This window comes from Dasypus novemcinctus, chromosome 21 (genome assembly GCF_030445035.2).
Source record: "Dasypus novemcinctus isolate mDasNov1 chromosome 21, mDasNov1.1.hap2, whole genome shotgun sequence".
Taxonomy (NCBI): Eukaryota; Metazoa; Chordata; class Mammalia; order Cingulata; family Dasypodidae; genus Dasypus; species Dasypus novemcinctus.
In genome coordinates this window covers 39,832,098-39,904,186 of record NC_080693.1, presented here as the reverse complement: position 1 = coordinate 39,904,186, position 72,089 = coordinate 39,832,098, and the positions used below count along the sequence as shown (strand labels likewise).

The following is a 72,089-nucleotide window of genomic DNA, read 5'->3' as shown; positions in this document are numbered from 1 at the left end:
TGGCCTGGAACAGTGGCAAGTGCCAAGGGTTGTGTCTCCCGCTAGGCCAAGCCCACCTTCTGGCTGTGGGACCTTGAGCAAGTCGCTTGACCGCTCCAGCCCCTTCTGTAAACGGTGATGCATAGCAGAGCTGTTTCCAGTTTTGTCATGAGACTTGCATGATGTAATAAACCAGAGCGCTTTGTAAGCAGCATGAAAGGAGCTGTGTCACCCCAAGGGTGGGTGGTCCACCGTCTCGGCACACACTTGGCCCCAGACAGCATATTTGTATTCCCCTGACCTCTGGCCCAAGTCTCTGCAATTAGTTCTTGCTATGTGAATGTAATGGGCATCTTTATAACAAGTTGCTCGTCGGAGTTTAGATTTCTCAAACTGTTTCATCCCTCTTTTCCTGTCTGTCACAGGCATTTGGGGACTGACAAAAAAACTGAGGCTCAGAAGGGTAGCACCAGGTCTTAGCTCCTCACAAAGCAGTCAGGTCTCACCAGAAGTTCACATCCTGACAGGCCCGTCTCTGCCTCCTCCCCTCAGGTCACCCTCAGCCTGCTCTCTGCTTCTAGAACTTTCCCTGCTCCATCCCACCTCAAGGCCTTTGCCCACGCTGGATCTTGGTGCCTGATGCAGAGCCTTCCATGTAGTAGATTCTCAATAAATATGGCTTAAGTCAAATATTAACAGTTTAAGAATCTCAAATTGTTTTTCCCAGATAGCTGAGTTGTGGGATGACTTGATATCAGATAGGCAAATTAGTACAGAAGCAAAACTTTTGGTTTCCTGCATTCCCCACTTCTATTTCAGGAAGAGATAGGGGCAGGGCTGGAGGGGAAACCATTAGCAGAGAGAATAATTTTCAGGGGCCACACAGATCTTTCTTTGGGGATGATCTATTTCTCTCTTCTGATTGCAACATATTGCATGCTGAAAAAGGGAAACGTCAGTTGCCCAAAAAAGCTCATTTGTTAATAGTTATGTCTGGCTAGCTGGTGGAGCTCCAGGCTACAGTGCCCTGACCCCACTCAAAACCTCCTCCTGCCCTTATTGTAAATTGAAGTCTGGAGGGACTCTGAGGGAGAAGGCAGATGGCATTTGTTTAGGCAAAGGGGTAATGGTTTTGACTTAAGTGCAAGGGCTTAAAAATAAAACACTACCCAACAGTTGAACTCTGCAACTTATTTCTTGCCTAAAAAATACTGCCAGGGTAACAAGAGGAAACCTGACAGAAGTTGTTCTCCTTTGAGCTCTTCATAATGGGGTAGCAACAGTGGGCCTGGGTGGGAGACATTTGTGGGGCAGGGGCTTTGCCGGTTTTGCTCACTCCCACACGCCTGGCATTAGCACCTGGCATTAGATCCTTAGCCAATATTTGATGAATGAATGAATTAGGCAAAATAAATCAGAGCTGGATGGTGCCATAGAGATCCCTGCCCTGCTTAATTTAAAATATGGAAAAGAAAGATGCTCAGGATTAAAGAGGAAGCTGGTGTCAGTGTCAGTGCATGGATGCAGGTCTTTGTACTCCTGAATCAGTGCAGATAAATGCTGTGTGTGTATGTTGGGGGTAACTGGTGACATTTTTCTGACAAGAATCTACCAGCTACATTTTTGTCTAGGGGGATCACCTCTTTGTTTCTAGCAATCTTCCTGAGGCAGTACTGGCAGGCACTCTTCCTGGAGAAGGATGGACCAGAAGCTTTGGGGGCCAAAAAGAAAAGCCACACCTCTCAACACCCTTGTATGTTGAACCGATGGCAAGGCAGGAGATGGGTGCTTTGGTTAAGGACCAAGAAGCTTCCTAAGAGAAGAATCAGGGTGCTTTTCTTTGGAGTCCAAAATTGTTAGACCCTCTCCGAGAGTCGGAGGAGGCTCTGAAGTGGATCAGTGGCCTGACATCAATGCCAGGGCTGATGCAGAGACTGGCAGAACTTCTGGACTCTCCATGCTGGTGCAGTAGTCCTGCTCTGAGAGCAATGGCCAAACCTGTGAGTGCAAACTGAAGACACTGCACCCTTGGGAACTGATGTACTATAAGAAAATTATTAAGAATTGTGAATTCATAAGCTTTCTAATCAACAGTGTCTGCTGTTTTAGCCTAGAACTGTGAAAGATTACCTTGTGCACTGTCCTTTGGAATGTTGTAATGCTGCTATGCAGGCAAACCCCTCACCTAGTAACCAAAAAAGCAAATGTTTCAAAGGAACGATTTACGAGAGGTGGCATTTGCATGTCTTGTTTGTATCCCCTGTAAAACTAAAAGCTGAAAACCTTCATGTTTCTGTTTAGTGCACCATGAATAGAATAGAACAAAGACCCCCCAAGATACCATGTCTCTCCTGTGGAGGCCTGACCATTCCCCCCCCCCCCCATGGATTCAGTTACTTTCGATGAGGTCATTCCTCATGAGTTGCAAGACTCATTGGAATTCTGAATTTTGGAATCCCTTAAAAGAATGGACCCCAAGCTGACAGTCGTAGCCTCACCCAGGAGGGGACACTCTACCTGGGACCATTTTTCCAATCAGGACTCTGATCGGCTGCAAAAGGGGTTTCCCAGCCATGCGAGAGATCAGATGCTGAATTTTCCCCTAATTTGATGAGTGGTTGTATATACTTTCATTCTTTCCTATAACTGATTACTTTCTTTTGTGATTGCTCAATTGTTATAATCATTTGATGTCACCTGAAACTCATTTGATTGAATAAAGTTGCCTTTGCAAAGCATTTAGAGTTTCTGCCTCTTATTTAGCAGAACGATTTGGTGTAGTTGGCAGGATTCATTAGATACTAAGCTTCCATTATTGTTAACCTTTCTTTAGCAGAAGAGGAACCCAGAGAGGGAGGCCAGCGCTGTGGCCAAGGTTGCTGGAGGCACTGTTAGCACAAGGGAAAGAGACACTGCATAGTATGGGCCATAATGCCCTGCCTAGGGCAGTGACAGAGCACATGCAGCCAAGAGCCCAGCCACTGATCAGTGGGTTAGATGACCCCGTACTCACCTGGCTTGACTGCACAGGTCCCCGCCATTCTTGGGCCCTCTGATGAAGGTGGGCAGGGCACTTAATTATGAACCGTTAGATTGCCTCCTGATCTGAAAAAGTTGGCCTTCCAGTGATTAGCTGAACAGAGTGAACCATTTGTGTCCTAAGATGGCAGAAAGCTCTGTTGCACACTCCCCTCTATTTGTTGCAGCTAGTTCACTGCTCCAGCTTGTCCACTTTCTTCTCCCTGCCCCCAGGACAGTTGGGATGTACTTATATTACAAAGTTATGACAGAAGCCTAGTCACTCAACATTCCTGATTCCATGATGATGATAAACATTGATTTTATGTATTTACTAAATACTTTCTAGAACTTCCATGCAATCAGCGAGAGAAGATTTGGAAACTGCGGGTCACAAGGTGCCCACAATTATAATTCCTTATGTGTGCTTCACAATTCATTTAATGATGCGATTCTCAGAAGAGTGTTGTAATATGGATGAGACTGGTACTGTTACCTCCATTTTAGAGATGAAGAAATTGAGTCTTAGAGGTTGACTTACCCAAAGACAAGGGAGCTGGGACATAAAGGACGTGGGTTTTAAATCCAGTTGTTCTCACTCCAAGGTCAGCCCTCTTTTCTCTCCACCAAGCTAATATTGGAGTGTTTCCTTCTTGAAATCAAATCCTGTCCTACTACTGGTTATTTTGCTCTCCCTTCATATTAGGTTTGCCTTTTGCAATTACCTTCATCCATTCTGTAAATGGAATGCTTGATTAGCAGGTGGAGGGTCAAGGGAATAAAGAGGTTAAGGAATGTAAATGAACTGATAGGGAAGTTCTCCAACTTCCTCTGGTCCCTTTTCAAGTGAATTCATCACCACTTCTTTTAAGCCCCCACTCCACAGCCACTCTTTGGACTCTGTCATCTTCCTGAACTTCTCCATTTCAGAGTATTCAACTTAGTAATCCTTTCTTTGACCACAGCTTTTCACTTCCTTCCCCATTAGCTCCTCTGTATCTACTGTTGCAGCAGCTCCAGGTCCCTTGGCTCTCACCTGACTTCAGTTCCTCTCTGATCAGCCTGTTGCTGGTCACACTAATTCTCTTGTCCCTATGTTTCTGTCTCCCCCACTGCCAGTGCCCAAACCCAGAATATATGGTTCTGTTTTATTTCTGACCACTCCCAGGCTGCTAGACTCTGCCGGAGGACCTTGCTGTCTTTGATGAGCAGATGTTCTACACATGCAGGGGGACTGGAGCCAGCAGACTTCACAGTGCTGTCTGCAAGCCTTTCTCATATCCCTAGGTATTTCTTCCTGCCATACTCTAAAGTTGCACTCCAACCCTTCACCTTTCCCCTTAGGTGTTTTACTCTAGTCTTGGGTGTCAGCACTCTCAGGAGACAACACACATCCCCATGAAAGCAGAGACTATGAGCTAGGAATTTCCTCCATGCCCACCCAATATAAAAACAATTTCATCTTCACATGTTATTTCATCCCTTCTCCCCTGCCTCAGAAGAGCTAGTCCCTCTTGCTGAGAGTCACTTTGCAATTTGTACTATTGGTCCCATCCTCTGAAAATGGTCACTTTGCCTTGACTGGGTCTGAGCCACACTCTGCATCCATCCAGAACACTTCCCTCTCCCACCAGATCACTGGATGGTAGTTGAGTGACTCAGTCATCTCTAGTTCTCATATATTTCAGAAGGGAAATCATAAATCTCTTAGTGTCTTTATGATTCTGAGTTTCTTTTGTTCCATGATTTCTTTGCTTCCAAGGCAGCTGCAAAGGAAAGAAATATCTTAGTCTGGAAATTCCCCATTGGATCAAACGCCAAACTCTGTGGCCATGAGCACAGCTGTTAGCAACATCCCACTGCATCCCTGTAACAGCCCTGTGAGGCGACCTGTCCAAGGTGGCAGTGCAAGAAGGTAGCAGAGCGAGGACCGGATGGCAGGGCTTCTGAACCTCTGGCCAGCGCAGTTTGGCCTCTACAATACCGCTGTGCCAGGCATCTTGGTGGGGAAGTATGTGTGATACCCAGTGTGTTTCACAGTAAGGTCTGCTCACAACTTGGCCAAAACCGCATCCTCCTCTTTCCCTTTTCTCGGATGTGTTTCGCAATATAATTCTTATCTTCATTGCTCCGAGCCAAACATCAAAATCTCTTGTTCCCTTTCTGGTCATCAGCTTCCGCTGCTTATTTTTTCTTACAGCTAGTTTTCTAGTTCTCCTTTTTTTCCCGTCTCTCAAATCATTTTCCATCTCCCTGGGACTTGCCATCAGCCAAACCGGCAGTTTCGGTTACATCAGACATCCCATTTTGAGGGATGACACCAAATTTTACAGGAGTGATGTTAGTTTCTAGGCCTTCTAGGAAAAATAAAGTCGGAAAACCTTCCCCCATTCCCCATTATGTATACCTTTGGAAACAAATAGGTCTCTGATCCTCTTGGATTGTTAGCTAGGTTCTTGGAGACATCAAAAGGCAACTACTTTGGACCCTCACTTTTGCACATGAACTTTTCACTAAGAAAATCAGAGGTCAGGATTAGTAGCGTGTTGTAAGCTGAGCCACTCTTCTGCCAGGTGGTGCACCCACCTGGCAAGAGGGCTGGCCGACATGAGCATGGCATGTCTTGGTTGAGAATGGGAAGAGAGCAGAGTGTCTGAGCCTCTTTTTGCAGATTTAGGATCCTGAAGTGTGGAGAGAGCAGTGACTTAACCAAGGTGACACACTAAGTAGTGACCAGGGTTTGGGCTGGAACTCAGGTCTCTGATTCCTTGTCCAGGGGTGCACTTTATCTTTACACAAGGTACTTGGAGCATCAGGGACCTCTGGTAAATGATTTGCAGACTCTCTGGACATGAATTCTGGATAGATATTACAGTTGCTCTCACTTCATACTCTTAACTCTTGAAGAAGTTTCCTGGCAGGGGTCACATGCTAGTCACAGGAAGCACCAAGGCTTTGTAGACATGACTTCAGCTATCTGAAGCATTATGAAGGAAACTGAGGCATGGGCATGTTATCTGTTGGTCATTCACATGCCTGCTGGGACACCTGCCTGTGCTCACAAGCTACAGAATTCTCTGAGGCCACCAAATGATCTGTCCCCAAAGAAGAGCAATCAAGTTGACTTTTCCGTTATGATGATTTGATGATTATAACAATTATAATTTCTTAGAGGTATAATACATTATAGACATATCATATGCCAATAGCTCATTTGTATGTATTCTCCCATTATTTCTGATCTCTACAACAGCCTACCGTTAGAGTTATTCTATTTTCCCATTTCACAGTTGAGGAATTAAGTCTCCAAGAAGCTAAGCACCTTGACTGGGGCTACACAGATAGAGCATAACAGAACTAAAGCTCCAAATCTGCAGCTTTTGTTACTGTTTTGGTCTCATGCACAAACTCATAATAATTAAATTAATCTGTAAAGAACTTGACAACTTTGCCTTTTAAAATCTTTAACTTTTAACTCTTTAAAGTTTCAAAAGCCTTATCTCTTTAAATCATTACAAAAACCTTAGGAAGTTGCCCTCACTTTTCAGAAGAGGAAATTGAGGTTCAGGCCATGCAGCTACTGAGTGACTGCCCTGGACCACCAAGTCAGGGTGCCTTCCACTGCTCCGCCTTGTCTCCCATGCACAGGTCTCCTGGCCCCATCTGGCCCCGTAGGAAAAACCCCCTACTCTGCCCCAGCAAGCTCTGCAGGCAGATGGCCAAGCCAGGGCAGCGGCCGGGCCCCTGCTTCCTGCCCAGCGCTCTCTCTCCACTGATTTCAGCTGGGGCCTCCGTGAGAGAACAGGGGGCTTTCTCTTACGAGCAGACGGAAGCTTTCTGTCACCCTTGTTTCTTTCAGGGCCTCCCCTTTCCCTGGAGGGATGATGAAATGAGGAGTAACAACCAGTGTTGACTAGACAGCACTGACACCTTGAGAAGGATCTTAGAGCACGATTTCATGCATTCATCCACGCACTCATTCCCTCATCCACCCATCCTTTAACAAAGCTCTGTTCAAGGTGTTATGCTAGGTGCTTGGGATCCCGGGATTGAAAAGACAGGGTCTGTGCCTTCAAAGAGCTGAATTATGTTCAGCAGAGTGTATGGAAAACTGTAAGTCCTCCTGGGCTCTTCCATTTAGCTTACACTCCAAGTCCTAGTCTTCCTTGCCATCCTAGTTGGTGTTACTTTATTGCATTCTCAAAATCCTTTCCCGGGGTACTGCAAGTCTCCCTGCCTATGATGTCACTCCTCCAAGCCATCCTCCAGCTGGCTGCCAGGTGCGCTGAACTACCAATCTGATTGTATCTCTTCCCTACTTGGAACCCTTTGATGGCTCCTTTCTGTCCTCAGGATAAAGTCCAGGTTTCTCAGGATGCGCCCAACTCGGCTTGGCCGCTGCAGTCCCTGCCTCCCTCTGCAGCCCCCACTCTTTTCCTTCCCCACAGGTACCTTAGCTCCAGAAAGGCCAGGCTGGTTTGCAGTCCCCTCTCACACACACACCCAAAGGCACAAGCTGTTTCCTTCTTTGGTGCTGTTACCCCTCTTTCAGGCCAGCTTCTACTCATCCTGCAGAACTGAGAATTCCTGCCCTCCTGGACACCTGACCAGGACAAAATGCCTTTACTGCACATTTCTACACCACGGGTTTTCACCCCAAGCCAGCATTTATCTACTCCATTTCAATAGTTAGCCTTGCTTATCTCTCCCCATTATCTGTGAACTCCTGAATCAACACTGCATAGATAAGCTTGGTCTAAGAAGATGCTTAGTAATATTCTATTGAATGAACACAGAAGAAATTCCAAAGGGAGAAGCTGGTTGGCCTCTCAACTCCAAAGCAGCTTGCAAAACACATCCCATGCAATACTTTCTTGTGGGTGGCCAGTGGGCTCAAATGGAAGGAATGTGTCTGGCTTTTCTGGAGCACAAAGGGGCCTCTCAAGCTCATAGATGCTGCAAAAGGCAGGGCCAGCTGTTACTCATTGTGACTGGGAAAGTCCACACGCTTTCCTGTGGCTTTTCCCTGTAACATCAGGCCTTGGCTGGGTGTCAAGAGGAAGATAATATGCCATTTGGCCCTTCCCCCTTGTTAGCCGGTGTTGCTTTCTATCTGCTCTAAGGTCAGGGGTCTGGCCCAGACATTTTCTGGTCTCCCCACTAAGGGGCAAACTGACAAATTGACACTTGACCTCAGAGACCTGGAGGGCTGGCCTCACCCACAGGTGCTTTGTGGGGTTCAGGATCTGGGATTCATGCACCTGCCAACTTCTAGTCTCTCTCAAAATCCACAGAGAACTAGCCAAACCCTAGCTAGCTTCCTCTGCTCTTGCTCTGCCATGTGTTCATCTTTACCGCAGAAAAGTGCTGGTGCTAGGACTAGAGGGAAGGGCATTTATCACCAGACCTATCATTTCCAAGAACCTGTAGTATGTAGGACATTCCTCCTGGATATTTCATATGTTAATTCATTAAAATAGTTGAGAACCTACCATGGGACAGATACTGGGCATACATTGACTCATTAAACCGGCATGGGTCCTGCCTCTGCCAAGACCTGGGAGGTGAAGTGACTTGTCCCACAACATACAATCAGTTGAAATAAAAGCTGAAATTAGAATTTAGTGTTTTGGACTTCTAGTTACGTGGTGTTTCTATGACATGGTTTTAGTAAGTGACAACCACTGGCCTGCCCGTTCAGCCTTCTGAAGTGGGCTCAGACCAGGCTGGGTGCTGTCACCCTGACCAGGTATGTCACAAGGGCAGAGGCAGCAGCTGGTCACCGTAACACTGCAGCTGGCACCCCACCTCCAACCAGCCCAGGTCTCACCTGGCTGACAAGCCCAGCCTCACCAGCCAATCAGTTACTGCCCGAGATTTTGCCTGGCAACCCCACCTCCCTCAACCTCATCTTGCAAAGCCCCTACTTAGTGCTAGATGGAGGTACCTGTTCTGTATTTTAGTCTTTTATTTATTTTTAACATGACTACTTGCTGAATGAATGAATGGAAAGAGTAATTTTAAAAAGATGGTGTTTAGCTTAAGGACACATGAGATCCTTGGAACTGAGATTTGAGGGGACATCAAAAAACTCTGGGACCCAGACACTTCCTCCACCAGCTGGTCCTGGGGGCATAGCGTTCTCACTACTGTGGCATAGCATTCAGCTAAAGTACATCCTGAGTTTGGCATTCCACCTTTGTAATTTTTGATAAGTCTTTATAATACCATTCTCTTATATACTTAATTGCTATCTTTAAAATGATTCATTTCCCCCCACCCCCCTGAGATGGCTCCCTAGTCTCTTTGCTCATTGTTTTTTGCTTGTTGTTTTTGCTTGTTGTCTGTTCATTGCCTCTTTGTTTTTTCTTTAGGAGGCACCAGGAACTGAACCTGGGAACTCCCATGTGGGAGGCGGGAGCTCAACTGTTTGAGCCACATCTACTCCCCTAAAATGATTCATTTTTTACGTAAATTCATCTTAAAAGGAAACATTTTATAACTGCTGTCAATTAAAACCAGTATCTCTAACCTTAAATACAATAAAAACAAACATTGGGTTTTGAATCTAAATTGATGCAGCTGCCTGTCTAATGTCCTAAGCCCTGGTTTACACTCTCATTTAAAAGAAAAAAAAGCGTTGGCAAGAACTGAAGCTTCTTGATGGAATCGAGAGATTTAAAGATAATTGGAATGGGAAAGACTTTCTCTACTAGTGATTCATTGCTGTTTACTGTCCTGCTCGTGGATAAGAAGGAACTCAGCTCTTCACACACCATGGGGATTGGTGGCGCTGATGCCCTGGCAGTAAGACCTGGTGAAGACAGATACGTGCTGCTGAGGGCAGCAGGAGTAGAGTCAGAAGACTTGAACCTTGCCCGGTGAGTGGCCCAGGTGGAGTTCTGGGGAAAGTGGGCTGAAGGCAAGTGTTCTCAGAATGCCAAGGTCATGATAACCAGTGACAGGAAAGCTCCAAGAGAGATGTGGTTCTCTCCCTGTTCTGCCAAGCTGTGGCTCTGGGCAGAGCTGGGGACTGGTGGAGGGCAGCGATTGCTCTCCTGTAGGAAAGCTGGGGAAAAGCCTTGTCAGAGGTCTTACGGTGGCTGGACAGAGGACCTCACAGGAACCCAGGATAGGCCCTGGGGCTGGAACGTTTCCTCTTACAAAAGCAAGGCAGTCCCTGGTGTTGTCCAGTTCAAAAAACAGAAGGGCAACTTCTCAGAAAGCCACATGCTGGTCTGAGATGTGCTAATGATGGGGCAGGGGAGGGGAGGAAAGGGCGCTGAAAGTGGGGAGAGAGCCAGGTGCCTGGGTGGAGGATGGGGGGAGCCAGCCCATGCTGAGAGGACCCCACCTGCCAGTGCAGGGCAGGGGCTCATCGCTTGAGAATCAAAGCCAGTCTAAAGGTGAGGAGATGGAGGCTGGGAGAGGCGAGCCCTTGATGGAGACTGCCCAGCTGGGAGGGGGAGAACTGGACCCAGAGCCTAGCCTCTGGCCCTGCTGCCCAAGGGACCTCTCCCTCCCTCTGGTGACTAGAGAAAGTGTGAGTAAGGGGAGGCTGCTGCCTTTCAGAAGGAGCGGATCACAGTCAACCAGCGCTCCTCCAGCTCCCTGCTCTGCCCCCACCATCTCATTCATCCCCGTCGTAATCTCTACATTTAAGGTCGTGGAAACTAAGCCTCCAAGGATGATGGTCAACACCAAAGGCATTTTGGCCCCCCTCTTACTCTGACAAGGGTCCAGATGCACTGGATCACCTGGAATGGATTCCTTTACTCCCTCGGGGAAGGGGGAATTCCTGGGGTTTTCCTAATGACTCAGGGCCTGGAGCGAGAGGAGGGCGGGCTTGGCTGGTCGGCCCTGCCTCCGGCCGCTGGACAGCACCAGATACTGACCTAGAGAGGCCTGGGAATGCACTGCTCTGACCACAGGACTCACCATGCCTGTGGGGGACAGTCAACATAGCGGGGATTTTCCCATTTTAAGGGCCGTGGAGGGAATTCTAGGCGTTCTCTTGGAGGCTCAGAGCAGGAAGGGAATCTGGCCCTTTGGAAATGGGGACTGCAGGGGACAGGAGGAAAGACATGCAGGGAGGCACCAGGGTTTGCTCTAAGCTGCTTCGGTGATGGGTGAGGCCAGGAGCAGTCAGGGACATCGGCCTTTGCCCTGGACTCGTTTCCCTCCTCCGCCTCCTCCCAGGCTTGCGGCCAGAACGTCTTCCGGTGTTCAGCCCCTGTCGGCTGTGGCACATGCCTGTCTGGGCACCTCCGTGCAGCAGGGCGCCCGCCACCACCACCATACCACCTCACCACTGGCCCCTGCATGTAGGCCAGTCCCTGGGCTAACTGCTTTAAGGGACCCATCTCACCTAAGTCTAGAACAGCCCTGAGCACAGCATGTAGCTTATGTACATTATGGCCTGATGTTTCAAGGTCAAAGAGCTGGCTCCATTGCAGAATACCGAAGCTTGCTGGGATGAGGCCCGGCGCTGCAGCCAGCTGCCTCCGCGGATCTGATAAGTCTTTTGTTTGGGGTCCTCTGTAAGGGAAGTTCCCTGGGTTTCCCTTTCCCATGGGCAGGAGTTTGGGAAGGGAAGGAGCCCCAGGACATGGACCTCTGCATCTCTGCCCCCTGGAGCAGTGAGGTGGGCTGGTGGGCACCGAGGGGAAGAAGGTGGCCAGCTCTAGGGGGGGGAGAGCTGGCGGGACCCTTCTTTTCATCCTGAAGCACATAAGATGCCAGTACCCTCCCCTCCCTGCCTCTCCCCCCACACCCCCTCGCCATGAGAGCATGTGCCTGGAGCTCTGGGAGGCAGCAGAGCGAGGCTGTTCATCCCATTCCCAGAGCCTGAACCCCAGCTCTGTCACTGATTATGTTGTGCGACCTTGGTCAAGTTACTTAATCTTTTAGGATCTCTGTGTAACATCTGTAAAATGAGAGTAACCGTCCCTACCTAGTAAGGATGTTGAGAGGATGGAGAAAGTTAATGTAGGTGCAGCCCTGGGAACAGTGCCTGGGCCATCTGCACATGCTCGCTGTTGCTGCCGTCCCCTCCGGCCCTCTGCGTGGGGCACCTGCCCACGCCCGGCCCGCTGTGCTGCTGTGGGGGCGTCTGTGGGGGCAGCACAGGAGAGAGGCGCGTGGGGAGGGCAGGGCCCCCGGCTTCCTCCTTTTATCTCCTTGGCTTTGCCTTATCTCCTGCAGGGAGCCCAGCGGGGACAGTTAGTGAGAAGTGACCAGCTGCCAGTGTTTAGGAACTGGAGCCCAGGGTTCCAGTCATAGAAACAGGGGACGACAGAGCCATAAGGGTTTAGAGCTGCAAGAACCCCTAGGGACCTACCACCCCCCTGCTTCTATGGAGGAGGAAGCAGAGGTCCAGGGCAGTGTGTGTGTGTAAGTGTGTGTGTGTGTGAGAGAGAAACAGAGAGAACCAAAGTCCCATGATCAGTAAATTGCAGCGACGGGCCCCACACCTGCACTTGCCAGAACTTGCCCCCACGGTGGCCACGGTGGCTGGCGCACTGCTGAAAGCCCAGGGGGCGGTGAGGACTGAATCTGGTGGAAAGCAGGGGGTAGGAGTAGGGTGCTATGGGCCTAAGAAGCAGGAGCAGGATCACAGTTCCTGGGGGCTAGGCCAGTGGTCCCCCAGCCAGCCAATGGGGTGGGCACTGCTGCAGCCCCCGGCAGACCCTGTGCTGGGTAAGTGGGAGGACCGTGGTCCAGGAGAGCAGGGGAAGGCACCATTTGGGCACAGTGTGCAGAGAAATACCCACAGGAGTTCTTCCCAAGTCCAATTTTCCATGCAACAGGGTAAGGGAGGACGAGTTAGGGCTCCGTCCCTGGGTGCCTGGGAATGGGTGGGAATTACCCATGGTGCCATATGTGTTGCCTGGGCCATCAGGCAGATTTGCTCACTGTGTTCAGTGTCCCTAGATGAAGCCAGAGAGTCCAAAAGGTCCATTAAGTGGAGGCAGAAGTGTGGGAGGGGGGCGCGGACTGAATGCAAGAGGGGTGCATGCTCTCCAACTGTGTGTCATTGTCAATCTGTACTCACTCAACCACTCTTTACATTCTGTGGGATGGACTAATGCATAAATAAGGCTGACAGTGACAGATTTGAGATTTGAGCCCAAGAATGCTTGAATCCAAAGTCCATATTCTCTCCCCTTGCCCACATACTTTCTCCCAAGACATTCTACAAACTGTGCCCTCTGGCCAGCCCACTGTCAACTCCATCTTTGTATCCCCAAACCATGGAGGCACTGATAAACCTTCCTGTAACTTATTCAGAGTTGGAGGTTGAGACATGAACAGTGAAAGGCATTAGACTGTCATTGGAGATAGAGGCTGGTAAATAGGCTAGTGGTCATGCCCTGGCTTTGGTTGTCATTGCCTAGCCTCAGAAATGTGGCTTCAATGGAAAATCTAGATATTTGTTTCTTGTCTGGTTTTGTAATGCAACCCTCAAGAGGCCATAGCAGCCTCTAGATTACTGCACTCATCTGTTTATTCACTTCTCCATTTCTTCTGAGTTTCTGGCTCAGTTTACTTAGTTGCAGATGCTGTAGGCTACTTAAAATAATCAGGTCACAGGAGTAAATTTAACCTCAAACCACATCTGTAGGATAAAATTTCATTTTACACTGATGACTCATGCCTTAGCTAAAATTTGGGGGTTTGGACTTTCTATATGCATGAAGTTTACTTTGCATCCTGGAGATAGTTCTTTTTGATTGACTTGGGTCTCATGAACGGTACGTAAAAATCGAGCCCTGGTGCTCACTCATTCACTCACTCATGCACTTGGTGAGTATTTCAGAGGGCCCATTATGTTCTTGGTATCATGGCGATGAATAAGGTGAAGTCCTTCATTCAGAAATGGTAAGAGCAACAGACCCCGAACAACTGCTGTATTCCAACACTACTCGTCCTCCGGTAAGGGTATGTACAGCACACAGAATCCAGGTTTTCCCAAGGATGAAACTCTGGCTTAGAAACTAGATTCTGCCTTTGCTGTGTAAGAAGGATTAGGGTCTTTTTTCTTCTGAACCACAAAGACTTCAGGGTATCCTCAGCCTCCTGCAGAGCCAGAAACAGCAGTGGGGAGGAGGGATGCGTGTGTGTGTGTTGGGGAGGGGGATTGTCCCCCTTGAGCTGAAATGGGATTTTGGAAGTGGGTCTCCTTTGGCTTCAGGATAGGTAGGTACCAGGTACTGGTACTCCAGGCACTGCCTAAACGTTGAAAGTAACCTTGGGCTGTCTGCCCTGTCTCTGGTTATTCGACTGCTCGTTGCTTCTCCACCCCCATCCTCTCCCTGCAAGTGACTCACCGCAGTGACCGCTCGTGTAGCTAAGAGGAACAGTAGATGATTAACAGAGGTGGAGGCCCTTGCAGGCCCCGTGAAGGTGGTGAGTGGACTCACTTCTTTCAACAGTAACCCCCTCTCCACCCCCGGTCCCCAACTCAGCTTGTAACCTTGCCGGCAGAGAGCCGAAGGAAGGCAACTCTTTCCCCGGGCGGCTTTAAGTGTGAGTCTGAGTGTGAGTGTGTGTGTGTGCTGGGGATGAAGAGAGCTGCTGTGCTGTTGTCCCACTAGAGTCCCACAGAAAGTGGAGGCACAAGAGCTACTGTTGTCCCCACTCCCAGACCTCCCACTCTGCTGGGAGATTTCCAGCCACAGCTTCTCAGGCTTTAGCATGTGCCCTGATCACCTGGGGAGCTTGTTAAAATGCAGATTCTTCTTGACTAGGTCTGGGTTTAGGGCTGAGATCCTGCAGTTCTCACAAGCACCCCAGGAACACGGTGGCTGCTTCTCTACCAGCATTGCATGCCTTGAGCCCCTTTGCATAACCAATTTCATCCAATTCTCTTAAGGCCCAGAAGGCAGTTCTATTATTATCCCTATTTCTCTGATAAAAAAGCTGAATCTCAGAGAGGTTAGGTAACTTGCGGCAAAGTCAAGTAAGACATTTGATCCCTGTCTCTGAATTCTTTTTTGCCTCCCAGAAGGAAAAACGCAGTCAGAGAATCCCTGAACTTGTCATTAAATTTCAGATCCTTTTTGAAGAAACCCTGTTGCCGCATATTAACCACGGAAAGATTCAGTCATTACTCACATCCCAAAGGGAAGGAAAAAGCAGTTTTCTCTTTTTATCTCGTGACCGAGAGGCGTGCCTTTAAGGAACAAGCTTGCAAGGTAGCGGGTGAAGTGGGGAAGCCTACGCTTGACTTCCTGGGTAAAGTCTTGAGATGCCAACGTCTGTGGCTGTGTCCTGTGCAGTCTGGGTGGGGAGAAGGCAGCAGCTGTGGGCCCTGGTGGCCCTGGGGCCATTCTGTGCTTGTCTTTTGTGGTGTGGGACAAAGCAGTGACCCGCAGCCCAGGAATGTCTCATTTCCACTCTGGGGGACTTTGCGAGGCAGGTTGCCCTCCAGCTGCGTGCCATCATCTGCTGTTGCAACACCCACCTTCGCCTGGGGTTTCCCGTCTCCTCTGGCTGGATTTGGAAAAAAATTCAAAGGTCACTGAAGGCAGCGATGTTTTGGTTCCAGGATGAATAGTCCCATGGAAACAGCAGGAGGCAATGGCTGAGGCCGACCCGGACTGCCTCCGCATCCTCACTAGTGCCAGCCTGGGTCGGGGAGGGGTGGGGAGGGGAGCTTGGTCCACACCTTGGGAGCCCAGCAGCTGGGGCGGCAGGGCGGGCTGCTGGTGCTGTGCACCGCTAGCCTCAGCAGCAGCTAGCGCTCCTTAAAGCTGCCCAAGCCACAGTCCTGGCCTATTGAGTCAGAACTTGGGGGTGGGGATGAGTCTTCATTTTCAACAAATTCTCCAGGGGATTTTAGGCCCTCTTCAGAGTGCTTTAGGAACTCCTGACAGAATCCTTCAACAACAGGGAATGTGGACAGCTCCCACAGGAGAAAGAATTCAGGCTCTTGAGTCGGACAATCCCAGGTTTGTGCCCCATCCCTATGGCCTAGTGCCTGCACAAATTACTCTTGACTCCTGTCTGTAAAGTAGATTTGTGGTACCTCCACCGCGGTTTGTTGTGATGGTCACATAAGACACTATGGTAGGTGCTCAAAGAATACTCGGACTCAAATTCAGCATCTCCCAGGCCTCAGTCCTGCTTCTTGTTGAGATAGTCTCAAATGCTCATCTACCTAGGACATTTCCAGTTGGTGAGAAGAAGGGTGTAGGGTGGTAAGGAGAACTTAGATGACAATAAAATTCCTTAGACTCCACACGTTCAGATGAAAACATAAGGTCCAGGGAAGCCCCAAGATGTGGCATAACTAATAGAAAAGCAAATGTGAACCTGGGCTGCATTACAAGAAGTATAACCTCTACCATGAGGGAGTGAGCTGCTCACTTTGCTCTCTGCTGGTCAGACCAGCTGCAAGACCTCAGAAAGGCAAGAGGAATCTTATCTTTACAGGAAAGGAAATAGGGTGGTCAAGGAGGTAAGCCAAATATTTGAGAAGTTGGTTAAGGAGTTGGAGCCGCTTAGCCTCAAGAAAGAAGCCCAGAAGCAATGCAATTGCTGTATCTAAAGATCTGAAAGTGGGATCTGGGGAAGTAAAAACTGCTGAGATGCAGGCTACTCATATGGAAGAACTTCAGTAATGACTTGCATTTACCATGTGCCTACTGAGTATATTGGCTTGTTTTATGCCTCAATCCTCGAACAACCCTGCCAAGCAGACATTCTTGTCCTCACCGCCCCCCAACCCCACCATCCTATGTCTCCCTTGTCTGTTTGTTCATTGTTTTTGTTTGTTGTCTGTTTGTTTTCTCTTTAGGAGATATGGGAACTGAACCCAAGACCTCCCATGTGGGAGGCGGGTACTCAACTCTTTGAGCCACATCTGCTCTCTGGCGTTCTTTTGTCTGTTGTTTTTCAGATAAGAAAACAGGTTCAGAGAGGGGAAGTGACCTGGGAAAAGTAATACAGCTCAGAAGGGGTGGGGCAAGGAACTAAGTCCATATCCACTGGCTTCTGTAGACACAGGTCACTCCACTCTGCTGGGTTCTCTGTCTGACAAGCAGAAGAGCCTAAAGAAGAAATTAGTTGCCTGGAAGGTAGTGAGTCCCTTATCATTGAAGGTGACCCATCTGGCAAGGCATCCACAGAAGGGATTCAAGAGAAGCAGTTAGTTAATCCCAGGAGTTAAGATCCCAGGCTCTGGGATTAAATGGCTTCTCAGCAAATCATTTGCTTAGTGAACTTGGCCAGAAGTCTTAACTCTCTGAGCACCCACTTTCTCATCTGTGATGAGAAGAGCTCTTCATAGATTACAGGATTTGGGGATGTCATAGGATGTTTCCACTATGTGCACAGGAATGAAATTCCACTGCTCTGAAGAGATTTTGGTTTATGATACATCTACACATTCTTTCCCCTCTGGAATCTGTGACAGGATTTCCGGATGTCATCACAAATGGCAGGGCTAATGGCAATGCTGGTTCTGTAGACATACTGTAGTTCAAGTGGTCTGCAAATGGCCAGATATTTAAGTGAGGGCCCCAAAATAACAGTTTTTTTTGGGTTGGATTCACGTGGGGTGGACTTAAAATCCGCCCTCAGTTTTGAGAATCATAGGTGTCCCCTGCTTATCTCCCATGGGGCAATCTCTCCTTCCCTCCTGGAGAAATTCCCTGGAATTGGCCTTGACTTTGAGGCTACATCCATGACACTTGCGAACCCCCTGGAAGCTCACCCTTCAATCCCAACCTTGGTGCAGAGGGCTTCCATGCTGGGTGAAAGCCCGGATTATCAATGAGAAGGGTTGGTGAGACCCAGGATCCCTGCAGGGGGGGCTTTCTTCTTGGAGCAGAAAAATCCCAACTTGGGATTTGAATCTATTAGTCTTCACTGTTTAATGAAAATTCTTGGGCAAGTCACTTAAGTTTGAGCCTCAGTTTTCCGATCACTGAGTGGGATGCTCCATACCCTACAAGGTGTGTGGACTCTAGAAGGCACGTGCATGCATAGGGCTGGGCACATGCCCACAGCTGTGAACACGCTCAGAAAAGCCTGAGAAGGCCCTGAGCTCTCACCTCTGGCTGACCTTGGGGCTCTGCACAGCATCATCTAAGAAAGAACAACTAAATTGGAGGACTCACACTTCCTGATTTCAGTACTTACTACATATCTACAATAATCAAGACATTGTGGTACTGGAATAAGAATCAATGAAATATAATTGAGAGTCTAGCAGCAAACCCATGTACTTATGGTCAAATGATTTTAAACAAGGGTGCTCAAACCATTCTATGGGGGAAAGAAAAGCCTTTTCAACAAGTAGTGCTGGGACAACAGGATGGCCATATGCAAAAGTATGACATTGGACCCCACCTTACACCATATGCAAGAATCAAGACAAAATGGTTCATAAAGTTAAACTTAAGAGCTCACACTATTAAACTCTTAGAAGAAGAAAACATAGACGTAAGTCATCATGACCTTGTATTAAGCAATCGTTTCTTAGATATGACACCAAAAGTACAAATGACAAAGGAAAAAAAAAACCCAGATAAACTGGACTTCCTCAAAATTAAAAGCTTATGCTTCAAAGGACACTATCAAAAAGGTAAAAAGACAACCCATAGATTGGGAAAAATATTTGCACGTCATGTATCTGATAAGGGTCTAGTATTCAGACTCTTATAACGCAACAATAAAAAGACAAACAGCCCGATTAAAAATGGGCAAATGATTTGATAGACATTTCTTCAAAGAGGAATATACAGATTGACAGTGAGCACATCAAAAGATGCACATCATTAGTCATTAGGGAGATGCAAATCAAAACCACAATAAGGTACTACTTTACATTCTAGAGGATGGCTGTAATCACGAAGACAGATAACAAGTGTGGGTGAGGAAAGGAGAAATTGGAACCCTCAAACACCATTGGTGGGAATGTAAAATGATACATCTGCTTTGGAAAATAGTATGGCAATTCCTCAAAAAGTTAACAGAATGTTACTATATGATCCAGCAATTCCACCCCTAAGTGTCTATTGAAAACATAAGTTCATACAGAACCATGTACACAAATATGCAAAGCGGTCTATTCATAATAGCCAAAATGTGGAAATGGTGTAAATATCCGTCAACTGATGAGTTGTTAAACGAATTTGGTGTATCTTCACAAGGGAGTATTATCCGGCCACAAATAGGAATAAAGTGCTGATACATGCAACAACATGGAGAACTTTGAAAATCTTATGTTAAGTGAAAGATCCAAGATGCAAAATACCAGATCCCAGATGCAAAATGTGTAAGGTCCAGAATAGACAAATCCATAGAGACGGAAAGTAGAGAGGAGGGAAAACGGGGAGTGAGAGCCCAACCTGGTTTCTGTTAGGAACAATGAAAATGTTCTGGAATTAAATGCTAGTTTGTAAATATTCTAAAAACCATTCAGTCTTATACTTTATTATCTTAAAAAATTTTTTCACATTACTCTATCTCAATCTTTAAAGTGGTGCATATTATAGTATATGAATTCTATTTCAATTTTTTCAAAAAATCTATGTGGGGAAGTGGGTGTGGCTCAAGCAATTGGGCTCCCATGTACATATAGGAGGTCCAGGGTTTGATTCCCGGGGCCTCCTGATGAAGGCAAACTGGCCCATGCAGTGAGCTGGCCTGAACAGAGAGCTTGTTCATGCAGAGTGCTGACCCGTGTGGCAAGATGGCCCACATGGAGTGCTGGCTTCATGGAGAGCTGGCACAGCGAGATGATACAACAAAAAGAGACAGAGGAAAGACAATAAGAGACACAGGAGATTGGAGATCTGAGGTGGCACTTCTCTTCCACTCCAGAAGGTCCTAGGATCAGTTCCTGGTGCTGCCTAAAGAGAAGACAAGCAGACACAGAAGAACACGCAATGAATGGACCCAGAGAGCAGACAACAACTGGGGGGTGGGGATGGGGATAAATAAATTAATTAATTAAAAGATCTATGTGGAAGATCAAATGATATAGTGTATATAGATCCTTGACACATAAGTGGCATTCAGTGGATGCTTATATTTTCCTTCTTTCCTTTCTTCTTCCACTGTGTTTCTTAAAAAAGACAACTAGATTACTTGCCTTTGGGAGTCTTTGCGAGGTAACATCAGCTTTTGGACTGTGAAGTCAAGTTTATAATTTCATCTCATTTCTCTATTTCCTGAAGGCCTGATGTCTCTATGGCTTCAGACTCACTTTCATGATTTAGTGGCAATTCCCAGTTCAACAGAGCTGGCAATCACACACAGGTCCTGTGACTCTTCCCCACCTCTCAGCTCACGTGTATGAGGACACTGCACCAAGCACGGGGCTGAAACCCAGGGCCTAGCTCCCTTTGGCCTTCACCTCTGCTGCCAGCTCTCTTTGCTCTGTCTCTCCGTCTTCTTCCGCCCTGCCTCCTCACCAGGCTCTCTCCCTGCTGTGTCCAGAGGTGACCCAGTGATACGTGTAGCTGTGGCAGGGGGCTGAGAGATGTTGGGAGGGTCAGTGGGGCCTGCGTCTTTGAAAATGTGTGTGCAGTGTTCAAAAGAGAAAACAAGTGGTACTAAAAATAAGCTGCAGCCATTCCTCACACAGGCTGGGGAAGAACGCCTGCACCCCATTTGTGAAAACACTTTCAGGGTCCTTGTGCGTCAGCAGTTCTGGGTCCCTTGACTTTATCAGGAAGGAGGGGGTTAGAAACAAAGAACTCATAACTTGCTTTAAGAAAGTGGTAAGATTTCCTTGCACTGAGATGACTTACTAGAAAGGCATTTTCAGTTTCCTTTCCTGAGTTTATATACTGGCAGAGGGACCCAGAGGAAAAAGAAAAGATGGGATGAAAAAAGGAGATCAGTTGGTAGAAGGGATCTTAAAATTTGGGGACAGATTGGGGTTTAAGATGAGAGTTGACCCAAGAATGGAACCTGATATTTAATACTCTGTTTTTTGGGTCCTTTATGGTGATTCTTGAATGTGAGAAGCCTAGCAGAATTCTGCTGAGTGCACTGGTGCCAGGGTTACTGGAGCATGAATTCCACGATACAGAGTTGTTGGGGAGAAGTCATGCTTCTCCCCTCTTTGTATGAATGGTTGGCAGAGCAGGGTCTGGAAGTACCTCCATGTCTCCAGAGTTTTTAGTAAAACAACACTTTTAGTTTTTTTTTTTGGAGTACTCTAAGGGACTCTGCCAAAAGGTTATTAGAAGGTATGGTAAATTAGATTACGTATTCCTTAATCTGCATTCTGTGGTCAGGAACTCATGTAAATAGCACCTTTGGAAGATGTTATTTTTAGTTAAGGTGTGGCCAACTGAATCAGGGTAGATCTTAATTCATGTTACTGGAGGCCTTATATAGAGAAGATACCAGAGGCCAGCAGTCAGAGAAGGCCATAGAGGATGAAGCTAGAAATGACCAGAAACCGGAAGAGCTGGTGAAGGGAGCAGGGGTTTGGGCTGAGGGAAGGAGAAGGCAGGTATTGTCAGAGATACAAGCCAAGAAATTCCAAGAATTGCTGGCAGCCAGAACCAGAACCCTATAGGCTCTGAGAGAAAGCCCCCTTGATTTTGGACTTCTTCTAGTCTCAAAATTGTGAGCCAATAAATGCTTGTTGTTAAAGTCAAACCATTGTGTGGTATATGTCATAGTAGCCCAGCAAATCAAGACAGGAGCTGGGTCAAGAGATTTCTCTGAGTGACAGATGCCAGGTTTAGCTAAGTATTGCAGAGAAGGTCATGTTTATCAAACATTCCATCTGCTCCTTGGCTTTTTCCAGCTTCCCCTTGGAGTGGGTGGGGTCATAAAACTAGTTCCTTGAATGGAAGTGATGTTATTCTGGATTGAAGCACAGAAGACATAGTTCTTTCTTGCTCTGATTCGGGGACGTGTGGCATTCTGAACACTGGTCCTTGAGAGAATATGAGAAACAGAGTCTTCCCTTTGCAAGACTTTGCTTAAGTTCGAAATAAGCTTTTATGTGTAAAGCCACTGAAATTTTGGGATTATTTGTTACAGTAGCACCATCCAGACTATCCTGACTAATGCATTAAAATAAACTTTACCTCCTAACCAAGGTGTCCTTGCCTGGTCAATCTCATTGGACCAAATTTCTTCTTCCCTTCCTCAGAAGATGGCTCAATGCCACAGCAAACAGGCTTCCTGTAAGCATCCTCTACAAGTTCATCACAGGTGCCCAAGTCTGTCAGAGGCTCACTTAAACTAGGGCTAACATCTCCATTACTCCCTTGAGGTCATTCCCCTCCTTTGCTGCTTCCATTTCAAAGGTCTCTTCTCTCAATCACAGATTCCATCCTGGAGTCTGACCTTCTGGGACTCTGAAAGCTAAAGAGTACAGAACTATCGAATAGATGTGTAGCAATATCCCCTAAATTCTCATGAGTTACTTCACGCATGCGGACTTACACCCTCATGTCTCCCACCTCCACCCCCAGTGGTTCCGACGTGCATAATGCACTGGCATACTTGATGGAGTGCTGCTTGCTCTGTGCCAGGTGTTATGCGGGCTCTTGTTGTTGTAGATAAGACTCTACTTGCTCCTAGGGAGATACCTTTGGGGTCTGGCATGGCCTAAGGAGAGGAAGTTATCCTATGCCTGACCAGATGAGCTAGCTGAAATCTGCAATCCACATCTCTAGCCACACCCAAAGAGCTGGAGGGAGAAGTTCCTATTCCTTTTAGAAGTGCTTCCATCCTGTGCACCCTCTGGGTCTTCTCCAGGACCTCAGCAGGGCTTTCATCCCTCCTTTTCAAGGAGCAGGTGACAGAGGGGCTTAGCATTGGCAGGGTTGGTGCATTTCCCTCATGGCTCTTGTCTTCCTGGGATCCCCTGGCTCCCATCACTCACCAAGAAGAATAGACACCACCAAGTTACTGTTATTAAAGCCTCTGCATTCAAAAGTCAGGCATGGTCCTTGGCTTGACAGGTTTCTAAAATTCTGGGTATGTACTTCCAAGTATTTGTTTAGACATTGCATAACTTGAACATAGGGGCATCTTTCAGGAAGAACCCTGTATATTTTCATCAACACTACCCTTTCAGCTTTGCTGGATACCCCAGACAAGGCTTAGACTTAGCCCCTGGATTTTGCTCTCTTGGTGATAGTGGCAATAAAACATAGTGGTTAAGAAAGTGAACTTTGGTGTCAGACTGCTTGGGTTCAAAGCCATCTGTGTTGGCTGTAGACCAGGTAACTTTGGAAAGTTGGTTTAACCTCATCATGTCTTATTTTAGTACTCGATGAATAGAGATGATAATCACACATACTTCCTAGGGCTCTTGGAAGGATTAGATATAATAAATGGTAAGTACTTCATGCCTGCCACATGGAAAATATTCCTCCTGCCCCCATGGGCTTTCTGGTTCCACTCCTTTCTGCTCAGGCTTGCCCGCTTAATTTTCCTGGGAAATGCCTTCACTTTGCCACTCCTTTCCTCTGCAACTTGAGTGGCTCTGAGCCATCAGCAGACATCAGCTATAAGATACACCTAAAGGTCATCATCTGGCCCTCAAGATCCTGCACAAAGCGAGTCCCACCCATTGGGCATCCCCTCCAGACCCTTCCATCTGAAACAGCCAACCCCTCTATTCTCCCCAGAGCCTCCCACTCAGACCTGCCCAAAGTGAGTCCCACCCACCGGGCTTCCCCTCCAGGCCTTTCCATCTGGAACAACCAACCCCTTTATTCCCCCCCAAAGCCTCCCACTTAGACCAAGACCTTGTCCTGACCTCTTCCTTCATGTCTTCCAGGTTTACATACCCTTTATGGCTCAGGGGAAGAGCCCTTTCCTCCAGGAATTTCTTCCTGACTGGGCAGAAATTCTGTGCCAATCATGTGGTGATGAGTCACCAGCAGAATTGTCTTCTTGTAGTTTTGTTTTTGCCTGTATTTACATATGACCTTTCCTCTAAAGAGAGAACTCTTTGAAGGCAGGCACTGTATTTCCATAATTTATTTGTCATTTACATTCAGTAGGTACTCAGTGAAGGCTGGCTGGCTAGAAGGATGGATAGTAATCGGTCTTAGAAGAGGAAAAAGTGAATCTCCTGGAGGACTCCTAAGGGCTAGGGATACCAGACATTTGTAATAGCAAATCGCCTGGGACCTGTAGGGAACACAGAGGAGAGAGGAGCCATCCTCCTCCAGCCCTGGAAGCTTCGACTGGCACCCTTTCTCCAGCCAGTAGCCTTTCCACCTTCCCACAATGCTTGCTAAAGTGGTCACTTAATAAATAGTACAGCAATTGAGGGTCCAAGGTCCAGAGCCAGACCCTGGGATCTAAAGCCAGCTCCAGCATTTACCAATGGTGTGACCTTGGGCAAGTTCATGACCAGTGTCTCAGTTCCAGCATCTACCAGTAAAATGGTGATAATGGTCCCTACCTCATCTAGTTACAAAGATTGAGTGAGTCATTGCATCTAAAGAATTTGAAACTCTGCTCCATTGAGTATTCAACACATACTAGCTACTCTTGTCAGGTGCTACACTGATCATTTTGGACAACACGTTTGGACAGTGTTATGTGGGAAGAAAGATGAGACTCAAATCTCATCTCTACCACTTCTAGCTCTGTGATTAGAAACATCCTTTCCCTCTTTGAGCTGTTTTCTTATCTTTAAAATAAAGTAAGCCATATACGGGATTGAGGCGTAAACGAGATATTGTTTATAAGCATGGAGTGCAGTGCTTGGCAGATGGCGAAGCATGGGTAGATTCCCTTCTTTCTATTTAAGTTTTCCTTTTCTGCCTGGTAGAGCTGCTGGGCAGGGATAGTGGCAATTTTAAGAAAGTAATGAGAAAACAAAGGATCTTGAAAACTGAAGTTGCTGAGGGTAGTCTGCCACCTGCTGGTCTGAAGAGGTATCACTTTGTTCGGGGCTCTCTGATACCAGCTTCTGGTTGAAGAGCTTTATGACAGCAAAGCAGGTCTGGCCTGCTTCTACTCCTTCCTCGCTCTCCCCCAACAATTTGTACTCTCTCATCCTACCTTTTCTGGGCACTTACCAAGTTCCAGGTATTGTTTGAAGTGCAATGAAAAGATAAGCAAGACAGAGGTAGCCTGGCATAGATAAGCAGTGCTCACCCTAAGAAATAGCTGGGGGCTTTTAAAAAAAAATTAAATTGACATACAATACATTTGCATGCAATAAAGTGCACACATTTTAAATGTATGGTTTGATGAGTTTGGCAAATGTATCTAGCCATGGAATCACTCACCCAATCAAAATATAGACCATTTCCATTATGTTAGAAAGTTTCCTTCCACCCTGTGAGGTCAGTTGTTGCCACTTCTACCCTTGGCAATCACTTATCTGATATCTGATGCTATAGCTCAGTTTTTCCTCTTCTGGAATGGGAATACATATTCTTTTGTGTCTGACTTCTCTGACACAAAAAATGTTTTTGAATTCATCTGTGTTTTGTTGTATCAGTAATTTGTTTCTTTTTATTGTTGAGTGTTATTCAACTGTATGGCTATATCACAGGTAGATGCATATTTAATTTTATAAGAAATTGATAGTTTTCCAAAGTAGTTACACCAGTTAACACTCTGAGTACAAAATTTCTGGTTGTTCACACCCTCACCAATGTGTGGTGATACTTATTGATTTTTCCTTTTAGCCATTTCAGGGTGTGTAATGTTATATTACATTGCGATTTCACTTTGCATTTTCTTGGTGATTAGTGATACTGAGCATCTTTTCAGGTGCTTATTGGACATTTGAATATCTTTTTGAGAAGCGATCGTTCATGTCTTTAGTCCATTTTTACTACTGGCTTGTAAGGGTTCTTTTTATATTTTAAATACAAAGTCCTTCGTCAGATAGATGCAGATATTTTCCCCATTATATGGCAGGGTTTTTCATTTTCCTAATGCTATCTTTTATTTTATTTTTTTGAGGTACTAGGGGTCACCTCATATTTGGGAAGCTGGCACTCAGTCACTGAGCCACATCAGCTTCCCTGAGTTAGTTTTTTTTGTTTGTTTTGCTTGTTGTTGGTTTTTGTTTTTGTTTTATCAGGAGGTACTGGGACTTCCCAGGTGGGAGGCAGGTGGTCAACTGCTTGAGCCACATCCGCTCCCAATGCTGTCTTTTAAAGAACAGGAGTTTCCAATTTTGATGAGGTCAAACTTAGCAAATTCTTTTTTTTAAATTTCTTTTTTCTTTTGATTGGTTCATTTTTGTGTTCTTTTCAAGAAACTTTTCCTACAGCAAGGATATAAAGATATTCTTCTATGCTTTCTTCTAAAAACTCTGCAATTTAAATTTAATTTTTAGGCTTTGGCTCATCTTGACCTAATTTTTTTTTTTTTTTGAGATACTGGGGGGATTGAACCCAGGATCTCACATGTGAAAAACCAGTCCTCAACCATTGAGTCATATTGGCTCCCTGATTTTTTGGTTTGCTTTGCTCGTTTACTTGCTTGTTTGTTTGTTAGTTCTAGGAGGCACCAGGGACTGAAACTGGGACCTCCCATGTGGGAAGCAGGTGCTCAATTGCTTGAGTCGCATTTGCTCACCTTGACTTAATTTTTGTATCTGGTGTAAGGTGGGAGTTGAGGTTTAGTTTTTTTCCACATGGACATCCTGATCCATCACGATTTATTGAAAATAGTCCTTTTTTTTCCTATTAAATTACTCTACTGCCTTTGTTGAAAATCAACTGATCATATATGTATGATTCTATTTCTACACTATTTTATTTAATTGATCTGTTTGAATATGCCAAAGTTACACTGACTTGATTTCTGTAGTTTATAGTAAAACTTCATATTAGGTATTGAAACCATCTAACTTTGTTATTTTTTCTTAATAGTTTTGGCTATTATAGGTCCTTTGCATTTTCAAATAAATAATACAATCAATGTGTTAATTTCTATTTTAAAAAGCCAGTTAGAATTTGGACTGGATTTTATTAAACTTCCATGTCAGTTTGGGCAGAACTGGCATTTAAGCTTCCATCCCATCAGTATTGTATAATGCTCTATTTAGGTTTTCTTTAATTTCTCTTTGCAATCTCTTATAGTTTTCAGTATTTTTTCTTAAATTTATAGAGATGACTTAGTTCACTAGGGCTGCTGAACTTTTATTCAAACACTATACAGTCCGTTCAAAGTGCACAATCAATGGCTTTGGTATAATCACAGAGTTGTACATTCATTGCCATACAATTGATTTTTGTACATTGACCATGTATTCTGAGACCTTGCTAAAGTCATTGATTAGTTTTGTATTTTTATAGATTTTTTAGGATTTTATATATTAAAAATCATCCTGTCTGTGAATAAAGACAGATTCATTTCATCATTTCTGATGCTTTTTGTTTTCTTACCTTTCCTTACCACACTAGCTAAGATAGCCAATGCAGTGTTTAATGGCAGTAGTTCGAACAGATATCCTTGTGTTGGTCCCAGACTTTGGTGGAAGGTGTTTCATTATATCACCATTAAGTATGTTGGTACCTGTAGCTTATTAAAACTATTATTGCTCTTGATCAGACTGAGGATGTTCCCTATTATTTTTACTTTATTGAGAAAATATATTTAAAATCATGAATTAGTTTTAAACTCATCAAAAGATTTCTTCTGCATATTTTGAGATGGTGATGATATGCTCTTTCTTCCTTTTAATTTTTGTTTCCAAGATTTATTTATTTATTTATTTATCGCCATTCCTGGGCAGGCTGCACTTTCTTTTGCGCTGGGCAGCTCTCGTCGCCATGGGGCACACTCCTTGAGCGTGGGGCTCCCCTATGCAGGGGACACCCCTGTGTGGCACAGCACTCCTTGCGTGCATCAGCACTGTGCATGGGCCAGCTCCACATGGGTCAAGGAGGCCCGGGGTTTGAACCGTGGACCTCCCATGTGGTAGACGGACGCCCTAACCGCTGGGCCAAGTCCGCTTCCCTCTTCCATTTTGTTAATGTGGTAAATACATTAATTCATTTTTAAATTTTGGAACATCCTTGCATTCTTAGGTTTAACCAACCCACTTGGTTGTGATGTAGTATCTTTTTTATATATTGCTCATTTTTTAAAGGAGTTTTGCATCTAAACTCTTGGGTAATATTGGTCTACAATTTTTATTTCTTGGAGTATTATTTATTTATTTGTTTGTTTTTACTATACTTTAAAATTTATTTTTAAAAGATACTTAGATTACATAAAATGTTACATAAAAAAATATAAGAGATTCCCATATGCCCCACTCCCCACAACTCCCACCCTTCCCCACATCAATAACTTCTTTCATTAGTGTGGTACATTCACTGCAATTGATAAAGACATTTTGGAACATTGCCAATAAGCGTGGATTACAGTTTACATTGTAGTTATGCTCTCTCCCACTCAATTCTGTAGGTTATGGCTGTTTATATAATGACCCATATCTGTCATTGCAATGTCACTCAGGACAATTCCAAGTACTGAAATTGCCCCCTTATTACACCTCTTTTTCCCCTCTCCCTGACTTCAGTACCTCCAGTGGCCACTGTCTGCACATCAATGATAAAATTTCTTCCATTGCTAGAATCACAGTAAGTCTAGAGTAGAATACCAGTAAGTCCACTCTAGTCCATATTTTATTCTCCAATCCTGAGGATTCTGGGATGGTGGTGCACACTCCACCTCTAACTGAGAGGGGGATTCAGTCCATATGGCTGATAGATGGGACTGTCTTGCTTGCAGCTGTAGACTCTCTCAGTTCCTCGGTGTGCTGGTTGTCCATCTTCACCTCCTTGTTAGTTGTCCTGGGTCTTGAAGTATTCTTGACAGGTTTTGTTATCAAGGTCTCACTGGCTTTAGGAAATAAACTAGTAAGTGTTTCCTTTTCTTTTATTCTCCGAAAGAATTTGAGAAATGCTTTTAGAGATGAGCAAGTGTGGGACTAAGATTTTCAACCACATGACATTGGACAGTTAAACTAAACTCTCTGGGCTTTAGTTTTCTCCTTTGTAAAGTGGAGTTGATGCTATCTCCCTAGCCTGGCAGTGGTGGAGAATACAAAAAATGATATCTGAAAAACAGCCTTGTGGGGCCACTAGAGGGCCCCCCACGTGTGTGAGAATTATTTTATTAATTATTTCACTAGGGGGACTAGAAACCTGGTATAAGATGATTTTCAAGATCCTTTCTGCTATGAGATTCCGACACACTTTTCTCTCAAAGAGCTTAAAATTGAGCAATTGCATCTGATTTACAGGGCTTTAACTGTCAGCTCATGTGAGACCACACTACCATCTGGGTGTTGCCATAACTCATTCCATTTCTCTCTTTAACAGATGAAACAACTGAGGTTTACAAGTTGAGTAACTTCCTTGAAGTGCCATGGCTGATTGGTTGCCATCAGTCCTTGCGAAGCCAGTGTTTTAGGCAAGGGAGGAAGAAGGCTGGAGAGGCACTCATTCTCCCAGCTTCACAGGCCAACATATTTTTTTCATAGTGTTTGGGAATCCCCTCTGGAGGAGGTACCTTTGAAAGTTTTCCAAGATGAAGAATTGGGATACCTGCATTCTCAGCCCAGCAGTGTGACTTCAGGCAAGTTTCAAACCTCAATGAGTTTCAGGCTCACCCCTTAACAACAGCTGTTATGTGGTGTCTAGAGAATACTGGGGTTGCACTGAATAGTTACACACAAGGTTTATTGAGTTCTCCTAACAACTCTGAAAGGTTTAGTGTATTTACCATAGGTGAGAGAACTGAGGTTCCAAGAGATGAATTAATTTACCTAAGCTGATTCAGGATTGAAATTCAGGATTAAATGACCCTCCTTTCCATGTCAAAATTCATCATATTCTACACATTAGAGTTTTTTCTTTTTAAAGAAGATTTAGATTACATAAATGTTACATTGAAAATATAGGGGATTCCCATATACCTCATCTCTCTTTCTTCCACAATTTCCCCCATTAACAACATGTTTCATTAGTGTGGTACATTTGATATAATTGATGAACACATATTGAGGCACTCTACTAATCATGGTCTATAGTTTACATTATGGTTTGCATTTTGCACTGCTCAATTTTATAAGTTGTGACAAAATGTATGATGACTTGTATTTGTCACTGCAATGTCATGCAGTGCAATTAGAACCTCTGGTGACCACTGCTTTTATATTAATGTTACAAGTTCTTCCATTACTAGAATAATAATGTCTACGTTAGTCCATAGTTGCATTCCTTCCTTATGTTTGTTCATTGCTCAATCTTGAGGATTTTGGGATGGTGATACCCACTCTGCTTCTGATTGAGAGGAACTTAGATCTCATGGGGCAATGGATGGAACTGCCTTGCTTGCAGTTGTAGAAACTATTTTATGGGATGGATGTTGTCCATCATTGCCATTTTGTTAGTTGTCCTTGGTGAGTCTGATGAACTGGAGAATAGGTATTGGCTGCAACTTTGCTGAGATTCAGGGTTCAACTGGCATATGAACAGCTGGAAGATTTATATCTCTGGGGCACATATTTGATAGGTATAGTGCTAATTATAGGTTCATATAAAAGGGGCATAAGATCCATGTATAGGAAAATTATAAATGAGTTTAACTCCAATGTATTGGGGGGTAGGGTATCATATATTCCAAAGTAAGGTCTGCTGATAGGGTGCCAAATTTCTGGGATTGTCTTCCTTGCCTATAGTGTCTAGATGTCTCTGAGCCCTTCTGCTTGAGGCATTGTTTGCCAAGGCAGTCAGTGAGCACCTCCTGAGATGTGCGTAAGTGTAACCTCTGGAGTGACCTCCCAACTCACTTTGAAATCTCTTAGTCATAAACACTCATTTGAGTTTAATATTTCCCCCTTTTGGTCAAGGTCTTTTTCCAAATGCATTGCTAGTTGGTGCTTGGTAATAATCCCTTGGTGCCAGGGAGGCTCACGCCTAGGAGTCATGTCCCATGCTGGGGGGGAAGGTAGTGAGTTTATATGCTGAGTTTGGCTTAGAAAGAGGCCACTTTTGATCAATAGGGAGTCCTTCAGCAGGCAACTTTTATTCAGTATATAAAACTAGGTTAAGTTTCACTTTCATAAGAATGAGGTTCATAAGTACAAGCATCAATACCTAGGGCCTGGCAAATTGGTCTGTCCTCCTTTACTAGGGACTCCTCCTGTACTCTAGGGATTCTGCTACTCTGTTAGAGAATGTAGCAGGGCTCCCCAGGATGGGAATTCAATATTCTTTTGGGTATTGTGCAGGTCTCCACCCACCAAGACAACACCCCATGACCACTTGAACTCATATTCCATAGAGACATGTCCCAGGTGCACCCCTCTCCACACATCCCCCCACCATGACACCTTATACTAGTGGTCCTCCCCTGCCATGGTTGCCACTATTCTGCCATCCAAAACCTCCCCTAAAACAAAGCCAAAAAATAAGTAAAAATAATAAAAAATAAAAAAGCAATACTCTGCATGTTAAATTTGTATAGGATATTCTATGTTATTCAAAATCAGAAATAGAAGATGAAGAGAGCAACAAAAACAAGGAAGTATATTCATGGGAATATATGTCGAAATTCATCCAACTATCCACATACGATTTGAGAATTTTACTGTATGTTAAGTACTGTCAGCATGTTTTTTGGTTTCTTTTTATTTTTTTCCTGTATAAAATAGAATCCCAATATCAAAGTAAGGGAGAGAGGAAGAAGGGACACACTTCTTGGTGTAGGGAAATAGGGGACAGGAGAAGGATATGTCTCAAAAGGAGGAGTGGGAGAGGAATGTCATTAAGGCAGCAAATATTCTCTGTAAAAAGTTGGGGGAGGGTCTGCCTCGCTTCAGAGCTGCAGGCAGAGATCACTAGCTTAGTGGGTGTCTCTCCACTCCAGTGCCCAAAGAAGGGAAATGACAGCTTCTCTTCCTTCCCTTGGTCCTTTTGCAGCTCCTCCATGGCTTACTCGGATTCCCTTCTCCCTTTGCAGGTAAGAGTGCTGCGGGCTTGGAAGACTGAGACTCGCCGGTGTGGGTTACAAGTCAGCATTTCCAGCCGCAGCTGTGCTCCAGCCTCCTCCACCTCAGGCACCCCGACTGCGCTGGGCGGGGCCCGCTAGGGGAAAAGGCTCACCCGCGAGAGTCACATCTGGGAGTCAGTCTTCCTCTGGGGGGAGCCTGATCAGATCACAGATTTTGCCTAACTGGTCAGCTTCAGAGTTTCCACGTTGAAGAGGCATCTCTGCGAAGACTCAGCCGACACTCGGCAGGGCGTGCAGACTGCGGAAGTACTTCGGGGCGGGGTACAGAGGCTCACAGCCTTAGGCCTCAGTGCCGTCTGGTAGCTGCAGATCATGGCCAGGCCAAAGGCAGCCGGCTTAACTGTCCCACCACCTGTCACCGGAATGTTCTCCGGCTTCACGTTTCGATGAGCGATACAACTGGCAAGGGGCAAATCTAGGCCCCTTGGAAACTGGCGTCTGATCCTTGATGCTCTCCACCCGCAAGCCTGGGGGGTGGGCGTGGGGTGTCTTGTCCAGAAAAGTCCTTAGGCTTGGTCCACATGCTCAAACCCCACCTCACCTTGGTCTCCGAGTAGTTAGGGCTGTGGCACAGACATCTACCCCGGGACGACGGGGGATGTTCTAAAGCCTCCAGACGCCGCAGGAAGGCCACCTCACCAACTGCTGTGAGCACGTTTTAAAAGTAATTAGAGCTAAAACTATCATTCACAAATATCATCTGCATCGCTTACTGGCAGAAAAATAACATGACCGTATAGAGAATAAATCATTCTCTCAACTCCTGCTCACCCTTAGACATGCATTTCTTTCCTATTATATAAGCCTTGCGTGCTCATTGTAGGTTCACTAGAAAATGTAGATGAACAAAAATATGAAAATAAAAGGCAGCCTTGGTTCTGTCATTCATATAGGACAAGATTTTATACTTGGTGTATTTCTTTCCACCATTTCTCAGTGCCTAGATATTTTTTTAGATTTATATATAATTGAAAACCATGAGGAGTTTCAAAAAATGGGATCTTATCCTACAAATTCTGTTATAATCTACTTTAACACTTAGGATTATACTGTTATAGGCTTTCTGTGTAGTGAATGGTTACCTAAACCAGAAGTTTTTAAGCCAAGTTCCATGATACCTTGGGAGTCTTTGGAAGCATTTTGGAGCTGCTGGGGTGGGTGAGGGGAGAAGGTAAGGCTGTGTGTGGGGGTGCTGGGGTGGGCAGGAAGGAAATCCAGCAAGTGAGGTCTACATCTGCCACTCTTCCTCAGGCAGAGCTGCTTTTTGTTTGTTAAAATATTCATTTTGCGCGTAAGAGTTCATTTGAAGAGGGGTTCCATTACCAAAATACAGTGAGAGAAAAATAAGGAAATCATGATCTACCACATCATTCCTAATTTTGCTTAATTTCTTTTCAAATTGAAAATAGCATAATGTTTTATGATTATAAGTGACATTGCCCATTTTTCAAGATTCAAACGATACAAAATAAGTAGAAAATTGAAGTTCGCCACTAATATCATTAATTCAGAGATACCCATTTTAGACACTTTAGAGCATGCATGCATATCAAAATATACTATACGTATATTTGTAGGTCCTGTCTTTTTTTTTTAACATCACCGATTTTCTCATGTCTTTTATTGTTCTTTACAACACAATTCTTGGTGGATTACTGTTTGGCAGTATGTTATTAGGCTTATTAATAGAAAAACAGGTTTATAAATTAAACTTGAGTTTTCTATTTTCAAAATGTGTAGCTTTAATACATTGAGTATCTATGTTAACATTGCAAATGGAATGTTCTGCACATAAGCCATTTCTCCAGGCTTTAAATTCGTGTTGACAGATCACTGTGACTAAAGGATTTCTCAACTTTTGCAATGACAAAGGAGCAAAGGAGCACGTGATCAAGAATCTCCAAAGGTTGGTGGGGACCGGGTATGCAGTTCTGGTGACCTGTTCCAGGCAGTAAAGGGCCTTGGCAATTTTTGTCTTTGAATAACCATCCCATGGTTACTTATCTAGACTTCTCTTCTTGCACATTTAGTTTGTTTCAACTGTTTTATAATCATAAGCAATACTGCAATGATTCTTTTTTGTAACTCTTTGACTCCATCTCTGATTATTCTTTCAGGAATAAATCCTAGAAATATAATTACCAGGTCAACTGGTACAGGTATTTTATGACCTTTATATATATAGATTGCCAAATTATTCTTCAGAAAGGAAGTACTAATTTAAAATCCCATCAGTTCATCTCAGCGTCACCAATATAGGATATTATCTTTAAAAAACACCAATTGATATATGAAAAGTGGTATCTCATTACTGTTATAATTAGTATTTCTTTAGTTACTACTGAGATGGAAGCAATTTTATAAATTTATTAGATATTTTTCTCTTTGTAGGATTATGACTTTATACTTTGTACATATTTCTTTTGGAGTGTATTTACTTTATATTATTATTTTTTGGTTTAAAAAGAGCTCTTTCTATTTAAAAAGCATCAATCCTTGTGACTACAGGAAATATTTCTTCCTGATCTTTAATTTACATTTTATATTTTTACTTATAATGCTTTGTCTTTGCAGTTTTTTCATTGCTTTATTTTGAGAAAGATCTACCTCATCCCTCACTTCCAAAATCACCAAATAATCTCCCCTGCGTTTTCTTCTTACAGTATTATGGTTTCATGTCTACATAATATTTTATATAAATACATACAAATTTGGGAAGCAGACTTGGCACAGTGGTTAGGGTGTCTGTCTACCACATGGGAGGTCCGTGGTTCAAACCCTGGGCCTCCTTGACCCGTGTGGAGCTGGCCCATGTGCAGTGCTGATGCGTGCAAGGAGTGCCGTGCCACGCAGGGATGTCCCCCCCACGTAGGGGAACCTCACGCGCAAGGAGTGCACCCGTAAGGAGAGCCGCCCAACGCGAAAGAAAGTGCAGCCTGCCCAAGAATGGAGCCGCCCACACGGAGAGCTGACACAGCAAGATGACGCAAGAAAAAGAAACACAGATTCCTGTGCAGCTGACAACAACAGAAGCGGACAAAGAAGATGCAGCAAATAGACACAGAGAACAGACAACCAGGATGGGGAGCGGAGGGGAAGGGGAGAGAAATAAATAAATAAATAAATCTTAAAAAAAAAACATACAAATTTAAAGACACATAACATATATATTTATTCACTTATGTATACATATACATTATGTTTTTCCTTTTAACTAGTTAATCCAGTCATCCTAGACTTGACTAATTCTCCTTTCCTCAATGACCTAAAATACCATATTTATCATATACTTATTTTTCTATCTACCAGGGTCCATTTCTTGATTTCTCTTCTATTCCATTGATCTCTTTTCCTAGTCTTGTGCCAATGCCACACTTTTTACATTATTGTTGCCTTGTAATGTGTTCTAACATACTTCTTTCTAGTTCCTTTAAACATTCTAATTCATATAAAATTTCGGTTATGTTTTAAGTTTTTTGTTGAAGTACAATGTACATACAAAGAACATACATGTCGTAAGTGAACGGCTCGATGTATTTTCACAAACTGAAGACATCTTTGTAATCAGCAGTCAGAACAAGAAGCAGAATATTGCCCACACTGAAGTCTCTGAAGCCGAGGATGAATGCTGTGTTGACTTTAATTGCTTGATTTTGCCTGTTTTCGAACTTAATACAAAAAGAATAATACTGCTTGTCCCTTTTTTGTCTTCTTCCATTCAACTTTATGTTTGCAAGATTCATCCCTATTGTTTAATGTAATTTTAAATTGCTCATTCTCATTGCTGAACGGCATTCCTTTGTGCGAATATGCTATTCTTTATTTATTCACTCTATTGTTGGATATTTGGGTAGTTTCCAAATTTGGAACTATTACAAATAATGCTGCTATGAATGTTCTAAAGCATATCTTTTGGTGAACATAGGCATGAAGTTCTGGTAGGTCTGTTCTTGAGACTGGAATTTCTGGGTCATAGAGCATGCATGATTGGCTTTTGTAGATACTGCCAAATAGTTTTCCAAAGTGGCTATCCCAATTTACAGTCGTAACAGCAGAGGATAAGACTTCTAATTACTCTACACCAATATTTTGTGGGGTTTTTTTTTGTTTGTTTGTTGTTGTTGTAGTTTTTGTGTGTGTGTGGTTTGTTTTTTGTTTTTTTTACCATTCTGGTGGGAGTGATATTGCTTTGAGGTTTTAATTTGCATTTCCATGGTGACTTATATGGCTGAACACCTTTTTGTAGGATTATTGGCCATTTTTGTACCCCTTTAGTAAGCTGTATTTTCAAGTCTTTTGCCTTCCTTTTATTACTTTCCTCCCTCCTTCCCTCCCTTCCTTGCCTCCTGTGATTGTAGAAGATCTTCATATACTTTGGATTTAAGTTCATTGTAAGACATACATGTTGCAAATATCTCTTACTCTTTGGGTTGCTGTTTTATTATTTTAAAGGTGCCTTTTGATAATACTTTTAAAATTTTAATATAGTTGTGTATATTATTGTTTTTTTTAATGGTTAGCACTTTTTGTGACATATTTAAGAAACCTTTACTTTCTCCAAGATCAGAAAGATGTTTTCTTCTAAAAACTTCATGTTTAGATATGGAATCTGTCTGTAATTGATTTTTCTATGGGGTGAGGTAGATGTGAAAATACTTTTTTCTATATGGATGCCCAGTTGACTCAGCATCATTTATTGAAAAGACTGTCCTTTCTCCATTACTTTGCAGTGTCCCCTTTGTCATAAATCAGACTGGTTTGTGAGTTCATTTGTGGTCTTTTTATTTTGTTCCATTTGTCAGTTTATCTATCCCTGTGCTAGAATCTTGATGCCTTACTTATTCAAACTGTAAAATGTCTTATTATCTGGTAATGTAAACTCTCTCTCTAGCTTTGTTCTTCTCCAAAGTTGCCTTGGTTATTTTGACTCTGTCTATCTTCATATATGTTTTAGTATCAGGTTACCAATTCCCATACAAAATCTGTTGGGATTTTAGCTGGTATGCTGTTGTTTGTTTTTGTTTCTTTGTTCTTCCAAATGAACTTCACTCAGTCAAGATTAGAAAAAAAAATCCCTCTGGTGTTTTGATTTGGATATTATTAATTCCTTAATTTAATTTATGGTATATTGAATCCTTTTCTGATTTTTTCATGGCTGCAAATGTTGATTTTGTCATCAGACTTCAGCAACTTTTGGAGAAGGGGTCTGCTGCGTAATGATTTTGCTTTCTGCATACTTTTATAGTGACCTGTGGTCAAATAGCATTAATATGTGTTGCTTGAATAGATCTCATAAAATCTTGCAAAATGACCTCATAAAATGCTTTTAGCAAATATCCTGGTCTGAGTTCTCCATGGCATCTGACTCCATTCATTTGTTTATTAATTTATCTACCCATACAACTAGAATAACCTGCCTATGTCAATGAATTCTAATCTTAAACTGATATTGACACACATGATGTATTGTGCTGTGTATCAAGTTCTTCGACATCTTTCTTTTCCCTAGGGAAGTTTTAGTCCATTCAGGGCAATAAATGCAAAGTCACCTATCTAAAGTGTCATCTCTTTAGTGTTAGAACTTGGAAGCTATGAGAGTGACTAACTCTAGTGGAGAAGCTACAATGAAGTTGATAAATCCTAGTGAAGTTGACATTTAAACTGGGTCTTTTATTTATTTATTTAATTATATAGTTAGTTAGTTTTATGTTAGGAGGTACTGGGAATTGAACCCAGGACCTTTTACATGGGAAGCAGGTGCTCAACCACTGAGCTGCATCCACTCCCCAGTGACAGTTGGTTTTTTCGTGTTTGTTTATTTGTTTGGGGGAGGTACCAGGGATTGAACCTGGGATCTTGCACATGGGAAGCAGGTGCTCAACCACTTTAGCTACATCCACTCCCTTGAACTGGGTCTTGAAACATGAAGAGGAGTTGTCTAGGCAACTCAGGAGAGGGGCATGTGGGTATAGAGCATTCTGGGTGAGAGGAAAAAAGACCTAAAAGCATGGAAATTTATCCTATGTCCAAGAAGCATGAGAAGTCTGTCTATTTGTGGTACAAAGGGCAAGAATGAGAGGTGAGTGCCGCTGAATGTGTGGATTAGATTCTGATTCTGGACAACTTCTTATTATGTGCCAGGGATGCTTCTGACACTCTATTATGGAAGGTATTTAGCGTAGGAGAGTGTCATGATCAGATTTGCATTTGAAAACCTTTGCTCTGACAGCACTGGGGAGGGTGGACTGCAGATGGCAGGGCGGGCTGGGCCAGCAGGCAAGAGGTGATACAAGCCTGGCAAGAGCCCTGGCAATGGGGATTGTGGTGGTGACTTATTTCAGAGGTAAAATAAGAGTGATTTGGTGATTGACTGGGCACACATAGGGCAAGGGGGGCTCTCCCAGATGCCTGGGTCCAGCTCAGGGGGTGCACTGCACTCATCTCAATCTGTCCATCTTGGACCACGGGGTTGAATAGAGCTGTGATTCTGATAGCATTCCTGGGTGCACCTCTGACTGGCAGCTGCTTGAAAAGGTACAGCAAAAAGCTATTTTCTTCTCTTTCTCAGAATAACCACATTTTTGCCACGTGATTTCATTTTACAGGATGGATTTGTGGGCGCTTTTGTCCCTATCTATTGTATATTTACTGCTGCTCTCCTGGGAGAGAGAAGACAGGTTATTTCAGAAATACAAACCCAGCCCCCAAACATTTCTTCCCTGCTGCTCTGAAATCAGATTAGTTTGTCAGATCAGATTGAAAAGGAATCTTAAATCATTTAGTACGAGCTGTGCATTTTGTACACGAGGAAGCCAAGGCCAGGAAGGCGCCATGATTTATTAGCCAGGAAGTGCTATCACTGGGTCTCCCCGGAAATAGTTGGAGGCAGTAGGCCTGTTCTGTTAAAAGTAAGGGATCAGAGAGGATTGGATGATGTTGCTCACCAGCTGTGTGACATGGGGAAAGTTATTTAGCTTTTTCTGAGTGCCAATTTACTAGAATACAAAGGAGTTGTTGAGAGAATGAAATGAAAACAAAAAGCAACCCTGTACATTCACAGTGGTGACGCATCTGGGAGCTCAGTGCGTGTAAGTGATGATGTTGAAGATGATGATGTCATGGGGAGATGATGATGATGATAAAGTAATTAAGGAGCATGGGCTTTGGCTTCAGAACATCTGGAAAAAAATGCCTATTATTAACTGTTTGACCTTGTTAAAACGATATCATCTATATATCTCTCATTTTAATTACATGTGAAAGATAATCATTTCTATAATAATGGACTATTTGATTAATGAAATAAAATAATATGTATATTGAAAGTAGCTAGGGCAATGCCTGGCACAAAGAAGATAGTTGACTAATGTTCCCTCTTTATCCTTGAGATCAAATCTCCTTCTTCATCTCCTTCTTCTCCTTCCCTTTTCCTCCTACTTCTCTAGTACCAACCTTAGTTTTTAATTTTAATGCAATATGTCATTCTACAGTGGCATGAAATCTGGAAATCTGTAACGCCATCGTTGCCTGAAAGTTCCTTCACCCTCTCAGTTCCGCGGATTAGAACTGGTTCCCTCCAGGGTTTGTCTTTCCTGGTGCTTGAAGGTGACCCAGATTTTGCCCCTGAGGCTGCCATCCTACCCAAAGCATCCCCCCTGGTCACTTCAGGAAAGGACACTCACTCTGGGGACAACCTTCATTCTTCTGGAGGTTCGCGGCAGAATGCCTGGTCTCTCGGCAGGCTCCCTCATCCCCACCCAGACGGTGTTTGGTGAATATAGTTAATAGTTTGTTGTTGGGAGGCTGTGGCAGTTTCCTTGCTTCAGCAATTAAAACAATATTCTACCTTTTTTTGGCCATTTCTGGTGGGGTTTCAGGAATGAGAATGGGACAAAACTTTTCTACACCCTTTCTTCTGAACCAGGCTTGTCTGTTACATGTAATGTGGGAAAAAACAACATAATGAGGTACGTATTCAGGCATCTTTGGAAAGCAGCCAGCTGTAATGCAGACAGACCAACTGGATGGCTCACCATGGCTGGACACGACTGAAAATCCGGTCAGGACCTGTCACATGAGGAGGATGAAAAGGTCAGTAACCAATAACAGGAACGTCCCCACTGCTGACAGAAGTTCATCGCGGAGCTGGCAAGTAGCAGCCCAGGGGTTTCCATCTTTCCTGGAACTGCAGCACCCCATCTGTTAGCTTTTATGCCCTAAATCCCCAATGTTGCTTCCTCCAAATGCTACAGAGCACATATTTATTGTTTTAATTAAAGTGAATAGGTTAGAGGGTTTCAAAGGAGAGAACTGAAGATATCCAAGGGGGTTACAAAATCAGAGATGGAAGGCCTTATACCATAAAGCATCATAGCTACATATCTTATTCCAAGTCCCTTTATTTATGCATGAAAAGAGTACTAAAGTCATCTTCTAGGAGGGAGGAAGGGAATTGGTCTAGGAGGGGGCAAATGTGCCCCCAAACTTATTCTTTTTTGAAAAGAAAGAAAGAAAAGAAGAAAAGAAGAAACATTGAGGCTTATGTCTTCATTTTGTTTCCAAATATATTCCATTAGTCTCAATATGTCATTCCAAGCGCATCTCGATATAGCTGCAGATTTAGATAACTCTCTCCTCCCCTCCTGACCTTTATTATAACTGCAAAAATTCTGTGTGAGAGATAAATAATGCATGCTCTCAGCCAGGAAAGGGAAGGAAGACCCAAGGAACTATTGCAGAATAGAGTAAGCCGCATTTCTTTTCTAGTATGTTTTTATACCTGACCCCCTTCCTCCCACTTCCATCCCTACCCCCAGCCTTCTCCTCCTCCTCAATCAGGATCTGAAAGCTTGGAAGAAGCATGCTGGAGAGCATAGGCTTGGGGTCAAGCCTTACTGAAGGTATTTACAGTTACGATCTATCAATTGTGTGATGGTGAGCAAATCACCTTTCCTCTCTCCACCTCGGTCTCATCTCAGGACCAGCACCCTCAGTGTCAAAGGCTTTGGAAGGATTGTAAGTGATGTATGTAAATGAACCTCCTTAGCTGCACCTTGGGGAAGAGACAGAAGAAAGGAGGTCCTTGTGAGCAGTTGTGCATCTGGATGTCATCCGAGGTGCTGTGGGGTAGGGGTGGTGGCCCCTTTTCCATGAGTCTCGGATTACCTTGTTCCAGTAAGAAAGAGCGCAGAAACCTGTGCTTGGATTTGGATCCCCCAAGCTGGCATCTGTAGTAGCAAAGGGAACAAAAAGTCTCTAACATCACACATGGGGTAGAAGGCTTGGGTTTCTTAGCTTGTCCAAAAGCCAGAACCCTCTGCTTCCTGGAACTACAATAGAAAAAGATGAAGGGATAGAACTGAATTTTGAGTTCATGCTAAATTCAAAGTCAAATCTTGCACAGGGATAATCTGTCTTCATGAGTGTTTGTTTCTTTATGCCTCAATTTTGCTAAACTGTAGGGAAATGTTTTCTAGCTGGTGCTTTAAACAAGGCCGCGCTTGCTTGGCCCTGAAGCCACCTGCCTTTGGATAGGAATACGAGGTGGGAAAGGAAATGATTGTAGACACAGTTCTGCTGCTTTTTATCTGTGGGAGGAAGTTGGAAGTAGTAACAAAAATGAAGTTTGGGGATGGCTTGCTAATTTACACATGATCTCTGACTCCCCAATTACACACCTAATTAAGAGTTGGACAGTTAGGCAGGCAGTTTAAATGTTTAATAAAGAAGTTTGAGATGAACACACAGGAAGGAAGAGGCCCAGCTAGTCTTTAGAAAAACTTTGAAAGAAGTGTGCCTGTCATCTGCCTCCTGGAGCCTAAGCCCCCACTTCTCTGTGGGCATTTCTGAGTCCTTGTGAGCAGTTCTTTGGCTCTCTATGCCTTGTCACTCTGTCCCTAAAACCACCAAGTGTCAGAGATAAGGGAGATCTCTGCAAGGGGAGAACTGAGGTTTGAGAAAGAGAGCGAGTTGCTCAAGGATATCCAGCGAAGGCTGGGAGAGCCAGGTCTGGCCCAGGCCTCCTGACCCCCAGGTCCATGGCCCTGCCCTGCTTGCCCCATCTCTCCCTCCATCTTCGCTCCCTTTATGTCCTGCCACAGTTGTTTTCAGTGTTTCTGCTCTCCTGTGCCTGTCTTCTCCACTGTGTTTCCCTACTTTTCTCCTAGACTTTACTCCCTTTGAAAACTAGTCTTTGGAACCTTCACCCCCCTAGGGACCAAGGCAGTGAGTCTAGTTGGCTAAGTAAGACCATCCCTTCATGAGTGTGGTTGCTTTAATTTACCTGGTGCTCCTCCCTGCCACCCACTCTTTAAGAGCAGACGAGAACTATGGGAGCTGATGGAGACAGGAGAGGGCCAAGTACCCCCATGGGTGCTCCCTCCCTACGGCAGCCTCTGATGCCCCAGTGTGAGTGAACACAGTGAATCAGCACGGTTCTGATCATTTAGCACAGGCAAAAGGTAGGGGTCAGCTTGTAGAAAATCTCTGCCTTCCAAACCCTTGCCCAAGGTTTAGCATTAGACTCCAACTCTAGCTCTGGTCCTATTCTGGCCTTCTTAAAACATGCAAAAGCCACCCCAACATGAAAATATAGGTTTCCATAACAACCAGCTGGAATCAACAACACTAACCACTCCTGAACATTAATAATAGCAGTGATGAGGAACAACTTCCCAGAGGGTCAATAGGTGGAAGTCACAAGAAGCCGGGGATAGTAGTGAGTTCTCCATTGCCGCAAGAACTCAAGCACAGGCAGGCATGATGGGGCAGGATCCACGAATCCATGACCCTTAGGTACCCAGGACCCTGAGAGTCTGAGAAGTCCCATTAGATACTCCCTCGAGGCATCTACAACTTTGCTTCTCTAATAATATGTTAAACTGGAATTTCCCTGCTGCCTCCATTTCAACTGCAGTGTTTTGTTTTTTTTTTAAAAAGATTTTATTTATTTCTCTTCCCTCCGCCCCTGTTGTCTGTTCTCTGTGTCTATTTGCTGCGTCTTGTTCTTTGTCCACTTCTGTTGTTGTCAGCTGCACGGAAATCTGTGTTTCTTTTTGTTGCATCATCTTGCTGTGTCAGCTCTCCGTGTGTGGCACCATTCCTGGGCAGGCTGCACTTTCTTTCGCGCTGGGCGGCTCTCCTTACGGGGCGCACTCCTTGCGCATGGGGCTCCCCTACGCGGGGGACACCCCTGAGTGGTATGGCACTCCTTGCGCGCATCAGCACTGCACATGGGCCAGCTCCACACGGGTCTAGGAGGCCTGGGGTTTGAACTGTGGACCTCCCATGTGGTAGACGGATGCCCTAACCACTGGGCCAAGTCCACTTCCCACTGCCGTGTTAATAAAGATGAGTATCAGATGCAAAAGGGAGTGAAATGGATCCCCAAGTATAGAATTTAAAAAGAACTAGTGAGGACTGGTTCCACCATGATTGACCTCTGCCACAGATGTTCAATGTAAAACGATCCAGGAAATGGAGAAGATTTTCTTTGGGGATAGTGGTGGTCATGCAAAGAAGTCCACACCTTATAAAGAGAGAGGGCTAGGAGTACTAAGCGCTTCTCTTCAAGTCTACTGAGGGAGGTGTTCAAGGACCCCATCCCAAAGGCTTTGTGTATGTTTTTAGCTCTGGGGACAGTGGACAGGACGTGGCTGATGGCAGCAGGATATTTGGGTCTTCCTTGAGAAAGGCTCATTCTTTCAGAGTCTGTCCAGATGCACAAGCACTTCCTGGGACCAGAGGCGAGCCTTTCTTGTCCAAGAGAGTTGGGCTGGGGCAGTTTTAAGCCTGTCTAGAAAAGCAATGGGACTGAAATGGCAAGTGTTTTGCTGGGTGGACCACCAAAGAGTAAGAAGCAATGGAAGGCAGTGGTTAGAGGAGAAGAATGTATTGCCCAAAGAATGGCAGTTAGGGAAATTAGCAGAATGACTTTGGTGAACCCAGAAAAGTACCATAGGGGAAAGGAATCAGCTTTAAACAACTGCCAAACCCAGATATTGCAAAGAGTAAACTTTCTGCCCTGCTTCTTCACCCCTCTCTGCAAACTCCAGACTGAATTGAATGTGAGGATGGGTGACACTGAGAACAAAACAAGCAGACTATGTTTCTTCCTGAAGTACAGGTTCTCCCTGCTGTGACCTTAGTTGGGGAGGGGTGGGGGCAGGACAAGTCTTAACTTCCCATGAAGGTTGAAGTGTTGATTAATATCTCAGAATGAACACTTTCAATGTCTGAATTATAAGATAGTCCTCTTAACGGTGAGCAGAAAAATCCTTATAGCTACCCAAGTTTTCTTCTAGGAGCAGGGACAGATAACCTTACAAAATAAATTTTAAAGGGATGGTGGGAGACAAAGAAGAGGTGGGTTTGGTTCAGCTCATATAGTATGATTTTTGATAATGCAAGCAACATTTCTATCTTGCTAAATTTCCTATGATTTTTTAAAGATGTATCTGGAAAATAATTGCTCTGGGTCATGGCTTCTCCTTTCAGGGTGTCAGGCATCTTCCTTCTTATGCCCCATGCCCTCATGCTGCCCATGTGAACACATGGTTGGCACAGAGCTGCTTTGGAGCTTTGCCACACCCAGAGGGACCACACAATGGCTGGTGCCCGCCTTAGATGGACATGGAGGGGGAGGAAATGCTCTGGATGATGGTGGGTTTGGTCATTAGTTGGGGGCTGTTCCTTGGACCCCAGCCCTTAGCTCTGTTCCCATTTTGCTTAAGCTTGGACTATCTGCAGGATATTAGGGTGTGTGTGACATGAAGAGTTCGCTTCCTTCTCCATAGCCATTTCCAGGAACTTTTATTCATATATTTATTTTTGTCTCACTATTTCCTGTTGTGGGCAACTGGGGATTGGTCCCAGTGAGGCCCGCTGAGAGACCTTGTGCAACATTCTTCAGAGTCATCTTACTGAGGGGTGAGGACACTGGGATGTTTATTCACTAACCCCCATTCCTCACTGGCTGAGAGTCACTTGTGGCTATTAACATTCAAGTATTTCAGGGCCTGTCCTAAGTGCTGGCTGAGATGCTCTTGTGGCTGAAATAATGCAGAGAAACAGGGCAGGGCTGGTCAGGCTTGAAGAACTCCAGGGAAGGCAGAGGGCATATGGAGGGGCACTCAGAGCATTGGTTATATTCATAAACAGCTGATTTATAATCTCAGAATACATAGGGGCACATAGCTTCACACAGTTTTACTAATAGGGGTGATCAAGAAGTTTGGTGATCACTAAATAGAGTAGGAAAAAAAACACAACCGTGAAAGAGTACTGAGAATGACCACTGAACCAGAAGGAGAGGCCAAAGAGAGTGGTATCTCAGACTGTAGGCCAGAATACATTTCCAACAGTGCAAATGTTGCAGAAAGATCAAATATGGGGCAGAAGTTCATGTTTGATAGGGCATCTGGGACTCCAGTGGTTATCTTTTCTTACCTTACATAGCTCATAGAAGTGTGATAAAAAGCAAATGCAAAGATTCAAAGCTATCTTGTTAATTTTATTTAAGCTACTTTAAATTGGGTGTATTTCCACTTGAATGTAAATGAGACCTGGGTAATAGGTAGTAGGCTTGAATATGATGGTGTGTGAATAGGCTTTAGAAGATAAGAGTGGATACTTCATTTATCTGGCTGGAAAGATTAAATATATACACATTTTCTGTTATCTATTACATAAGGCTATCCCTTAAATAACAACTTTTAAAACATTTAACCGTTATGGATGGAAGTTGATTTAAAATTTATCATATACTTCTCTAATTTCTTTAAAAAGAATATTGAACAGAATTTCCATTCTTGAGGAATTGGGGTTATTATACTCTCTGTCTGTCTTTCTTTGTGTGTATGTGTGTGTGTGTGAGAGAGAGAGAGAAAAAGAGAGAGAGGCCTCAGTGGCATTGATTGAATAATAACAAACCTGGCTAACATTTGTAGTATATTTACTTTAGATCAGTTACCTAGCAAAGCAATTATCGTGGATTCTCTCTAAATGAGTATCGTAATAAGGCAAGACACAGTTTTTTTGGTTTCCCAGTGTACATAAAAGTTATGTTTATACTATATTGTAGTTTATTAACTGTGCAATAGCATTATGTCTAAGACACAATGTACACACCTTAATTTAAAAATACTTTTAAAAATATTTATCCCCCCTCCCTCCATTGTCTGCTCTCTGTGTCCATTCACCATGTGTTCTTGTGTCTGCTTGTATTCTCATTAGGTGGCTCCAGGAACTGATCCTGGAACCTTCCAGAATGGAAGAGAGGTGATCATTCTCTTGTGGCACCTCAGGTCCCTGGTCTGCTCCGTCTCTTATTATTTCTTCTCTGTGTCTCTTTTTGTTGCGTCACCTTGCTGTGGCAGCTCCCCACATGGGCCAGCACTCCTCTACAGGGCAGTACTCCATGCAGGCCAGCACTCTAGGTGGGCCAGCTTGCCCTCACTAGAAGGCCCAGGGTATTGAACGCTGAACCTCCTATATGGTAGATGGGAGTCCAATTCCTTGAGCCACATCCACTTCCCAATTAAAAAATGCTTTATTGCTAAAAAATGCTAGCCATCATCTGAACATTCAGCAAGTCATAATCTTTTTGCAGATGGAAGGTTTTACCTTGATATTGATAACTGCTGACTGATCAGGGTGGTAGTTGCTGAAGGTTGGGTGGCTGTGGCAATTTCTTGAAATAAGACAACAATGAAGTTTGCCACATTGATTGACTCTTCATTTCATGAAAGAGTTCTCTGTTGCCTGAGGTGCATTTTGGTAATAACATTTTACCCACAGAAGAACTTGCTTTAAAAATTGGAGTCAGGGAAGCGGACTTGGCCCGTGGTTAAGGCATCTGTCTACCACATGGGAGGTCCATGGTTCAAACCCCAGGTCTCCTTGACCCATGTGGAGCTGGCCCATGTGCAGTGCTGATGCACGCGAGGAGTGCTGTGCCACGCAGGGGTGTCCCCACATAGGGGAGCCACACGTGCAAGGAGTGCACCCCGTAAGGAGAGCCACTCAGGGCGAAAGAAACTACAGTCTGCTCAGGAATGGTGACACACATAGAGAGCTGACACAGCAAGATGACACAACAAAAAGAAACACAGATTCCCGTGCAGCTGTGTGCAGATGTGGACAAAGACGAACACGCAGCAAATCAACACAGAGAACAGACAACTGGGATGGGAGGGGAGAAAGGGAGAGAAATAAATAAAATAAATAAATCTTAAAAAAAATTTGAGTCAATCCTCTCAAACTCTTCCACTGCTTTATCAACTAAGTTTATGCTTTGTTGTCATCAGGAACTACCCAGTTAGGGCCTCTTAGGTGCCTGGATTGCCTCGGTGAGAGGGAGAGAGAAACGAGAGGTCAAGGGCAAATTCAATATTTAGAATAGTTAGGTCTGAACTTATCTGTTTTCCTTTATTCCAAATTGTTTTTCTCTGCAGTCTCACAGCTGGAAGAATGCTGTCAGGGTAGTCAGGCTGGGGGAGGGTGTGGGGATGGGCATGTGGAGAAAAAAATTGGCAGCTTAATCAAGAGATTTAAAAAAAAAAGTCTTTGTCAACATACAAAGAAACAGGAAGTAATGGTCTATGCAAAGGAGAAGTTTAAAACATTAGAAACCACCAATAAGGAGAACCAGTCCAGGGATGTACCAAAGACTTTTTTCATTTTTAAAGATCTATTTTCTTTATTTTCCCCCCACCCCATTCCCCCCATTGTCTGCTCTCTATGTCCATTCATTGTGTTCTTCTGTGTCTGCTTGTATTTTCATTAGGTGGCTCTGGGAACTGATCCTGGGACCTTCTGGAGTGGAACAGAGGTGATTACTTTCTCACCTCAACTCCCTATTCGCTACATCTTCTTATTTTCTCTCCTCTGTGTCTTTTGTTGTGTCATCTTGCAGTGCCAGCTCTCCACATCAGCTGGCACTCCTGTATGGGGCAGCTTTCCTGTGCTGGGCAGTATTTCCATGCAGGGTGGCACTCCTGCATGGGGTGGCATTCCTGTGTGGACTGGCACTCTGCGTGGGCCAGCTTACCATGTGGGCCAGCTTGCCCTCACTAGAAGACCCTGGGCATCAAACCCTGGAACTCCTATATGGTAGATGGGAGCCCAGTTGGTTGAGCCACATCAGTTTTCCCCAAAGACATTAAAAGATGGTCCTAAATATGCCCAAAGGTCAAAAGGAAAAGATGGACAAGGAACTAGAGGAGATCAGAAAAATGACAGATTTATACAAAGAGGATATCAATAGAGAGATGGAAAGAAGGAAAAGGAAACAGAGTTGAAGCCCACAATACAGAAATTAAAAATTCCTTAGAGGGATTCAGCAGATCATTGGAGATGACAGAAGAAATAATCAGTGAGCTTGAAGATAAGATAATTGAAATAATCTAATCTTATGATTACATATATATATGCAAATATTAAGAGACTTATTACAGGAATAGGCTCACATGACCATGGGGATTGGCAAATCCAAATTCCTTAGGGTAGCTCACAAGTTGGAAACTTGAAGATGACATTAAATTCTCCAGGAGGAGCTGCAAGTTGGAAACTAAGGAAGGTGATGAATTCCCCAGGAGAAGCTGGTTGTCTGGAATAGAGATAGAAATTCTTCTTTCTGACTGCTGAAATCATCAGCTTTGCCTTTAAATCCTTCAATTGATTGGATAAGGAGGCTGCTTTTATTGCTGAAGGCAATCTCCTTTATTGATAGCACATGTAATCAGCAATATGTGCAATCAACTGACTATTGATTTTCAATCCAAAAAATACTCTCACAGTAACTTTCAGGCCAGTGCTTGCTTAACCAAATAACTGGACACTATAACTTAGTCAAATTGACACATGGAATTAACTGTCATAAAGCAGAAAGAATAAAGAATGAAGGAAATTGAACAGCGCTTGAGAAACCTGTGAAACACCATCAAGCACACCAATATGCACATTGTGGGTGTCCCAGGAAAAGAAGAAAGAAAGAAAGGGACAGAGAGAATATTCAAAGAAATTATGGCTGAAAACTTCCCAAATTTAACAAAAGACATGAGTATAAATATTCAAGACACTCAATGAACTCCAAACAGGATAAACTCAAATAGACTTACACTGTGGCATATTATAATCAAACTGTCAAATGCCAAATATAAAGAGAGAATTCTGAAAGCCACAAGAGAGAAACAATGTGTCATGTGCAAAGGAACCTCAATAAGATTAAGTGCCAATTTTTCATCAGAAACCCTGGAGGCACAAAGGCAGTGGGATGACACATTTAAAGAACGGAAAGCAAAAATTTGTTAACCAAGAATTCTGTATCTGGCAAAACTGTCCTTCAAAAATGAGAGAGAGATTAAGACATTCCCAGATAAACAAAAGCTGAGGGTATTCATCACTGCTAGACTGGTTCTATAAGAGATGCTAAAGAGAGTTCTGTAGGTTGAAAGGAAAGGACAATAGACAATAGATTAAAGTTGCACACAGTAGTAAAGATCTCTGGTAAGGGTAATGAATGGGTAAATACAAATTCTAGAACTATTGTATTTTTGTTTATAACTCCATTTTTTACTTCCTAAAGTATCTGAAAGGCAAATGCATAACATGCAATGATAAATCAGTGGTTTTAGACTCATAATTATGAAAATGGGTAATTTGTGACAAGAACCCCATAAAGGTGTATGGATGGAGGGGTACAGGAACACAGTTGTGTGTATTACTGAAGTTAAGTTGGTATTAAAGCAAGCAAGATTATCATAGATTTAGGATGTTATATTTGGTAACTATAAAGAAAGTATTGGAGAATATGAAAGCTCATAGAGTCAGAAAGTAGAGTACAGGTTGCCAGGAACAGGGGGCTGGGGGTATGGAGAGTTAATGTATAAAGGGCATAGGGTTTCTGTCTGGGGAGATGGAAATTTAGTAATGGAAGGAGGAGAGGGTACCACAACATTTTGAATGTGATTAATACCACTGAATTGTACTCTTGGGAGGGATAGAAATGGGGAAGTTTATGTTCTATATATATACCCACAATTTATAAAAAAGAAAAAGCAACTACAGAGACAAAGACAATTAAATGCAATCTTTCAAGAGAGAAAAAAGGCTCAGAAGGACATTATTGGGGCATACAAAAAAAAATCAGAATATAGACTGTAAGATTTATATTAATATAATTTTCTTGAACTTGATAAGTGAAATTAAGGTGGTTACATAGTGAATAACCTCATCGTTAGGAAATGTAAATAGTATTAAGTGTTCAAGGTGAGCAGGATGTTATACGGCCTACATTCAAGTGTTCACAACACGGATAAATCAATAGAGCTATAGAAAGAGAGATAGATGGATTCATTGAATTATGGGGCAAATGTGGCAAAATATTAAAATTGGCGAATCAGGTTATCTTGGAGTACTCTGTGGGGTTTGTATTATTCAATCCTACTTTCCTGTAGATTTGAAAGTATTTCAAAATAAAAAAGTTTTTTTTTTAAAGGTAGTTGGAAAACTTGCTCAGGGGTTGCCTGAGGAACCTGCAAAATCAGCTTCTCCCATTCTTATTTTCTTTTAGATGTATCCTTGCCATTTCCATGGCAACTGAGAAGCTCTCATTGGACCATTGCTTGGGGAGCTGCAGCGGGACATCAGATGGGGTAGGTAAGCATTGTGGCTGAGATATGTAAATCTTCCCCTTTAACCCTGACCTTGGGCCCTGGTAGGGCCCTTCCCCAAAGCAGGTGCAGGAATAGAAGGCTTATTACTCATTTCTTACCTCAAGGACCCAGATGCCAGCCCTGAGAGCACAAGTGTGTATAATGTGATTTGATTTGCACTAGAAATAAACCCTGCAGCTCAGCTTCCTAGCGTGGCCTTGTCTGTCCTTAGGTCTGTTCTCCTCTTTGCCCATAATTCTTCTTTCTATTTTGCTGCTTACAGCTTCTTACTTAGCTTTTGGCACAGGCCAAGTTTTGTCCCAGAGTAAGGGGAAAAGCTTGCATTTCTCTTGTTGGGGACTGAGCGGGTGATTTGGAGGGAATGGGAATGATAGTATAGAACAGGGGTTCTTACTCAGGGGTCCATGGACCCCCAAGGAGCCTGTGGAAAGACTCCAGGGGGACTATAAGCTTGAATTGAAAAAAAATCAATTTATTATCTTTATTTTCTCTGACCGGTAACTAAAATCTAGCATTTCCTTCACTTATGAATATATGCAATATATAAATTACATAGTATTCATTTCATCTGACTGGCAAAGGGGTCCATGGAACTAAAAATGTTAAGAACCCCTGGTGTAGAGGTTAAAAGCAGTGTGCACTTACTAGCTGTGTGACCTTTAACCTCAATTTCTTCATCCGTAAAATAGAGATGATGATAGTGCTTCCCATAGGGCTGCTGTTGTGTGAGTACATGTGTGGTGTTTAGTACGGTGCCTGTCATCCAGAAAAATCCTATTTAAGTAGGATAACCTTATACCCAGGTGTGTCTAGGATAGTCCTGCTTTATGTCTGTTGTCCCAGCATAAATATTAACAGTGACCTCTTTTTTTTTCTTATTCATGAATAATATTTATTAAGTAGCTACTTTGAACAAGGGATTTCTGAAAGGTGTTTATACATGCAAATACCTTTCCTGTCATCAATCACACAGTCGTCTTCATGTGCTCTCAAATCACAAGATGTTTTAAATGCATTCAATTTAGGCATATCACACATTAAATATCATATAACATCATCATATATAATATTTGAGCTAGCTTGTACTTATATCTTTGCAATTACAGGACTTAAAGCAACTCAGTACTATAATTATATGTACTATATGTAATGTATTTCTATGATCTCTAAGGTATAGTGATATATATCTATTACCACTCTAAAGATGGGGTATGAAACATCCTTTATTTGAGAATGAAGGATGTATTACTATTTTACCATTTACAAAGTAAATGATATTTCCCATTGTCTTTTTTAATTTTAATTTTTTTAAAGTATATCATTCATACATAAACACACATAAACAATAAGTGTATAGTAAAGATTGTGAACTTACAAAATAAATATACATAACCTCACACAGGGGTCTAATACATCACCCCTCCACCAACTCTTTGCACTGGTGTGAAAACTTTGTTACAAACCATGCAAGAGCATCATTAAAATATTACTACCAACTATATTCCTTATCTTACATTTGGTGTATTTTCCCCCCATCCCATACTATTTTTTTTCAAATGTATTTTTGTTACAGATATTGTGAACTTGCAAAACAATCATACAGATGTGTAGATTTCCCATACAATTCCATACCCTGGTGGAACATTTGTTACAGATTATGAGATAATATCATCAAACTATTACTACCAATCATGGTCCATAGCATACATTTGGCACACGTTTTCCATACACTTCCATTATCAACACAGTACAGCTTGGCATTGATGCAAGAATATTATAGTATTGTTGTTAACCACACCAGTTGTAGTTTTCCCATGTTTCTCCATATTCCCATCACCCTGCAATAGTGATATATCTGCTCTAGCTCACAGAAGGACTCTCTTGTGGTTAAGGTACACCCTTAACCACAATTCTCAACTGCATTTGGGCTCATTGTGTTATTCAGTCCCTAGATTATTCTTTAGCTTTCTTTCTATTGACATTTACTTCCCCAGACTAACTTTTTCAGTCACAATCCCATTTATAAACCAGTTGTTACTATAATGTGCTACTATCAACTCTATCCATCTCCACACTTTTACAGTCAAGTTAATTAAAATTTCTACATACATTAAGCATCCATACTTCTTCTCAACCCTCCTCTTATCTCCTTATAACCTATACTCTAGGTTCTAATTCCATGTGTTTATTATTTGTATTTAGTTCATATTAATGAGACCATGTAATATTTGCCCTTTTGTGTCTGGCTTACTTTACTTAGTATAATGTCTTCAAGACTCATCCATGTTATCACATATGTCCCAATTTCATTTATTCTTATTGTAGCATAGTATTCCATCATACATATATACCACATTTTGTTTATCCATTCATTGGTGATGGACACTTGGGTTGTTTCCACCTTTTGGCAACTGTGAACGCTGCTATGAATATTGGTGTGCAGATGTCTGTTTGTGTCATAGTTTTTAGTTCTTCTGGATATATTCCTAGTAGAGGAATTGCTGGATCATATGGCAGTTCTATATTTAGCTTCCTGAGGAACCGCCAAACTGTCTTCCATAGAGGCTGCACCATTTTACACTCCCACCAATGGTGAAGACCTGTTCCTATTTTTCCAAATCCTCTCCAGCACTTATTGTTGTCAGTTTTTAAAAATAATGGCCATTCTATGTGGTGTTAGGTGATATTTCATTGTTGTTTTAATTTGCATTTTCCTAATAGCTAGTGATATAGAACATTTTTTTTCATGTGCTTTTTGGCCATTTGTATTTCCTCTTTGGAGAAATGTCTATTTAAATCTTTTGCCCATTTTTTAATTGAATTGCTTGCTCTTTTATTGTTGAGTTGTATGATCTCTTTATATATTTTCTCCCATTGACTGGACTGCCTTTTCATCTTCTTGATGAAGTCCTTTGAATCACAGAAATGTTTATGTTTGAGGAGGTCCCATTTATCCATGTTTTCTTTTGTTGCTTGTGCTTTTGGTGTAAGGCTTACAAATCCACCACCTACCACCAGGTCTTGAAGATATTTCCCTATATTTTCGTCTAGGAGCTTTATTGTACTTCCTTTTATATTTAGGTCTTTGATCTACTTTGAGTTAATTTTTATATAAGGTGTGAGGTAGGGGTCTTCTTTCTTTCTTTTGGCTATGGATATCTAGTTTTCCCAACAGCATTTGTTGAATAAACTTTTCTGCCCAACTGGGAGGGCTTGACAGGCTTGTCAAAAATCACTTGGCCATAGATGTGAAGGTCTGTTTCTGAACCATCAGTTTGTTTCCATTGGTCTATGTGTCTATCTTTATGCCAATACCATGCTCTTTTTACCACTGTAGCTAGGTAATATGATTTAAAGTCTGGAAGTGAGAGTCCTCCAACTTCACTTTTCCTTTTTAAGATGTTTCTGGCTATTTGGGGCCTCTTACCCTTCCAGACAAATTTGATAATTGTGTTTTCCATTTGCTTAAAAAATGCTGGTGGAATTTTTATTGGGGTTGCAATGAATCTGTTTATCAATTTGGGTAGAATTGACATCTTAATGGTATTTAGTCTTCCAATCCATGAGCATGGAATGTTCTTTCAATTATTGAGGTCTTTTTAAATTTCTTTTAGCAATGCATTATAGTTTTCTGAATATAAGTGCTTTGCATCCTTTGTTAAGTTTATTCCTAAATATTTAATCCTTTTAGTTGCTATTGTAATTGGAGTTTTTTTCCTGACTTCCTCCTCAGATTGTGCTTTATTAGTGTATAGAAACACCATTAATTTTTGTTTATTGATCTTGTATCCTGACACTCTACTGAAATCATTTATTAGCTCTAGCAGCTTTGTTGCAGATTTTTCGGCATTCTAGATATACAATCATATCATCTGCAAATAGTGAAAGTTTTAATTCTTCTTTTCCAAATTGGATGCCTTTTATTTCTTTTTCTTGCCTGATTGCTCTAGCTAGAACCTCTAGTACTATATTGAACAACAGTGGTGACAGTGGGCATCCTTGTCTTGTCCCTGATCTCAACAGGAAAGCTTTTAGTTTTTCACCATTGAGTACAACATTAGCTGTGGGTTTTTCATATATAGCCTTTATCATGTTGAGAAAATTTCCTTTATTCCTATTTTTCGTAGTATTTTTATCAAGAAAGGATGCTGTATTTTATCAAATGCCTTTTCTTCATCAATTGATAAGATCATGTGATTTTTCTTCTTTGATTTATTAATGTGGTATATTATGCTGATTGATTTTCTTGTGTTGAACTAGCCTTGCATGCCTGGTTTAAAACCCACTTGATCATGATGGATAATTCTTTTAATATGTTGTTGGATCTGACTAGCAAATATTTTATTGAGGATTTTTGCATCTATATTCATTAGAGAAGTGGGTCTGTAATTTTGTTTTTTTGTAATATCTTCATCTGGCTTTGGTATTAGGGTGATATTGGCTTCATAAATGTGTTTGGTAGCATTCCTTCTTGTTGAATTTTTTGTTGAATAAGATTGGTATTAAATCTTCTTTGAATGCTTGGTAGAACTCACCTGTGAAACCATCTGGTCCTGGGCTTTTCATTTTGGGGAGCTGTTTGATGACTGTTTCAATCTCTTTACTTGTGATCAGTTTGTTGAGGTTTTCTGTTTCTTCCAGTGTCAGTATAGGTTGTTTGCACATTCCTAGGGATTTTTCCATTTCATCTACATTGTCTAGTTTTTTAGCATAAAGTTTTTCATAGTATCCTCTCATGATCTCCCTTATTTCTGTGGGGTCAGTAGTAAGGTTCCCCTTTTCATTTTTTATTTCATTTATTTGCATCTTTTCTTTTTTTTTCTTAGTCTAGCTAAGGGTTTGTCAATTTTGTTAGCCTTCTCTATGAATCAACTTTTGGTTTTGTTAATTTTCTCTTTTTTTTTTTTGTTCTCAATTTCATTTATTTCTGCTCTGATCTTTGTTATTTCATTCCTTCTACTTGCTTTAGGATTAGCTTGCTGTTCTTTTTCTAGTTTCTCCTGCTGTATAGTTAGGTCATTGATTTTAGCTCTTTTTTCTTTTTTAATGTAAGCATGGAGGGCTATAAATTTTCCTCTCAAAGTTGCCTTGGCAACATCCCATAGATTCTGATATGTTGTATTCTCATTGTCATTTGTCTCAAGATATTTACTGATTTCTCTTGAAATTTCTTCTTTGACCCACTGATTATTTAAGAGTGTGTTGTTTAATCTCCATATGTATGTGGATTTTCCCTTTATTTGCCATTTGTTGACTTCCAGCTTTACTCCATTATGATCAGATAAAGTGCTTTGTATAATTTCAGCACCGACCTCCGCGGCCTGTAGGGCTCTACTCATGATTCCTCTGTGCAGATGGGTAGTCTCCTCCTTCCACACTGTCAAGGATGTTGCAGGATTCTACTCTGATCTCCTGGGTCTTCCAAAACATGCTTTAGGTAGCTCTGGGTGACCACCAATCGCCCTGTTTAATGAGCTGACTCTAGGAGCTCCTTACTCTGACGCCATCTTGGCTCCACCCCCAACAGTGACCTCTTTTAATTTCAAAAGTATCCATGGTGTGGATGTTAAATTATATGGTTTCTTCTTTACAAATGCTAGATATTTTATTGTAGGCAGTGATCCAGTATTTTAAGGATACACAGGGTTGGTTAGCAAAAGGTAGGAAGAGAAGCACACAAGAATTTAGCTCCAGAGCATCTGAAATGAACTAATTCAGGTTTAACTGCTTTTAGCTTGGGAGAGAAAGAAAACCTGTAACACTGAAGTTTTTCTCTTTCCACCCTCTCCTACCTCCCTAGTGAGAGATGCCAAGAACAAATAGGGGCATAGCCCTATGAGGGTCCCAGGAATGTACTTTAAGAAAGCAGGCTTCTGCTCCAAAATGTATTCATCAAATACAATGAATATACCACACTAATGAAAGAAGTTGTTGATGTGGGAGGAGTGGGGGTGTGGGTAGTGGGGTATATGGAAATCTCTTATATTTTTTAATACAAAATTGTGTGTGATCTATGTATTTAAAAAAAAAAAAATAAGGAAAGCAGGTTTCAAAATCTAGCACTGGAAGTTTGCTTTCTATTCTGCCTTAGGAGACAACTAAGGATGAGGAGTCCAGGCTCACCAAGGACAGCCAGCAGTCCCATGTGCACCTGAATAAAGTGTAAATGACTACAGGTAAACACAGATGTCTGACCTTCCTCCTTGGTGGAAAGGCTGGGGTCATTTTGGGCAGAGGGTTTTTAAGGGAACATATTGCCTTTATGTTGCCAAAGTGGCAAGCTGAGAGCTCTACTGGAAGCCAGATCCTTGAGCTCCTTTTCTTTCCAAGCACCTGAGGTCCTTCTGTACCTTAGACCATCTATCTATCTATCTATCTATCTATCTATCTATCTATCTATCTATCTATCTATCTATCTATCTATCTATCTATCTTTCTATCTATCTATCTATCTATCTATCTATCTATCTATCTATCTATCTATCTATCTATCTATCTATCTCTGTCTGTCTATCATCTATCAATCATCTATCTACCTACCTACCTATGTATAAATATCTATTATCTATCCTCTCTCTCTTATCATCATCCCATCTTTATCATCATCATTTGGCATTGAGCAAAACCCCAATTTTCCACTTGTTAATTTCCTGTTTTATCCTTATTTACTGTGCAACTTTGGGTAAGTTCCTGGACTTTCTGTACCTCAGTTTATTCTGTTGTAAAATGAGAATGACACTATGTCTCCTGTGTAGGGTTGTTGTGAGGATTAAAAACCATGCACGTCAGGCTCATAGCATGCGTGTGGCACACAGTGAGCACAATCACAGCTATTGCTGTTGTCAGCCTGTTATTTCCTTGTTATTATTCTCTAGAGTGTGTTCTGGCATTCTGAACCCATCCCTTTGGTTGTCTTAATATAATTCTAAATTAAAAGAAACCTCTTTGCATGTTGTTAGGAGAGGGCCCTGATGGCTTAGGCCCAAGCAGCATTTGCATTCAACATTTTGTTACATAGATACGGAAGACCAGGAAAACAAACTCTGTAGAGAAGGATGTTGTTATCCTCTATTTTCATTTGACCTGTCCTTGGAGAAAGTAGTACTAGGGCGTAGATTTTGGAATTAGACAAACCATGGCTTGAAGTCTGTGTCTTCTTGTGTGACCTTGGGTAAAATACTTAACCTCTAAGAGCCTCAGTTTAGTGATATATAAAATAGAGAAAATTCCATGGTTGTTGGGAGGGTTAATTGGTGGAAAATTAGCACAATGCCTGGATGCCGTGGGCATTCCCTAAATGCTGAATCCTTGCCTGATCGTGTTGCTAGACCACAAGCTCCTTGTGGGAAGGGGGCTGCATAGTTGACTGTGGTATCTCCCAGTGCTCAGCATGTTGCCTCTAAGTGAGCAGCGAGTCAGTAAATAGCCACAAAGTGGACACAGATTTTTCAAGACTTACATACTTCCCTATAAATAGATATATTAAATTCCTGCTTACTGCATCATGGTTAATCAGAGCTAGAGATGAGGCTTTGGGGACTCATGATTTTTTAAAATGATACTCAGGGTTAAATTATAAGTCAAGCCAAGAATCTAAACTGCTAGCGGCTATTTCCCCATGTTTCAGCAGTTGCTCAACCTCATTCACTTTATTTCTTCAAAGCCTGCTTTTCCTCCCTCTCATCTTCTCCCATATCTGGTGTGTGCACATCATGGCAGCATAGTTGCTGGATTTCCTGGAAATGAAGCAACACCATAGAACAGAGCATAAGACTGAAGTGCCTCAGGCCTTGTGTTTTCAAAGGGGATTGACTAAAAGGTGGAGAATATTTGTCCTTCTCACAGGTGCCTTCACAACATAAGGTCTGAATTTCCTCACAATATGTGGGGGATGAAATAGGGAGGACTGATGTTGAAGCTGGCCTTTCTCTCAGGGCTACCCATGCCTAGCTAACTTATGAGGACTCTTGGGAGGGCTATTTCCTGGTGGGGTGGCAGGGTTGGGGTTGGGGTGTTAAAAATGGTCTTTGGCTGCTCAAGGTGGCTGTGACCTACATACACATCCTTGGTCATCTTCTTCTCATGTTTACCTAGGATTTCTTTGTCTCTCTCAAGTTATTCCCGATAAAGGGAGATCTGGCCAACCAAATAAAACCCATCATGCATGGAGTGATCTGTGGGTTATTTGACTTCTTCACTGGATTGCAAGCTCCTAAGGGCAAAGTTCCATTTGTTGGCTTTATTTTGTTATTAACTACTAAAACTGAGTACCTGGTCAAATACAACTTACGTTATTTAGGGAAGAAACATGTAACCTTTCTCTGAGAACACAGACCTTCTTATGGGAGGCACCTATCTTCCTGAGTTAAAGTGGTAACAGGACTGTGATTGGATGTGGGGTGGGTTGCTGTTGGAGGAGATGCCTGGACCCAAGCAGAGCTGTCTTTCTCCTTGTATTGCAGGGGTTTGGGAAAGTGTGGGCCAATTTGCAAAAGGATCCTGTAGACGTACAGAGCAAAGAGGCCCAGAGGGTACCCCTGATCCTAGAGATATGTGGCAAGGGAAATGAGCAGGGTAAAGAGTGGCAGCCTCCAACAAGTTTCACAGGCTGGAGAGAAGGGGCCATGTGGACTGGTGAAGGAGACCTCATTGAAGATCAGTGTGTGAATGGGTATGGAAGCTTCAGGACCTGGCTCTGTTGACATGGTGTATGGACTCGAGGGATAGCTACTACCTGGGCTCCTAAGCATGGCTCCCCATTGAGGCCTGGGCAAGGATCTCAGCCAGCTCTACATCATCTCAGCTATCCTGGGCAAGTGACTGAGTCTACATCAGACCATTCTTCAGCAGTGGCCCCCGGAAGCAGACTTGGCCTAATGGATAGGGCATCCGCCTACCACATGGGAGGTCTGCGGTTCAAACCCTGGGCCTCCTTGACCCATGTGGACCTGGCCCATGCGCAGTGCTGATGCGCGCAAGGAGTGCCGTGCCACGCAGGGGTGTTCCCCGTGTAGGGGAGCCCCACGTGCAAGGAGCGCACCCGGTAAGGAGATCCGCCCAGTGCGAAAGAAAGTGCAGCCTGTCCAAGAATGGAGCCACCCACACGGAGAGCTGACACAGCAAGATGACGCAACAAAAAAAGAAACACAGATTCCTGGTGCCACTCATAAGGATAGAAGTGGTCACAGAAGAACACAGCAAATGGACACAGAGAGCAGACAACTGGGGGGGAAGGGGAGAGAAATAAATAAAAATAAATCTTTAAAAAAAACAACAAAAAAACAGCAAAAATAGTGACCCCATAGGGTGATGGGAAACAGTTGTAGTACTTTGTCTTAGACTTCACTGGCATTCAAAAGCAGAAGTGGCTCCTGTCAGACTGATAAAGCCCTAGGGTTCGATAAGTAGTGGTCCAGGGAACAAAAACAAAGCAAAACAAAACAAAACATGAGGAAGGAGGGAAATTCTGGACTCGGTGCTAATTAGGGGAAATGACTTGAGTGATTCATTTAAAACAACAAAAATATGTGACTGTTATTGTACCCTAGATGGATGAAATAAGTCATACCAGTTACAAAACTTACATTGTGCAAACGTTTTGCATAGAGTTGGATTTCAAAACATGTTTATTGGAAAAAGGGGATGAATGGGTGGGGAAATAGAATTAATGTACATTGAAAACCTACACTCTGAAAGAAACTTCATATGTGTATCTAATTTATACCCCACAACCTGGTAAATATTCTTATCCTCACTTTCGAGGGTTCATATCCAGTAGCAAATGAAAGAAACAGTATTTGAACCCAGTGCGGACTCCCAAAGCCATGCTGGTCCCCCTCTGTTATCTCCTTGGCCAGATAGAAGGCTGAAGGGAGGTCTGTTGCAGTCTCAGGCATTGAGCTGGTAAAAGGGATTCTTGGGATGTAACTATCATAAATGGAGCCCTGAACTTGGTGAAAGTGATTTAATTGAAACAAAATCAAGAAAAGCCTCGAGAAGGTGAGAAATTTTGAGAGTTATGTTCTGTTGTGAGGATGATGGCACAAAATGTCCCAGCAAACCACCTGCAATAGCTATGGGTGGCATGAGTTACTCTCCCCAACTATTAGGGATGGAAAGGGAAAAGTGAACAAAGGAGGGAAAGTAAGTGAAAAGATGGAGCGATTGAGAGCCAGCAATAAATAGACAGTGGTTGGGAGAAGAAAAGAGGCAAAGGAAAACATTTTGAAAAGGCTGATGCATTTAGATTATTCATTTGGATGAAACATTATGTGCATATGGGTGATTTTTTTCAAGGAAGTGCTGACAAAGTCACATGAGGTTAATTTTTTGATCCCCATTTCCTGCTATCACACTTGACTGAGGGCATCCAGACTAGAAATGACACCGCTGCCTTCAATACTGGGTCTATAGCAACTAATGATCTCTCTGGAGTGTAACTCTAGAAGCGAATTGGCTTTGCAGTCATGGTTTCAACATAATTGCTAGGAGTTTCTGGTCCATTTTGGCAAGAAACACAAGGAATGCAAACATTAAGGCCTTTTATTTTTTAAAAAGACCTGTGATTCATCTTACAATATCAGAGAATGCATAACTCCTGGAAACTCATTGCATAAGCACTAGGTAGACTGAGTCATGAGAGAGTGGGAACCATGATTGTCTTGCTCATATTATACCCAAAGACCTGGGACATTGCAGTAAATCAGTGAGTATATGAATCAAAGTGTGAATATGTGTGGAAGCTTTGTTTCTTTGAGGCCATACTTTTTTTCTAAATAGTTTTTAGCATCTCTGATGTTTTCCACTAGACTTTGAGAATAGGCTACTCAATAAGACACATTGCCTGCCCGACCTCAAATAGCTCATAGTTAGCAGGTCAATTCTCCTGCTTGAGAGAAAAAAATATATACAATGAGGCATTCAGACACTATAGAATTGACTTCATTATTTCTTAAAGAAATTCTCCCACCCCTGCCTGGATATTTCTGTTTACATAAAAGGCTAAAAGACCTGAGGAGCAATTTTGAGAAACAAAGCAGAGTAATAGTTTATTTTACGTCTCATTCATTAATTCAACAATTATGGATGGAACTTCTACCATGGCTTAGGTGCTAGGAAACTACAGTGAATAAGGCAGCCCATAACTTTATCTCCCGGGAGGGCCTATTCTAACTGGGGGTACAGACAGTATAGGAGAGAATTAAGAAACCAGTCTAGGATGTTACATTGATAGATGCAGGGCATTGCAAGGACTTTGGATTTTACTCTGAGATGAGAAAGCCAATAATTATTTCCTGTTTCTCCCACTTCCCATTCAGACAAACGAGCCCCTGAAACCTTCTCCTTCTCCCCATCTACATATAAACCCACTTAGGAGAGGTTCTGGCATGAAGATTTCTGAGATCTGGAAACACTGGCCTATTTCCTAATGCTCGAAATTCCATCAAAATCATGAACAGAAGAATTAGTTTCCAAGTGCCTCAGGTGCCTCACCTGTCAGCCGAGGATGACAATACCTGCAGGGCTATTGCATTTCAAGATAAAAATGGATGTGAAACAGCTGAAGCCCAGTGAGTACTGGCTGTTTCTTTTGAAAGTAAGATTCTTTAATGAGTAACAGGCTCTTTCTGGACTTAAGTAAACCTAGGGTTTGAAGTATAGATTCTTGTGCTATGGTGGTCCTTTAAGAGAGGGGACATTCCAAATTACAGTAGACATGTGGTAGGGAGAACCTTTGAGCAATACTAATAAGGTGTAAGTGGCCATGTCATTCTAAGGGAAAATGCCCCTGAAACCTGCTGTGAGAGGACTCTCCTTGTCCCATGGGACCTGGTTGGCCCCTGCTTATGACTATTTAAATCACACTGCTTGTCTTCTGTGTGATGCGAAGTCTCACATTTACACCTTGGTTCGTGACTGTAAGCTTCCCATTTTGCATGGGGATAGGATGGGTGGCATGGGGACCAAAGAAGATCACAAGTCCACAGGGGTAGTGCCGTGTCACCTGGATAATAGTAGTAATAATAATAACAGTATTGATCATGACAGCTTACAGTTACTTAATGGTTATAAGGTATTTATTTGTGCTTTATACCTTTTAACTCATCAGAGCCTCCCAACTGCCCTATGAGGTGGCTACTTTTACTATCCCCATTTTACAAACAAGTAACAGAGGCTTAGGCAATTTAAATCGTCTGCTTTGAACAGAGCTAGTGTGTGGTGGTCCTACACTCTAAACCCACAGCTGCCTGGCACCAGTACCTAGCAAAGCCTTCAACAGCACTCCGCTGCCTCCCAATCCTGCAGCAGCAGGATTCAAGGATGCTGGACTCTTACCTGAACCTAATTTCCATACCAACAGCATGACCATGGGCAATTTATTTAACCTTTTTAAGCTTTAGTCTCCTCATCTGTAAAATGGATAGTACAACGTTGCAGGCAGGACTAAATGAGATGACAGCTTCTAATGCATGTTGATTCCCTTCCCTCCATGAAAATCTAATCAGTGGGAGAATTTAGTCGGATATAATGGTGTCAGCAGGCACGCAGTCCACAGAACCCACGTGAGGCACAAACACACACCTGGTTACTCTATCCACACTGTAGAGTTGGGGTTGCCCATCAAAGCATTTGCACACTGGCTGTTTTAATCAATGATTTAAATTTCTATTGGATTAAAATGACTCCTTCTGGGGCGGCATGTATTGTTACTTTAAGTGAAAACTATGAATGTTTTGGTTTCAGATGGTAGCCTCTGAATATTTTCCCAGCAAAGTTAATTTAATGTACCCCAATGCTCGTCACGCACCTTTCCTGTCTCTTACACAGTCAGGCTTGTAATTTCATGTGCTCTCCCTTGATCTATTTTTATACCATCACATAATTTGTCCTCTAGATATGTCCATCATCCTGGATTTGCATTTATTTTGTACAATGTCTCCTTCCTGCCTCCTGTAGTTTAATCGGTGTTTACTCAACTCTCAAAGCAGTGGAGGGGAATCGAATTATAAGACCTGGGTCCAAGCCCAGATTCTGGTGGCTTGTCTGCTCTGTGGCTTGGGACAATCCTCTCCTGCCTAATCCAGATCTCAATGTGCTCATTTATGAAACAAGAGCAAGACCTACCCTGAAGGTTGGTTGTTGCAAGGTACAAGGTATAAAGGTTATTGTAAGATCTGGCTCTGTAAGGTCAGGTAGTAAGGTGTAGTACAAATGGAAGGGATCGCTATAGTAATGATAACTCTGTATGGTTTATTGAGCATTAGCAAGTCCTCGGCACTGTGTATGCAGATTATGGGCAAAGCACGAAAGACAGGGAAGCATGTGGGTTCCGGAAGCAGATGGGCTTGCTCCCTGCTCTTTCTAGCTGTGTGGCCTTGGACACATGGTCTAACCGCTACACTTCGGTGTAGAGAGTGCACAGATGTAAAATAGAGGTGGTAACAGTACCTACCTCACTGGTCAGTGTTCAAATTCACTCAGTGGCTTGCAACTGGGGATGGTTTTGTCCCTCAGGGAACTTTTAGTCATGTCTGAAGACACTTTGGTTTGCCACAGTTGGAGCGTATGTATGGAGCTGGCATCTATTGGTTAGAGGCCATGGATGTTGCTAGGCATCTAACGATGCACGCAATAGTCTCCCCCCACTCCAACAAAGAGTTATCCAGATCAAAGTATCAGTAGTGTTGAGGTAGTTAATGTAATAATTCATGTAAATTTTTGGCATAATGCTTAGCATGCAAGTGTCTACACTGAGCATTAAAGCTGGCTGTGGCTAGAGAGAGTGATAGAATACCTTAATGTCAACCAGAGCACAAGGATTGGAAACTTGAAACTAATTCTTTTCTCTCTGCTTAGTACTCGGCACACACTCCAGCCCCATAACAGATCAATTTCCTTGGCTGAGCATATATATATATTGGTATCGCTTATCCACCTGCAAACCTTTTGGATGGAAGGCACTACCTGATTCATCTTTGAGTATCTCTTTATGTGTAATACTGTGACTTTACACTCAGAACATGTTCAATTAGGGTAAAAAAATAAATACCTACCTTAGAGGTGGTTGGCAGTTTGGCTTCAGAGTTTGGTTGAGAGGCATTGAGGGTCATTTGTTTAGGAAAGAGGGAAAGGCTCTTGTAGGAAGGCACTGATGAGTGACTGGGCTAAGGTAGTTCATACTGTAGAACAACTGGCCTTCACTGGAGATGGTCCTCACTTTTCAACCTTCATGGATGAATACAGTTATAATGAAGAGGCAGAAATTTCCAGAGCTCCAGCCCAAAGAGTAACTGTTCACAGAACCATTGAGAGCTAGTCTGCAATGGGCCTCAGGAATCATCTGACCCCTGTGTTTGCCAGAGGAGGAACCAGAAGCCCAGATCAACACTGGTAGAAGCTGGACTAGAGCCCAGGTCTCCTGTTACCTTCCTATCGAGGTCTTTCTGTACCAGGTTTAGTGACCTTGCCCTGCCCACCCCCCAGGAGGCTCTGAGGGCAATAAGATGTTGGTATTCTCTCACATTGCTCTTACAAAGCACCCAAACCAAAATTGGTAGGAGGTTGTGGTGGTTTGAAATAGTATGTTCCCCAGAAAATCATGTTCCTAAAGCTAATCCATACCTGTGGGTGTAAACCTAAAGTAGCAGGACTTTTTGATGAGGTTATTTCAGTTAAGGTATGGCCCAGGATAGGTCTTAATCCTCTTAATGGAGTCCTTTGTAAATGAGATGGAGAAAGAGCAAGAGTGAGAGTGAGAGCAGCCACAGAAGCAAGAAGCTGGAAGCAATGAAATCCAGAAGAGAGAGCCCAGCAGATACGGCCATGTGCCTTGCCATGTGGCAGAGGAGCCCAGGTTGCTATCAGCCAGTCTTTGAGAAGAAAGCTTTGCCTTGCTGATGACACAATTTGGGCATTTTTCTCAGCCTCAAAACTGTAAGCTAATCCATTCCCATTGTTAAAAGTCAACCCATTTTTATGGTATCTGCTTTTAGCAGCTTAGCAAACTAAAAGAATGGTAAATCCTTGCTTAATTGAATGCACAATCAGACACAGAAAATAGAGACGTGGAGATTGTGTGTGTGTGTGTGCATATAATGCACATCCACCAAGAATTAGAGGAACAATACATTTACCTCCTCTCACTCCTTCAACTGAAAGCTCATAAACTCAGTCTCTGGTGCCTCTTTTGTGGCCCTTTAGGTGACACATGAATAAGGACACACAGTCTGAAAGGACCTCCTCCTCATTGGTCCTCCAGTCCAGAGGCTCCTTCTCTCCTACCCTACTTGCTCCTAGATATTCTTTTTTCCCCTCTTCTCTCTTACTGTCATGACCCACCAACATAACATTGCTGCACTGTGTTGTAGCTCTGGGAGGTGTCTGGGTAGACACCTTGATTAGAATAATGGTAGAGTAGAAAGAACATGAAATTTGGAGTCGGAAAACGTGGATTTGAGTCCTAGTTCCATCGCAAAGCAATCAAGGTATGCTAAAATGCCACCACCACCAAAACAACAGGACTTGCTATCCAGACAGAAGCAGTTGTCATGACACATGTGGAACACAAGGGGGAGAGGAAGTTCCACTCAGAAGCAAGGCAAGGACAAACTTCTGCACTGTTTTTCTTTCACTGGCATTCCCCTTCTATAGAGGGCCCGCTTACCCACGGCCGAGGTGTGCTAATAAAGTTTTTGTTGACTGTCTGTTGGCTTCAAGGCCTCTCTGTTCAGTTTTCCTTATTTGTGAAACAGTTCCAGGGATTGAGTGATAGAGAAAACAAGCAGCAATGGTTTCTTTCCTCTACTTCCTTCCCAGGTCAAAGAGCGGCAGAAGAAGGCTGGAAGAGGAGGGCACATAAAGAAAAAGAAGGAGATAAAGGATATTTAGAGAAAGGAAACATAAAACAGAATTAGACAGAAGTGGGATTGGGAGGGGTGGAATTTCCCGTCCTTCAGGAGAAGGGAAACAACATGAAATAAAATCCGAAAATCCCCCATCTGGCCTCCTGGCCCTGGGCATCTTCTTTTGCCCATGGAGTAGATTGGAGACAGCCTTCATTTTCCTTCAAGAGGGAAATTCTGAGTCTCTACACGGAGGTGCTGGACTAAGGGCCCTTCAGGAGGATGGCGGTCATGGTCAGGCACAGCCCCCACGCTGGCTTGGCCCTCCTGGCAGGGTGTCAGCTCCGACATGACCGAGAGACAGCAGGGGTCTCATCTGAAGCCAAGTGAGAGAAAATTAAAAGTGACTGAGTCCATACTACAGGTGAGAACTCATATACAACGCTTTTTTTCTTTATTAGAGAAGTTGTAGATTTACAGAGTAATCATGCAAAAAATACTGGATTCCCTTATACCACCCTACCCCAAACAAAACTAATTTTTGATAAAGGATGAGCAGTTGAGAGTGAGGAATGGTTTGGAGGTCCTCTTGTGAATTTTATTCCTTATTCTACATTCAGAAATCATTTATTAAACTCCTGTTTATATTATTCCTTTATGAGGTCATTTTCCTTTTAGGTTAGGGAAGTAGAGAGAAGCCTATATTTCAAGTGTCAAGATCAGCTGTCCATTCACAGCCAGTGGACATGAAGACAAATGAACTCTTTAATCAAGTAGGTAAACAACACTCAGTTCATAACTAACCTTTACTTTTACTTGCACCCATTTTGTTGTAGACAGTCCCCAAGGCCAGCCTTTTCCATTCAAAGGAGCTTGGCTGAGATTCTCTGGGTGAGGAGAACCTTGCTGGCCCTGCACTGACTTTTGCTCCATCGAGGTCTTTCCCAGGTGCCAGGGGAGCAGTGGGTGGGGCTGAGAGGCAGAAGTTGGGAAGCTGGACTCAGAGTTCCCCAGGAACCTGGCTCAGGGTAGCCCATGGTTCCCTTGGCTAAAGATGATCCCCTTCCTTAGGCAAGGAAGAGCGAGTGAACTCATTCATGTGCTCATTTATGCATTCGTTCTTATACTCCTGAGCACCTGCAGAGTGCTTCATGCTAAGGCTACAAGCAACAATAAACCAGGCAGGGTCTCAGTTCTCCAGGATGGGGGAGTGGAGGTGGAAGAGGGAGGGGGACCTCAGGGGTAATAGACAATTCACAGGTAAGGACATGGATTTCAGAAAATGACTAGTGCTGAGAAGGGAAGAAAGCATGTGATGTCACAGTGGAGACGGGATGGTCAGCAAAGCCTCTGTGGAGGTGAAATGCCAGTAGAAGCCAGCCTTGGGGAAAATATTTCCAGGCAGAGGGAAATGCAACTGCAAAACTCCTGAGTCAGAAACCAGCTTGACATGCTTGATAGAGAGGAAGAGTTAGTGGCCAGGCCTCTGGAGCATGGCTGACTCTGAAAGGGGTCCCAGCCCCCTGACTCTGAGTCAGTGGGAGGGGGGCAGATAGTGAAGGGAAAATGGGCAGGAATCTGTATGTTGAACAAGCGTCAGGCAATTGTAATTCACCTGGCCCTGTGATCACACTGCTCCAGCAGATGGTGACATGGGGTTAATGACCAGAATCCCAGATTCCACATCATTTTTATCCCATTAACTGGGCATTTATGGTTTGGTCAAGGCTGGTGTCAAACTGCAGTATTGAAGAAAGCTGGTGCAGGGGATGGCCTTAGGAATGACTTAGCACAAATGCGGAAAGAGTACAGAGATGTGACATGGTATTATGAAGGCAACACAGCAGGTTAAGTCCACTCTAGAGCTCGGATCAACTGTCAGGCGAGCCCCAAAGGCCCACTCAGTGTGGAATGGCTTCCACAGTTTTCACATGGAAAGAAAAAACAAAACAAATATAAACACAATTTTAATAAAACTCTCATTAAATGCTGAGCTTTGTTTAATACCCCCCTTTGGTATACCTTTCTTGGCAAATTATATGCGAAATTTATGCTGAGATAACTTAACAGGAATAGTTGTCGAATGAGGTATTATAAAACAACAAATACTTTGGGTTTACAACAGTTGATCTTTAACCCTTCTTTATGGCAATGAGGAGCCAGGAGGAAAAGTTGTATGTTGAGGACACTTGTAATTTGAAATAATAAAATGATGCCATCTGTATTTTAGAAAAGAACATTTGTCATGTTTTTTTCTTTTTAATTAGAGGGTGGTGGTGGCAGCGGCTTGTATCTTAGCACCTGTTAAGTAGCAAATTAGCATTCCAGCTGATTGTGGATCTCAGCCCTCCTCATGCTCCTGCCTGCCACTATTTGCAGGAGGCAGGAGGCAGGAGGCAGGAGGCAGGAGGCAGGAGGCAGGAGGCAGGAGGCAGGAGGCAGGAGGCTAGACTCTGAGCTCCTCCCCTTCCCCAGAATCTGGGCTCAGGGCAGGGTCCAGGTTTCCCAGGGGTGGGAGAGGGTCCTCATCCTTCCATTTCAGAGCAGCAGCCTTAGTATCAGAATGTGAATTCATCCATGTGCTCATTTGCTCATTCAAAAGTGAATAAATTGACAACAGAGATAGTACATTCTGAAGCAAAAATCTGGGTTCATGGTTAGTTAATAAGAGGTTAAATTGCCATATTTACAAATGTATTTATCTGGAAAGTTCTATCACATTTAGACCTACAGTTAACCTTTTGCCTTCATCAAAAAGGTGGTGATTATCTACAATTTGGGTAATGCCTAAAATCTGGGGCAAGTAGACCCCTTCTAAACCCAGTGCCATATCCTTTACATGTACTCACAGTACTAGGCAAATAGGTGTTGTAAATCTGACTTGAAGAGGGGAATGTTTAACCAACCAAAGTACACAAAAGTATTTTTAAGGGTCATGGCATAGCTGATACTTTCATGTAAACCATAGCTGCTAATTGTCAATGAGTCTTATGTATTAAAGGCGATCCTTAAGAAGAGCTTTGTAGAAACATCTTATTAGCCATTAAGTTGAATTGCTATTGATGCTAGAAGATGATACAGCAGCATTTCCTGAAGGATATTCTTTAACTCAGATGCTTTCTTGTTCAAAGCTGTTACCATGATGGTCTGCACTATTGAAATACTGTCGATGCATTTGCACTGGGGTCACAGAACATGTTCTCTGGACTCAGACATACCTAGGTTTGGGCTGCCATGTTTTAGCTGTGGGGCCTTGGGCAAGGTAGCTTGCCTCTCTTCAGCCTGGCTTTCTCATCTGGAAAATGGGCTTAGGAGTGCTCTCCATTTGGGGTTTCTGTGAGGACTACATGAGATACTCTCTGTAAGAGGTTGAGCACAGAGCCGTTATGGCTGTTCTCCTCTAGTCCTTCCACCCCACCCTGAAGTGTTCACTTGGGAAAGCTCTGGCCTTGAGGCCATGGGAGGAAGTAGACATCTGAGTGTGGGCTGTGTTTGACACAGGCCAGGAAAAGTCTCTATCCCCTTGACCTGCTGTGGGGATGGTGACACTTTCAGACATACAGTGTCTGGGTGAATGGCACCCTTCAGAGCTATGAATGGAGGGGAAGCCAACATTTCCAAGAAGTATCAATTGCTAAGTTTCCACTTTGTGCCAGACATATCCTATGAGGAAGGCATTATTAATTACATTTTGGAGGTGGGGAAACTGGAGTTCAGAGAGATTTAGTAACTTACCCAAGGTCACAGAACAATAATAGGCAGAGGAGATTGTAGATTCAAACCCAGGGCTGCATGACTCCACCATATTATGCTACCATGTTTGCTTGTGATCCTTCCAACAAACCAGTGGGGAGCCGGGTTTTATGTGGGAGGTTCTGAGATCCACCTCTGCACACAACAGTAAACATGTCTGGGATGTGGATGGATTAAGAGAAAATAAGAGGTTTCATGGAAAAGAGCAGATGTGAGTTGGTGGGGAGGATAGTGGAGTGGACAGAAAGTGGTGGGCATGGGAGAGCATGGTTTCCAGCTTGGCATTGTGAATATAAGGAAGCTGTGAGCAATATGGCTTCTCTACCTCTCCGTGCTCCAGTGCAGGGGCATGTGTGCATCCTTCTCTCTCTCTCCGCCTCCACCCCTATTGCACCTTGAGCTATCAAGAGTAAAAAATGTGTGTCATTCATTTTTTTTCTCCAAAGTCAATACAGTGCCTTGTACTGAGTTAGAGCTCAGCATACTTATTGAACAGGCTGATGATCAAAGGTTAGACAGTATTCCTGTAAAAGGGGGGCCTTGAGCTGTGAAAAAAGAAAATGGAGAAAAGTGATGTAGCATGGTGGAGAGAAGGTATAGGGCTGTTTGACATGTGTGGAAGGTGATAGTCTTTGAGGTGAGGAGGGACTTGTGTGTGTGTGTGTGTATGTGTGTGTGTAATGGAGGAGACTTAAAAATACTTGTCACCTTCCTAAATGTGAGAAACAGGGCACTGGGTTTGCTTTTCGAAACTATTTTGGAGGCAACTATGCCTGAGTTCAAGTTCCAGCTCTGGCACTTACTAGCTGTATAACTTGGACAAGGCACTTTATTTTCTGATCCTCAGTTTTCTCATCTGTACAATGGGGGTAATAATAAGAACCTGCTGAGGTTGTTGAGGGTTAAGTGAGATAATATGACACTCTAACACAGGGCCTCACACAGGAGAGATCCTTGGTTCATTTTGGCTTCCTTGCTCTGAAAACCCTGTGCTCCTTCTAGGCAGCCCTCCAGGGAGGAGTCAGGAACTCTGCATCACCATATGCATGATCGGCTTTTTGCCATTTGTGCCCACTTGTGATGTGTCTGCTATTTGAGCTCCTGGGATCAATAAGCCACCTTTTAAATGCCACACATTGCCTCCGAGGGCATCTAGACACTGGTCTCAGTTTGGACCTGGTTTAGCAAAAGCCCAGATGGGATAGAATATTTCAGAGCAGGTATCAACCAAGTGGGCCACATTCTAAACTGCTCTCTCAGCCATCTTCCAGGGAGCTTTAATTAAGCCTTGGATCCCCTGAGGACACCAGGTTGGCTCAACAAGGTGCCTACATGTGGCTCTGCCCCAGGGTGGCAGTGGTTAGTCATTTAACTTTCTGTTCCATTCCTCCATTCTAAATCACTGACTCAATAGGTTCCAGCCATTTGATCCCTGGTGCTGTGCAAGCCACACCCACTCGCCCAAGTGGGCTAATTTCCAGTGGTTTTCAGGAAAAAGGAGGTAGGTGGCTGAAAGCAATCCCACCTATAGCTCCAGCTGTGCTTCCATCTGGCAAATCTCAGAGCAGAACACACTCACACACACAAATGCACACACACGCACACACAAATGCACACACCCCCTGCCCAAATGAAATGCAGCCGGCACTACCTGGACTTCTTAAGAAGGACCCAGCTGACTTCTTAAGAATCTCCCGACAGCCACGCGGGGGATGGGACTACTTGTTGCTCTTTCCCTGGGTGTCCTAGGGGCACCTGGCTTTTGCGCCTCTGAAGGGTCCCCTTTGCTCCCTGGAATGTCCATCTCCCCTCTGGCATTAGGAGC

General features: G+C 43.3%; 1 pseudogene; it reads right to left on the bottom strand.

The window, feature by feature from the left end:
• Positions 1-31,800: 31,800 nt before the first annotated feature.
• LOC101443720 (cyclin-dependent kinase 4-like) lies at positions 31,801-40,857 on the bottom strand (annotated as a pseudogene).
• Positions 40,858-72,089: the final 31,232 nt, after the last annotated feature.